This window comes from Eptatretus burgeri, chromosome 15 (assembly GCF_056783735.1).
Source record: "Eptatretus burgeri isolate ZD-2024b chromosome 15, Ebu_testis_v1, whole genome shotgun sequence".
In the NCBI taxonomy this organism is placed as follows: Eukaryota; Metazoa; Chordata; class Myxini; order Myxiniformes; family Myxinidae; genus Eptatretus; species Eptatretus burgeri.
Window position 1 is genome coordinate 56,681,286 of NC_140975.1, and position 72,089 is coordinate 56,753,374.

Here is a 72,089-nt window from a genome sequence, read left to right on the forward strand (position 1 = left end):
AGGTGATAAGATCAGTGGCAGGGGAGGTTGAGGTGACCGGGGCACTGATGCTGCCCATGTTGAGCCTGGTTTCAGTTGGTCCGATAGTGACAGGGCCGATGCCAGGGGAGGTCGGAGTGAGCGGAACACTGATCGGGTGTCGAGTTGAGTCCACTCGTGCTGCCCTCGCATCGCGCAGGTACACCAGCGAAGCGATTGCGCCGCTTGCGGCGCCCGACGTCTCGGTGCTCTACCGGGGGCGAAGCGCCCTACTCACGGTGTTTGTGTTGCGAGAGGAGGGGCCCGTCCTTTTGGGTCGGGACTGGCTGGCGCACCTCGGGCTGGCGCACCTCGGGCTGGATCTCCAGTTCGTACCTCCAGGCGTGCCGGTGCTCTCTTCGATGCTTTTGTCGAGACCCGAGGGTGAGGTTCTGGCGGCGGGGGCCGCATCGATGCAACGGGAGCGGCCGTTCGTTGCTGCCTGCAACGGTGGTGTGCAGTGCGGAAGCAGCGGGAGCCGTGCCAGCTCCCGCGATGAGCTCTCGCGCGTCGGCTGCGTTCATGGTGCGAGGTGCGCCTGTGTTGTTCGGGCAGCTTCAACGGGTTGCGGTGAGCCCGTGGCGTTAAAGGAAGTCGCGAGTCGCAACATCGAGTCAACAACCAAGAGACGGACTCGTGATGTGGGTTATGGGTTGCTGTTCATTGCATATTTGTTTTTCATTGCTCGAGTGATGCGGTTTAACGTTGTTGAAATAAATGCCGACAGTTCATGTGTGGGAATAGGTTTGGCGGAGATCAATCGATGGGTTTTGCAGTATGGTCAATGTGATGTGGGGGCGAATAAAGAGGTTTTATTAGCCTCCAGTTGCCCCAGGCCACGGGTGGTTGCTTCGTCATGTGCAAGGATTTTGTCGAAAGAACGCGCTGTACGGAAAAATGAGTTTGCAATGGTTCAAATGATGTTCTTATTGATTTATGACGAGCCTATGGTTGAAGTGTGGTTTGAATGGAGTTGCTACCATCTAACTGCCGTGTGGGTCTTGGAGGTCCACTCGGAGCCAGGGCTGGTGCGCTGGTCAGCGTTACCCCCACCTCTGGTTTCGGCAAGGTCAGACGTGCTTGGCGCCTGGGGCGCGGCTCTCTGTTTTCGCTCAAGGCCGTTTGGACATGCGTTGGCATCTCAACTGATTGTGGTGCGTGGGTTGTTGTGGGGCATTGGTTGCATCAAGGTAAAAATCCAGTCAGCGGCGCTGTTCAGCGCCCCCATCCAAGGTCATTCGGGGCTGGCGCTGGCGCCACTGGTCCACTCGGAGCCAGGGCTGGTGCGCTGGTCAGCGTTACCCCCACCTCTGGTTTCGGCAAGGTCAGACGTGCCTGGCGCCTGGGGCGCGGCTCTCTGTTTTCGCTCAAGGCCGTTTGGACATGCGTTGGCATCTCAACTGATTGTGGTGCGTGGGTTGTTGTGGGGCATTGGTTGCATCAAGGTAAAAATCCAGTCAGCGGCGCTGTTCAGCGCCCCCATCCAAGGTCATTCGGGGCTGGCGCTGGCGCCACTGCTTCCAGACAGCGAGCTTCCGGCCTTGGAATGTTTATCTGCTTCAGGTCTGGCTGGGGGAGATGTGCCGCCTTGTGGGCCGGAGGCGTTTGATGGTGCCGGGGGAGGTTTGCTCGGGAGGTCGCCGCGACCTCGCTAAAGGCCATGTAAGCGTGAGCCGCCTGGGGGCGTTTTTGCTGCGTAGTGCTGCTGTGCTTCTCGCCTTTCTGCTTCATATCGGTAACGCGGTCAGAGTTTGGTGGGTGCTTTGTGCACCTCCGTCTTCGGAACCTGGCCGTTGCAGCTCCACTCGCTCGCATCGACACATTATATGATGGGGTGTGCTTTTATACTATGCTGCTTCTTTTTTGTACCTTGTCTGCTTGATACCGTGATATTTCGTGCTACTTATGCTTATTATGATGGTGATCATTTCATAATCATGGTTTTAGGAGGGAGGAGTGTGGTATAGCCTGCGGGCCTGCTGGGCAGGGCATGATGATGGGGGGAGTGGTCGTCGTGAGCATCGTGTCTGCCAGGGATATAAGGAGTGCGCGCCGCCTGAGGCGTTGTAGTGATGCCGTAGTCGCCACGGCATGTGAGTGTATTGAGTACGTAATAAAGGAGAGTGGTGGGCAAAGTACGCCCGCGCTCCCGCTTGTGCAACACAGCCCGGCTCGACTGTTCCCCCGCTCGTGTCTGCCTGCTAAGCATCTCTACCACGACACTACAGAGTGCACACACCTCGACGATAGGCTATCCTCCCAGTCACGAGAAGGCGAGCTATCGCCGGCACCCTGGCAAAAATTTTAATTCCTGCCCTAATAGTACAGCGGATAAGCACAATAACTGTGCGTTTTGTGAGAAAAGCATGAATTTTCTAACATAGTTGGTGAATACCATTAGGTTTATTTTCAGATGTGGAGGGAGTCAGATTTGACCTCTGAGGGGACAGTGAGAGGTCAAATCCAAGATGGCCGCCAGTCCACCGGATCTACTGTTCAAACGCGTTTAATTTTGGAACCAAACAGTGTAAAAAAAACATTTAAGGTGTCATTTCCAACTAAATTGGGGATGCCCATTCATTTGATGATACGTTTGAGATCGCCAGGATTCAAGGAAATGCATTTAGGTCAAGGTCAAGGTAAAAATTGACCAAAAATAAGCAATCAGTTGAAATTTGCAAATTAACCCCCAATGGTGTCTCCTGTTTGAGATGTCATTTTCAACGAATCTTCAGATGCCCATATATTTGATGTTCATTTACAGGTTGCCAGAAGAGGTCATACATTGAGGTCAAGGTCAAGACTGAAGTATCCCAAGTATGCCAATATCTGAAAATAATCAAGATTAAGTCAAAAACAGAAGGCAAAGCTCGCAGCACTGAAGAGTGCCTGTGGTCTCTTTTCAAGGCTGTACATCTCCTGCCAAACATGAGATGAAAACATGGACAATTTATTCTTCCATGAAAACCATGCAGGCCCCACCAGCTCTGTCAACTGGAGGAAAAATGTGGATTGGGGTTAAAGCAGATCTACTTCGCTGCCTGGAATCAGATCTGCTCGAAAAAAATAGTGCGCCTGTGGCTGATGCAACAATTATCGATGGTGCAGCTGTGGTTCAAATGCTAAATCCTGGAACATCAAGAACATTTCAAGAGTATGGAGAAAGAGTGTTTGCATCATACATCTCTGCTCAACTTGAGAAAAGCAGCCGCATCGACCTTGTCTGGGATGTATATCTACCCGCCAGCTTGAAAGCCTCAACCAGACAGAAGAGGGGAAAAGGCACCAGGAAAGGGTGGCTCCTTCGACTGTGATGCCAAAGAACTGGAAGGATTTCCTTCGATGCGATGATAACAAAACCGAATTGTTTGTTTTCCTGTCACGCGTAGTTGTTCATCTTCCTCTAGCAGAGGGCAAGGAACTGTATGCAACAGATGGAAGTGGAGTCCTTTGCTCTCCGGCTGAGTCATACTTGGCCTGCCTTGCCCCATGTTCGCAGGAGGAGGCCGACACTCGTCTACTTCTGCATGTGGCAGATGCTGTGCAAAAGGGGTGTAAGAAGGTGACCATACATACCGTTTATACTGATGTGGTAGTACTGGCTGTGGCTTCATTCAGCAAGACAGCTCCTGATGAGCTGTGGGTTGCCTTTGGTGTCGGGTCAAGCTTTCGGTACATAGCTGTTCACGAAATGGTTGCCACAATGAATCCAACACAGTGTCTGACTCTCCCAGTCCTTCACACTTTCACCGGGTGTGACACTGTATCTGCATTCGCTGGAAGAGGAAAGAAGACTGCCTGGGAAACTTGGAAGTCTTTCCCAGAGGTGAATGATGCTTTCAATGAACTCCTATGCATGCCAAGTGAGATCAGTGAAGGATCAATGTTACTGCTAGAGTGATTTGTGGTGCTAATGTACGACCGAACCAGTGAGAGTACGGAAGTTAATGATGCCAGGAAACAGCTCTTCACACAGAAGTCGAGAACTCTATAGAACATTCCTTCAACCCAGGCAGCACTCAAGCAGCCCATCAAGTGCACTTGCTACCAGACCAACTGTTGGAACCAGGCATTGGTCCTGGATCCTGAGATGCCAGATCCATCTGACCGGGGCTGGACAAGGGAAACAACTGGGTGGCAGCCGCTTTGGACCACTCTTCCTGAAGCATCAAAATCGTGCCATGAATTGATCCACTGTCGCTGCAAGAAAGGGTGCACTGGATGCTGCAAGTGTGCCAAAGCTGCACTCAAGTGCACTGCACTGTGCTTCTGTTCTAGAGACTGTTAGATTTTGATCATTACCAATAGGATATTTGGAAATTGTGGATTGTGAGAATTCGAAAATTAGTATGAGTGGGAAGATTGATAGTTATCGTGAGCGGCATTGATCCGTACTAGTTTACCGGATAGAAATGATATTTCAAAGGAAGTTATGCAATTTGGTGGAAATGTGTGGATATCTAGTGCTAATAGTGTCAAAATGGAAGCAAAGTTTCACTGTTATTGCATAGGTCCAATCCAGTGTCCAAGCTAAAATAAATGTATTAGCAAAAGAATGTCCAAAAGTTTTAAACCTAATTTGACATTGACCTTGATCTAAATGCACGTCCTTGGGTTCTGGCGATCTCAAAAGTATCACCAAATGAATGGGCATCCACAATTTAGTTGGAAATGACACCTTAAATGTTTTTCTACACTGTTTGGTTCCAAAATTAAGCGCATTTGAACATTAGACCAGGTGGACTGGTGACCATCTTGGATTTGACCTCTCACTGTCCCCTCAGAGGTCAAATCTGACTTCCCTCCACATCCGAAAATAAACATTATGGTATGACCTAACTATGCTAGAAATTTCATGCTTTTCTCATAAAATGCACAATTTGTTAAAATATGAGAGCTTATCCGCTGTAGTAATACCCCCTCCCCTGTGGAAAAGAAAAAAAAACTACAGAAACGTTAAAAATAAATAAATTAACAAATAAATACGTACAAAAACACGATTTAAAAAATAACACTGGGCTGCATTTGAAATATTTTTTTCAGAGGTCTAGGTTTTCTCAACGGTTCTTATATGTTTTTTTTGCATGCTGAATTTAGAAATGTATCTAATTTCACTCAATCAGCTCAAGTTTTTATGCTATCTGAATTTTAAGGAAAAAAAAAATAATCAAAATTTTAGTTTTTTTAAATTTAATTTAATAAAGTATTTTTTAAATTCAAAATCAGACTTACATTGACAGAAAATGTACAAACTATACATATAATGACACACAAGTACATTTAATGTGGAAGAAAGTGCCTTCTCAATTACCTTCATTTCAATTTCAGAAAAATATAGATAAATCGTTGTTTCTGGCAACACCCAACTTCAGTCGCTCCAGCAGTCGCTGTTTTCCTTCGTCTTTTTAATGTTGACTTTCACATGAACGGTACTTGTGCATCATTTTATATATAGTTTGTACATTTTCTGTCAATGTAAGTCTGATTTTGAATTTAAAAAATGCTAATTAAAAAACGAAAATTTTGATTATTTTTTTCCTTAAAATTGAGATAGTTCCTTCCTGAGATAAAATTGACATAAAAATTCCTTAAAAAAAACTTGACCTGATTGAGCAAAATGAGATACATTTCTAAATTCAGCATGCAAAAAGCATATAAGAACCGTTGAGAAAACCTAGACCTCTGAAATGACGCAGACCAGTGGATAATTAATTAAAATAATAATTTTTGCATTTTCTTCTTTGGATCTTGTGTTGATAACTCAGTGTGGTGTTGATGGCGTGCATGTATGATGGGCTGAATGGCCTCCACTTGTGTCTGATTTCCTTGTGTCCTTGTAAACTGTTCACCTTGGTGGAGGTATGCACTCTATTGAGTGCCATTCTTGTTTATATAGATTTAAAGATGTTTTTTTTTCCTTTCATGTACATCCTTGGGTTTTCTGTATAAATATAACCAACTAACTGGAGTATCTGGCGTTGCCTGATGAAATTCAATGCAATATGTATTGTCGCATTCACGGAGGCCGCTAATGGGTCCCCGTAAACGTCGGGTTTGCCTGGAGATGCCGAACAGTCATAATCTCCTTTGAAAACGTTCCTTACAAGGTCAATCTCGGCGGTCCAAATTACTCGAAGGTAAACAGGACGAGGAAGGTGACACGTATTAATTTATCAAAGAATCAATAAGTTTTATCAAAAACTAAACGACCCGTGAACCCGTTGTGACTGCGGTTGATTAAAAAAAAAATCATTTCAAAAAAGAAAGACAGCTCCAGCAAACTATACCGCTGAGGTTGTTTGCAATGATCAAATAATCCCGAAGAGTACTTAACTGAATCGGGAATTGATTTTTGAATAATTTGTTTTGTTACCCGGTTTGAATGAAACTTGATATTGCGCGTCAACGTGAAGAAAAAAAAGGAGAAAAGAGAGTTGAAGAAATTATTGTGCGTAATCTTCCAAACACAATTTTATTTATTAATGAACACAGAAGTATTAGATCAAAATGGCGATGTTTATTTTATGCTTAAACATAAATTGTTCTTTGTCTTTACTAAATGTTTGAGATTTTAAAATAAATCATTTCAACAACAACAAAAAAAAGATAGCTCCAGCGAACTATACCACTGAGGTTGTTTGCATTGATCAAATTCTCCCGAAGAATACTTGACTGAATCGGGAATTGATTTTTAGATCCTCGTGGAGGATCTCTAAGTCTTACTCACGTTGTTTTTCCTGTGAACTTTTTGTTTCACAGCCTACAGTTTTCATCGAAACTTCCTGAAACTTGTTGTTTATATGTAAAAATACCCTGCGCATACAGTAACCATCTCTGATTTTGAAAATTCCTCCTAGAAAAAAAGTTATGACGTCAAAATATCTCCGCTAATGGAAATCGCCTAAAAATTTATCTCCGAAACTAGGCAAGCTTTTTAAATTCTGTTTGCGAGAATCGAACAGGGCATTAGCAGAGATTTATTACCACACATATGATACATCACTAAAACGCCATATCAATTTTTATGATGTCATTCCTATTTTTTGACATTTTTTGTTTCACAACCCAGAGTTTTCATCGGATCTTCGTGAAACTTGCCATGTATATACAGAAAGCCCACGCACAGACAGTAACCATCTCCGATTTTGGAAATTCTTCCTAGAAAAAAAAAGTTGACGTCATAATATCGCCGCTAATAGAAATCGCCTATACCATTATCTACAAAACTAGGCAAGCTGTTTGAATTTTGTTTGTGGCAATCAAGCCGGGCATTAGCACAGATAATTTATCGCAAACCTGATACATCACAATGACGTCATATTCGTTTTTATGACGTCATCATTAAGAGGACGAGGATCTTAGCTCATTTGAGCTTGTTTAATAATTTTTTCGTTGCCTGATTTGAACGAAACTTGATACTGCACACCGCAGGAGAATGGTGAGTAATGTGGGCTGAAATTTTTTGCGCTATCATGTACCGTTTTGGCTGTATTTCGGGAACATACATACATACATACAAGATGAGAGTTCTAGTAATATACTAGACGACCAGTGAACCCGTTGGGTTCCTGTTGTGACAGCGGTTGAGAACAAAAAATCATTTCAAAAAAAAAAAAGAAAGATAGCTCCAGCGAACTATACCGCTGAGGTTGTTTGCATTGAGCAGATACTCCCAAAGGGTATTTCACTGAATCGGAAATTGATTTTTTTAAATAATTTTTTTCATTGCCCGATTTGAACGAAACTTGATATTGCGCATCAATGTGAAAAAAAAACGGAGAAAAGAAAGTCAAAGAAATTATTGTGCGTAATCTTCTAAACACAATTTTATTTATTAATGAACACGGAAGTATTAGATCAAAATGGTGGTTTATTTTATGCTTAAAAATAAATCGTTCTTTGCCTATACTAAATGTTTGAGATTTTTTAATAAATCATTTCAAGAAAAAAAAAAGACAGCCCCAGCGAACTATACCGCTGAGGTTGTTTGCATTGATCAAATTCTCCTGAAGAGTACTTGACTGAATCGGGAATTGATTTTTTAATAATTTTTTTCGTTGCCCGATTTGAACGAGACTTGATACTGCACACCGCAGGAGAATGGTGAGTAAGGTGGGCCTAAAATTTTTGCGCTATTGTGTACCGTTTTGGCTGTATTTCGGGAACATATACATACATACATGCATACATACATACACACATATATACAAGATGAGAGTTTTAGTAATATATAGATAGATAAAGAAGAAACCCCAGCAAGAGGAGGCGACCATGGGGGACGAACGTTGGGACTTCCTTTGGGGCGAAAGGGACACGAAGTAGTTCACGATAAATTGGCAAGAATAAATAAATATAAATGATAAATAAAGTGCAGCAAATGCAACCCTTCCCCCCCCCCTCCTTCCTTTGGCACCCCCCCCCCACACACACACACACACACACACACACACACACACACACACACACACACACACACACACAAACAACAGCGAATTCTTTCTTTTTCTCCTGTCTTTACAAGCCCGGGACCCTTTGGTTGAGGAGGGAGGTGAAGGACTACGTCGACAGATGAAGGTGAAGGATGACAGCGGCAGATGAACCAAGCTCGAGATCGACCCTCTTAGCTCGTGTTCTACTGGCTATTTTAACACATTAAAACACAGCAAAGATGTCGCACATAGCTGCACCGGTCTGTTTGGTCGAGGAGAGAGGTGAAGGACGACGGCGGCAGATGAAGGTTAAGGATGACAGCGGCAGATGAACCCACCTCGAGATCGACCCTCTCAGCTCGTGTTCCACTGGCTATTTTAACACAGCAAAGATGTCGCACGTACTCCACCAGTCCAACCACGACTCGACTCCAACCGTGACTTAGCTCCAACCGTGACTTGACTCCAATCACCACCAACAAAGGATGATCCACCAACTTTCTTTCTCTCCTCTCTTCTTCATTCTTTCTTCCTGATTCCGAGCACCGAGTTAACATGGGAATGGTCAGTAGGAACTCGACCGAATATTGAACGTCCCTGCATGATCGTCCCTCTGGCCTAAGTTAGCTGCCCACGAAACCCAGTGTCGTCCTCTTATCTTAGCCTCCAGGCTCCCCCATTGGCTATCTCTCAGCCTTTCTGTTATTCACGGAGTTGTGTGGGCTTGTATCCCCCCCCCCCCCTGGACACTGCACACCTCTCTCCCGTAATTTGTCACTGTTATATCAAAGTAAAACACGAAAGACAACTTACCCCATCCCTTTTCCGAGCTATTTACTTGACAATTAAACATTGCTCCCTTTCAGAAAGGCACATTTACAAGACAAATTATCACGTCTACGTCCCTATTTAATACATCGAGATGCTCCCGGCTCAAACAAACAATACTTCCTAACCACACATTCTGGCTACCGTTTGAATACATAACTCCACCCCCCTACAAACAAAACAGTATTGAAATATTTCCTGGATGACAAATTGAGGAATGTTGGCCAAATGGTTTTGTATGAATTATCAATCTTAGCCGTTGCAAAATGCGCTTGGACTTGCATTGAAATGATTTACCTTCTAAGGATGCACAACATGCTGCCGTGGAGGCTGCTTGTCTTGCACGTTGATCCTCAACCCAAGCTTGTGTCTGCTCTGTAGTCTCAGCTGACCTGGAGGCTGCTTGTCTTGCAGGTTTATCCTCAACCCAAGCCTGTGTCTGCTCTGTAGTCTCAGCTGACTTGGAGGCTGCTTATCTTGCACGTTGATCCTCAACTAAAGCCTGTGTCTGCTCTGGAGACTGATTGTCTTGCACGTTGATCCTCAACCCAAGCCTGTGTCTGCTCTGTCGTCTCAGCTGACCTGGACGCTGCTTGTCTTGCACGTTCATCCTCAACCCAAGCCTGTGTTTGTTCTAGAGTCTCAATTGACTTGAAGACTGCCATTCTCTTTGCATCAGATTTGTTTCTGCTCATCAGGGGGTCTTTTTGGTAGCATGTGGCAGTACAGGATGCACATAAATTAATGGTGGGGTTTTGGAGGCAAATTGATAAGGAAAAACAAACAAACAGATACTCCCTGGGCATTGTACTATTGTTTATTTGATTCAACAACTCAAAAAGTTTTTGTATGTTGGAATTTTATCCATTTCAAAAGGTTTAAACACAACTTTGTTGCACTTGTGCACTGTTAACAGTGTGGCACACATCATATTGATATTCAATTTCTGTCCATACTAGGTTAATAATCTCTGATGTAATACTTTCAATTGCTCTATTGATGTTTTCTTGCAAGAAATTATAACATTGACTGGGTATTATCATCGCAACTTAATAACGTCATGAAACCCCACCATTCATTTGTGTCCATCCTATATTTATATTGTAAGTAAGGTAGATTAAGATATTTCTCAACAGAAGGTTCCCTTGGGGGTTCCAGAAGTGCTCTGGTGGGCATCTTACCATGCTGATCTTCATGATGTGGTCGATTAAAGTTAAACATCGAGGCAATACCCCTGGGCGCTCACCTGGGAGAGGCTGGTCATCACGGTCGAGGCACGTCACGGTAGTGATTGTGAATCACCCTTTAGCATCAGCAAGCCCCTTTTAATGAAGGATCGGCTTCTTCTTTCTCTTACCATAAAATCAAAGAGATTTAGCCACATGGAGTTTTTCTATCCTGAGAAACTCGGTGAACTGCCAGAAGGAGCTTTGAGCCACACCGTTGTTTTATCGTCAAGGCCAGTCCCACATACAACATAATTGTTTTCGCAAACTTTACGAACCATTGTTCGGCCGGAATTTGCAAACTAATGGTTCGGCCGCTGGGAACTCTGGGGAAAAAATGGCAGAAAAATCGATGCTTCCGCATCGATTGCACAGCTCACCGTGCCTCACCCCGGCGTTGGAGTGAGTCGAGACCGGTACCGTCTGCGAGAGGGGTTATCGGTCGACTAGCTCAGCCATTCTGGGGGTACCTCTGTGCTTCCAGGGCCACTCCAGATCCTGTCAAAGAAGGCACCTGGCTCGAATCTCGCACTTTAAGATCATAATTAAAAATCGCATTTAAAACTCACGGCGCACTGTGCGGTTATACGGCGCTCGACGCCGTGTAAATACAGCGCTGTTCACACAAAACCATCACGGCGGCTCCAGATCCTGCCAAACAAGGCAACTGGTTCGAATCTCGCACATTCAAATTCGCATTTCACACTCGCGGCGCTCGGTGCTGTTTGCAACGGTGTAGTGCTATGACGTCATTTGGGGCTGTCCCGGACTCTCCGCGGGGACGCACACGAGACAACAACCTCGATCACATGACACGCCAAGATAAACGGAGCACCCTCCCATCTTCGGAGCACGAAGCACATGGTCTCATGTTGGTCTCAGGATCTTGAGCTCCGTGCCGGGTCGCTGACGAAGGTCTCAGGATCGTACACGTCATTTGTCCTGCACGCTGCCAAAGCCTCCACGGGGACGATTTCCATCATTTTGACTCCGAAACCGCCAATGTTACCATGGTCACTCATCCCTGTAACCACGCCCTCAGCATAATAACCACGCCCCCAGCATCATAATCACGTGTCCCTGCCACATGTGTCTTTTCTGGATAAGATAACCAGGGAACAACTGGTAGGCATGGGTGACCCACAAAATATGTAATGGAGAAGAATGTAAATACCTATGGATTGTATTTTTCATGCCATGAACAAATTTTCGTACATCATAGGTGATAAAGATTGTGGTCAAGTTTCATCAAAATTGTGTGTGTGGTTTCAGAGAAGAAAGCAAATACATATTTTGGAGGGCAACCCCCCCCCCCGTATTGTTGCGGGGCCGGGACGTCGGCCGCGGGCACGACCGCTGGCTGGAGCCACGAGTCGGCTCGACCGATTGCCTGGAATTCAGATTGTTGCCCCGGATAAGTCCGGAATCGGACGGGTCCTCTATCGGACTGAAATTCGCCAATGGATTGACCACGTGGAGTAGGGTCGATTGCCAATTTCAATTTACCTAAATACCCACGTGGTCCAACTACTGGGGAATTCACCCTCGACGGAACTCGTACGGAAACGAGCCGCTTAGCGCGCTCGTTGTGTGTGCGATTCCGAGCGGTTAAATCGCCAAGAACCGTCGGTCCAAATGTCCCTTTAGGGCCGTAACAGCTTTAACTAATTTTCCCCAGCACGTGACATGCTCATTAAATGCAATAATGGACATAAACGAGCTGAAAACATTCAACAAATGGGGGGTTTATTGATACAATAATGGGGAACTTGGGAACACAGAAGAGCAGATTTAAACTGAGTAAAGCAAGGCAATGCAAATATATACAGCGAGCACTTAGACAGTTTTACTACTTAGCTGACTGGTGTCACTAACACACATACACACACCCAAAGAATCTAACCAGATGGTCTTTATTGAGGCCTAACTCGGACCTGTCCACTTCGTGCAGTCTTCAAGGACCAGGTCCTTGGAGCAGAACCGGACCCCCAGCACGATCCGGTCGATCCAGGCGAATGAAGTCGGCAGCGCAAAGGCCGGCGGGAGAAGACGCTCCACGGCACCGACCACTCCATGCGTAAACGCCCTTTTAACTCAATCGCCCTCCGCGCAGATGTTCACACTTCCCGCCAGCACCACAACCAGAACCCGTGCGCACACTCCCTGCCAGGACCAGAACGACGATGAACGCGCAGATCGTGCCAGACCCAAAACCAACTCGCACGAACGCGCAGACCGCGCCTATAATTATACCCCCCCCCCACGCTTCGGAGAGGGGGCGCCTCCTCGCGACCCTCCCTCTCTCACTGGCTGGTTTTGGCACACAACGTCGCTCTTCGTCTCTCTCACTGGCCAGTTTTGGCACAAAAATCCTCAGTCCCTCTCACTGGCCAAAATGGGCGGCAAACCCCTCGATTGGCCCGGGGGCGTGGTGACGTCACGCGGCCCCCGTTCCTCCTGTCGCGGGCCCGGATTGGCTGAGTGGCGGTCACCCCACCCGCTGCACGCCGATTGATCAAGGGCCGCTTGGCGGCTCCTCCCCGAACTCCGCCTTCTTCCAAAGGCCCGCCCCTCACACGGGAAGTCGAGCAACATGTTTCTGCAGGGGCTCCGCCCACCGCTGACGTCGGCCAGAGCGCGGTGAAGGAAGCGAAGTGACGGTGAGGGTGATGCGGTGTCGTCGGCGTTGATGTCGGTGGTGTAGAAATAAATGAAAAGAAAACCTGACTATTAAAATAACTCCACAGCGCAGGAACATTTAATTACCCATTAGACTAGGGTCGGGACCCTAACTGGCAACATGTACTTACCGATATAACTGATCTAAAGGACCTGTATGTTGTGTGCTCATGGCTTCCAGATTCGCAACAGTATACCCCATTGGACCCCAATTTTTTAATGGCATGAACAAACTTTAGTACATCATAGGTGATGAAGGTTGAAGTCAAGTTTCATCGTAATTGTGTGTGTAGTTTCTGATAAGAAAGCAAATATCAATTTTGGGGGGCAACACCTCCACCTCAATCGACCCCCTTAGACTTGGAATTGTTTTATGGCATGAACAAACTTTAGTACATCATGGGTGATGAAGGTTGTGGTCAAGTTTCATCGAAATTGTGTGTGTGGTTTTAGAGAAGAAAGCAAATACTTTTTTTTTGGGGGGGGGGGTGGGTAACCCTCCTTAAACCCCTTTCAAACCAGATTTTTCGAATGTCATTAACAAACTTTTGTCCATCGCAGGTGATGAAGGTTGTAGTCAAGTTTCATCGGAATTGTGTGTGTCGTTTCTGAGAAGTTGAAAGTATTTGTGGATGGACGATGTGCCATCCAATAAGCTCCCCAAAACGACGTTCCAGGTGAGCTAAAAAAAAAAAAAGAAGCAACATTTGAATCGCACTGAGACGGGGAGGATTAGAGGTAGGGAAGAAACATACCAAGGGAACACAGTTTCATCAGGAACCAGATTATAGTTAGGGGAGAAACATACCACTTGCATACATACTATGACCTCAACATACGAGCTTCACAATACATATTATTTGATCACGGCGGTATATAAGCACCATACTCGAAGCCTGAACATGGAGATGTTATAATAAACCTGTATAAAGCAATCTTTTTAATAACGGGTACACATGCAAGCACTGTAATAATTAAATTTGTGTTGTTGACAACATACCACTGCAAACTCAACATACAACCTTCACAACGCGTATTACTCGATCGCTTTTGAGAATAAACCGCAGTGCGTATAAGTACAAGACCCGATCAAGGCCTGAAGGCCAATTATCTAGTTTTAATTTTTCATTTGTTTATTTTATTTATCCAAAGAGAGCCCTCGACCTTCCGCTGGATGAAAGATGCGGCCATGCAAAATCTGGTTGCACTGGTTCCTGCAGCGCATGAATTCATAAATGAACAAACAAAAAAACAAACTTTCCTTTTTTTAGATACGTATTAGATTCACCAGCCAGACCTTCACAGGATCACCAGGAAGTGTCAATTCGAAACACAATACTCTATTGACTAAGAAGATTAATTTCCTCATTAAATATAACTTTTGTTCACACACATCTCATTAATTTATTGACGTCACTGCCCATCCATGTGGAAATATGTGATTTAAAAAGGGAGAATTCACCCATCGTGGATCTTATGACCAGCACTTTGCGTTGTCATCCCACAATGGTGGACAACAAAATAGAGTGGATTAACTTGTCTATGATAGAGGACTCTCCTTTATTAAAGCTGAATATTCCGATCACAGTTATGGAGTTGTTTGTCGGAGTGTTGGCTATTGGTGGTAACGCCATGGTTTGCTTAGCGGTGCTGCGGAACCGACACCTGCAGACAGTAACGAACCTGTTCCTCGTGTCTTTGGCTGTGGCAGACATCTGTGTTGGTGTGGTGATGGTTCCTGCAGACATCGTTACTCACTTAGGACTTCCCAAGCATAGTTTCATTCCTTGTGTGCTCATGCTCAGTTCCATTGTTGTCTTTCACCTGAGCACAACGTTCAGCCTCCTGGGTGTGGCCATCGAGAGATACATTGCCATCTTCAACCCTTTCCGCTACCAGGTGCATATTTGTATTTATTTACTCACAAGAGGTATTCAAGAGGGAAATTCTCTATATTTGTGTTTTACTGGGAGTTTTTTTCGAAGTTGATTCCTTTGCCACCGAAGATGGGCAGAGGTTATGTTTTCTCCCCTGTGTGTGTCTATCTGTCTGTCTGTCTGTCGGTTTGTTTGTCTGTCTGTAAGCAGATTATCTCAAAAAGTTGTGACAAATTTGGGGGACAGGTTGGGTGTTTGACAAGGACGAATTTATTCGATTTTGGTGAAGATCCGGATCCGAGAATTTTTAAAGTGATTCTTCACCACTGAGCGATTATGGCTAAAAACGATATGTCGCATGATATTTCGAAAAGTTGTGCACGAGTTACGACAAAACGAGGTGAATGAGTTGGTTCGGTGATGAGAACAAGCAGATTGGATTTTGGTTCAGGTTCAGGTCAAGATCCAACCTATCAGTGGGATGCAAAATGTAAACTGTTCAGCCTGGTGCAGGTACGCAAATCAACCGGGTGCTGTTCTCATTGTCTGTTTTGTGTGACTGTCTATGAGTAGGATATCTCAAAAAGTTATGGACGGATTCGGACGAAACTTTGTGGACAGGTTGGTGCATGCCAAGGATGAATTGATTAGATTTTGGTGAGGATCCGGATACTCGAATATTTTTTTGTGATTCTTCACCATTGAGAGTTCAAAAACTTTATCGCAGAGCACGATATCTCAAAAAGTTGTCGACGGGTTATAACAAAACTAGGTGTGTGACAGAGTACCGGTATAGTTTGCTCCCACATACCCATGAACTATAATCCTCTTATTTATACGGCACTGTGTTATATATATATATATATATATATATATATATATATATATATATATATATATATATATATATATATATATATATATATATATATATATATATATATATATATATATATATATATATATATATATATATATATATATATATATATATATATATGGCAAGGTGTATTTGAAGCTATTCAATCTGTTCCTGAAGCACATCGACACCCCCACCTCCGACATAAATAAGCACAAGTTTCAAGAGTGTCCATCACAATAAAATAGGAATGACAAGGTTGAGAGGCGAGTCGAGTCGAGATTTATCAGTCAAGATTAAGACGTCATATATTTAGAATGTGGCTCGTGGGATAGCTTTCAGGTATGCGCCACCCTAAAGGTATGTGCACTCGCCTCCTTTGACCTGTGCAGTCTGGTTTCCAATCCTGACCCACCTATAAACTTTCAACATGGTGTTTCACAAGCTGGGTGAGGCGACCCAAGAAGATGGGAATAATTGGTGCCATCGAGGGAGTAGTAAATATACAAGAGAAGTTATCCTTTGTTGCGCGGTACATTAAAAGAGCGTGCCATAATTTTTTGAATACAAGATGGGTGCCGTGAAATCACTGAAATATCACATTCTACACCTGCAAGAATAGTTGACCAAGTCGTTCCCATTATATATGTAGGAGCATAATTGCATGAGAGAACGGTTTGGTGGTTGAGTGGGAAAAACACTTGTTTCGTTGCCCTCACTATGCAATGTGGATTCGATTCCCATAGCTGTTTTGATTTTTAAGAGAAGCTTGGAAGCGTCTTCAGCTGTTTGAGATGTGCATGAAAATTTTTCTTATTGTGTGAGGCTTATGCAAGGACTTGTGCATGTACTGCATTTGATAAATGACAAGTGATGGTTGTTAATTGCTTTTCTAGAAGAGCATTGGGAGTCGTTAGACAACATTTATTTTCAGACATAAACCCTGTTTTCAATGCCAATGAGGGGTCCTTGTTTGTGTAGATTCTGGTTACGCGACGCAATGCACTCATCACCATCTTCATCACCTGGACCTTGTCCTTCATCATCGGACTCATGCCTGTCATGGGCTGGAACAAGGGCCCAACCATCGATGGCTCATGTGTCTTTGAACTCATCATTGACATGGGCTTCAGAGTTTATTTCATTTTCTTCGGCTGCGTGGTCACACCGCTTCTCATCATGTTCGTGATCTACGCGAGGATCTTCATGGAGGTCCAGCGGCAACTTCAGAAATTTGCGGATGGTGGGAAGGGAACGGCGCGGGTCAGTTCGGATACAGAGACTTAGGATAACACCTAAACTTTTTCAATTGTACTGTACTGTATTGTGCTTCGGTAACGTCTTATTTACATAATACGGAACAGTTGATGCGATAACTCAACGACTTTCGTTGGTAATTTACGGGGGTCGTTAAAAACGTTTTTGGAACAAGATCCTCACGAAAGTTGAAGAGACGCTCATTTTTCAAAAATAATTGGTCACCATACAAGTTTCCTCTCTTCTGATGTACCATACTCTATCATCAGAGCATCGATGCTGCCGAAGCAGTCTCCTGAGCAAGGGTAATACGAAATGGTTTGCCAATTCCTTCCCAGCAGCAGTCTGGGCAGGATTTTTGAATTTGTTCATGGTGCCAGCGATAGCTTACCTATTTTTTATGAAGCACACCGTGAGATCTTTAACGTCCACCAACTAATGCTATCAGCCCAGTATAACGTCCATCCGAGGGACGGCACTCATTGATGAGTCACCTTGCCTGTGAAACACCAGGATGAGAGCGTCCTCCAGGTCATCCTGTCAGTCCCCACGATACAAATTAATATAATTGATAAAAAAAAATAGAATCCCATGAATGCTCTTGACACCTTCGGGGCTTCCAATACATGTCGATACACGTTTTCAAAGCTCTGAGAACCAATCCTGGAAATATCGTCACTTCGTCTCAGATACTTGACAAAATCATTTGGGCAGAATATTGCATTTTTTTCAGGGTGCCCACAACAACTTTACTCCTCTTTTCGGAACACAGCGTGGGATCTTTATCGTACTCCAGCGACTAGTGCTCCGGTTTAACATCCATCCCTGCACCTGAAACAACAGGATGACAATTTATCGCCGAGTCGAGATTTGAACCCAGGTGAGACAGCTAATGGCAAGTGCGCATATATCTAAGCTCGTTATGCCAGCCTATTTATATGACCAGTACAAAAAAAATTATTGTCAAATGATACATACTTATGCATTGAAAAAGGAAAACATGCTTGCACTTTCCTCATTGATTTATATACAGAAACCTTGACCTGGCAGGATAGCTTAGCACTGAAAACACTGATCGACAGTGGACTTTATCGATCCCACAGCGTCTTTCATGAAGAATTAGCCAAGTTATCGCCAGCACTCTGAACAAATTCAAAATCAATGTGTCTGTCAGTGGAACGAACATGTGGCCTGGCTAGCCAGTTCTTTAAAGATGTTGGCTAAAAACATTCCCTGAGTGACCACACAAGAAGTTGGGATGAGTAAATCTGAAACACCAAAAAGTACTGGAAGCTCGATAGATATCCAGAGAGACATGGCCCTGATCTGTTGTTTGAAATTTTGTGTGTCCATCAGTTGTTGGTGGAATACATGGCCGTAACTCTGGGTAGACGAGGCCTACTCAAAATTTCAGAGCCTGTGAATACATTTTTCTTTTTACCTCTGCCACCGAAGGTGAAGGAGGTTCTGTTTTCACCCCTTTCTGTCTGTCTGTTTGTCTGTGTACAGGATATCTCAGAAAATTGTGGACGGATCCGGATGAAATTTTGTGGATGGATCCGGATGAAACTTAGTGGACAGGTTGTGTGTGTGTGTGTGTGTGTGTGTGTGTGACCACGATGAATTGATTTGATTTTGAAGATCCGAATCCGGATTCGACTGCTATAATTTCTTTTGTGATCCTTCACCATTGAGAGATGGGGCTCAAAACGATATATAGCACGATATCTCAAAAATGTATTGTGTCAGATATGTGTTTGTGTATCAGGCATTACGTGGCGGAGGTACGTGCTCTACCGAGCGCCCTTCTTGCTACGTGTTACCAATAAAGTCTCTTCTAGTCTTCACGAACAAGGGGTATTTATTCAGAAACATGTTGAGTATTCTTAGATTTTTCTAAAGCCTTCTAAAATATCTGATTCATCAACCAATATTTTGTTTTGGCCAACGCAAAAAATCTGCCTTCATTTATAGCCCTGGTAGAATAGCTGAGTGAGGGGTGGGATAGATCTGATGATCAGAGATTAGGTCCCAAACTCGAGTCCCTAATTTCTTGAGCCAGTCACCTTACCCGTGAAACGGACACCAGGCTTGCTTTTTCAGTTGACGATTGTACTTTGTTCCAAGAAAGTTTTGAACACCGCTCATGTGAATATCAGGATTAATGGGTGTACTCAAGCAGATGAGAAAGCTAAAAGTTTGTATAATAATGTATGAAATCCACTTAATGAGCGATAACTGTTCTAATTTACTCCAAAAACTGATGCTAAAACTGCCATTCCCAGGACCACCAGGTTCAAGTGATGAAGAAGGAGATAAAGACAGCAACCTCCCTATTCCTCGTTTTATTTCTTTTTATTGTATGTTGTATACCCATTCAGATAATGAATTGTGTTTTTTTATTTTGTCCAACATGTTCTGTTTCGTTGATCTTAGTGTCAGTTTCTCTTGTGCTGTTTCATGCCAACTCTGTTGTTAACCCTTTCCTTTACGCCTTTCGCATGCGCTCCTTTCGATGCGCCTTCATCAACATCCTCCGATGTCAAAATAATGACACCAACAAATAGCTGCAGATTGCAGTGGAGTTTGGAGGACAAACAATATCAATCATATATGGCTCTGCTTTTCTTTTTACTTGCTTATTTTATTTAATCAAAATCAATTAACTGCATATCTATATACAGGTAAGCTGTGAATTGTACGCAGTGGCCCTTGACTTTGTTCTTTGGAAAGAATAAATTGTTTGAGGAAGACGAACGTTTTCCCTTTATACAAAAAATAGTTTTGATATGGTGTTGTAAATTATTTATAAATAAAATGCTCCCACGAACCAATAAATATAATGCTTATTAAATTTACTTGCACACAATCCTCTTCTTCTTTCCGATGCAGCACCGACCATCTCTGAGTAACTATGACGATCCAGAAAATGAAGAATCTAGTATAAAATCCAGTCGAGACACCGTGTCAGTGGGATTTTAATGAAAATACAAAAGTGCAGACACTCTTGCCTTTGGAAAGAATTCAACAATTGTTGCTCAAGAATCAAAAATAGATGGATGATTGTGATGAAGAGATGTGAGCCAATATCTTTAAAACTGAAGGGGAAAAGGAATTTTAATGGCTTGTTCAAATAAAAGCCAATTAGTATAATTGAAAAAGGCCATTGCTTATTGGATGTATATGTTCGGTGTGCACAGGGTTCTTTTTTCCAGATTGTCTGGGCACCCAAACTCTGTGGAACGAGACGGCATGGGGAGGTGATGGCTCCCGAGGGTTGCATCCACTCGCTTTGGTGTTAACCCACCACAGAGCACGTCTGTTTGACGCGGGGGAAACGAGCCTGCCGCGAGCCGACGACAAATTTAGATTTTCTGCACGTTTTTCCTTACGGAACAAACCCTTAGGTTGTTCTGTATGAACTAAATAGGGGACTGTGGAACCTATTCAGAACAAGGAACCTCCTCACTAGCCACAGAATGTTCTACAAAAATCAATGCATTCTGAGAATGTACCTGCTGAGGAGAGAAGGAAGTGGTGGCCTAATGGAACACAATCAAGTGCACAAAGTGATGACTATAGGATTAGCAGAGTACGTGAAATGTTCAACAGACTACCGAGTACAACAAGCCAAAAAAGGTATCTCTCACTCACCTTGCAAAAAACTTCCAAAAACAGGTGCGAATAGAAGATGTCACACACTAAATTGAAATGGCAACAAATACAGTGCCAATGATTGCCGAAAAGACAAAAGAAAAATACAGGATGAAATAACAACAGATATCTCATGACAACTGGGAGAAAGACAAAAGAGCAGGGAAATATAAAAAATAGTTGGACAGATTGGGAATAAACAAAGAAGGATCATTGGAATGGCTAAGAAGAGGTCAGCTCAATTGGGATGGAGAACGGGTCATTATAAATGTCGAAAGCCAAAGACACTACATGAATGGCTTTAAAAAATATATAGGACGGCACATCCTGAAGCTCACCCGGATCAGGAGCAACAGTCACTCAAACCCCCGCAGCCCCCCTTAGACGCTGACTTTTTTTTTTAATGCTGTGAGCAAACTTTGGTACATGAAGGTTGTGGTCAAGTTTCATTGAAATTGTGTGTGTCGTTTGAGAAAATAGTAAATACCTATTTTTGGGGATCAAAAAACCCCCCATAGACCCCTTTAATGAGCACAGATTTTGATGCGGTCGAATAAACTTTAGTCCATCACAGGTGATGAAGGTTGTGGTCAAGTTTCATTAAAATATTGTGTGGAGTTTTGGAGAAGAGAGCAAATACATATTTTCTTTTTTGGGGGGGGGGGGTCAAAAAAACTCTCTTAAACTTTAATTATCACAGATTTTGATGCGGTCAATATACCTTCGTTCGGCAGCAGGTAAGAAGCTCGTGGCAACATTTCATCAAAATTGTGTGTTTGGTTCAAGCGATAATGGCTGGTGTTTACGGACTTACTGACTCGCTCACCTCCAGACACTGCTTGATCGCATAAGCTCACCTGACTAAACTCAACTCAACACTTTATCAATTCGCTCCTTAGCAACCTTTGTTTACCCTTAATCAACAGACCAACTCGCATTATGAGATCCCCAGCTACAGTGATTGATAATTAATTAATATATTAACTATTCATTATGATCACATGACAAGAAGGTGCAATAGCAGTATCATTTTTGGCCCCGCCCTAAGAGCATACAGCAAAAAATACAATTACAGACGCATTTTAAAACTTTTTCTCTAATGAAACGTTGTGTTATGCAATGAACATTTGGGGATGCATGAAATATGTAACAAGTTTTTAGATTTGACCCCTGGTTCATGCCTCAGGCAGTGGGGACTGCCTGGGACATGAATTTGGAGGTTTATCTTGAAATTCAAAATTTGATGTTATATTTGGTCATTCCTAGTGGAACTGTTTGCAATCTTTCAACTTTGCTTTAGATGAGAAGCGTGGGAATTTGTGATGGCACGCCCTCGTCTTCGCTCTAATATGGATTACATACATGAAGGAAAACGTTTCTGTATTTTCTTCTGCTGTCTATTCCAACAATGGTTTCCTTCCTTTTTTTATTAGTTTAAATGACTATCATTTTCTTTGACAGATTCTTCCATTTCCATGGATCTCCCTTCGACCCAATTGATTGCCATTCAGACTCACCATTGAAAACATTGCATATTCAACACTGGTGTTGACTTAACAGTTACGGTGGCTGGTTTAAAATCTTAGGGTGTCGAGGTAAAGCCCCTTTTTAACCATTGAATTACCACCAGGATGGTTGACTCAGCCTGTCATCCTTCTGAGGTTGGCAAAATGAGTACCAACTTGCTGGGAACAGGGAGCATTGCATCCACAGCACAGCCGCACCCCCAGAAAATGATACAGCCAAGCTGTTACAAGATACAGCCTTTATGATACAGTTACAAAATGATACAGCCAAGGTAAAGCAGACACAGGTTGCATATGAATAAATAAATAAATAAAATAAATTGCATATCTGAATGAGAGCGTCATCATGGCCCGAGTGCAGGATACCACTGTATAACACAAACACCAACCTTTTATTGACTCCTCCTGGCAAAAATGAAGTTCGTTTTTGAAGTAAACATTTACTGTCAAATTGTATATCTCTGAAATTGCCTTTATCTCCAGGAGATTTGCAAAATACGCCAAGTTTCCCCATTTATGCCTGATATTAGTTTCTTGCAACTCCATAGCAGGGCGACCTTTAGCATCCCCCCCCCTCCCCAACACACACACCTCCCCCTCCTAACAGGAGGGTAAGGCAATCTTCAGCATTCCTCCTCTCTCCCAACAGACAGGGACGACCGACCTCTCGGTGGTGGAGAAATGATAAGCCCATCGACTCAGCTTCAGCGTGGGAGAGTCCAATGATCTTGAAGGCCTCAGTTTCCACAGCATCAAGTTGAGCAAGATGTGAGGCATGGGAGCCAGCCCAGATGGGATCGAGCAGTACTCAATCAAGCTGTGAATGAAGGCCTTGTAGGTTGATGGGAGTTCAGATGTGCCAAGGAAGGACTTTGTATGACGGAGGATTCCCAGTTGACAGCTGGCTTTGAATGCCAACGTTGAAATGCGGTTTGCCTAAGAAATATCCTGGCTGATAGTGAGACTCAGGAGTTTGAATGACTGAACTTCCTCCAAAGGATTGTTAAGGAAGTCGATGGGAGGGTTTTCCAGATGATGTTTTCTGGGAGAAATAGTGGGAGTTTGAAGATTTGTCAGGATTGAAAGACATATTCCAGGTGTTTGACCAGCTTGTGATTGCTTTTGAAGGTCTGAAAAGAGGGAAGAGGCTGCAGCCTGCCTGTCTGAAGGACGAGAGATGTCATGGCAGAGGGTGGAGTCTTCAGCAAATAGATAAAGAGGATCTCCCAGAGATTCGGAGAGATAATTGATGAAGATCATTAATATGACTGGGCCCAGAACACTGCCTTGGGGCACTCCAGCCTTGACAGGGAGAGGAGATGAAAAGATTCCGTCGAGAACCACACATTGGCTAAAAGCATAGAGGAAGTCAGTAAGCCATGTGTGGAGTTGGCCTTGAATGCCAAAGGCAGAGAGTTTGGAGAGTAAGGCAGAATGCCAGACTGTATCGAAAGCTCAAGATATGTTCAGAGACGGCCCTGATCTCATGTCTGACATTGAGAGCCTCCATCCATTGTTGGGTGAGTATAAGCAGCATGTCCAAGGTGGAGTGACCTGGTATGAAAGCAACTTGGTGATCTGAGATGAGGTTGTTGGAGAAAAGGAAATATTTCATATCAACTCCGATAATGGATTCCATGACCCTGCTGATGATTGGAAGTAAGCTGATAGGTCTGTTGTTAAGCGGATCAGTTTTTTCTCCTTTCTATGTAGTGCAGCGATGTTATTGGATTTCCAAGCAGCTGGAAGATGACCGAGTGCAAATGACAGGGTGAAAATAGCAGAAAGAGGATGCGCAATAACAGCGGAGAAAGTTTTTAGGACACGTGAGCTGATGTCATCTGGTCCAGTCACAGAGTCAGAGTCTACGGTGAAAGAACCTTTTCCAACTCTCTGGCTCTCCTGAGAGTGGCCACACACTTGTTGCGGACCTTTTGTAATGCACTGAGATTGCCATTGGTTGAATTTGACTTCTAGGAAGAGAAGGCAAATCGTTTCAGAGCAACTGCCTCACCACAGGATTCAGTGTAGCATGGACAGGAAGAAGGGTCAGATAATTGAAAACATGATGGGGTGAATCTGTGCATAAGAGAGAGCAGGTTTCTATGGAAGAATTCCCAGGCTGAATTAACATCAGGGGCAATACATATGAGAGACCAGTCCTGAAGAGAGATTGCTGCTTGCAGCCCCTGCCAATCTGCTTGAGTGAAATGACAGACTGGCTGGCGTTGACACAGCTCTCTGAGAATAGACAGAGAGATGTTGACTTTCACAAGCATATGATCACATGAACCAATTGGAGTCGTGGAAAAGCAGGAGACATTTGTGGGAAAGTGAGTCATCACAAAGTCCAGAAGGGAAGATTTGCCATTGGGAGAAATCCAGGTTGGAAAGTTTACAGATTGAGTAAGTCCCATGGAGTCATAAAGTCGGAGGAGTTGGGAACGTCCTATGGGAGGAAGGATTCTGTTAAACAGATCCAGCAGCCTGGATTGAGAGATCTGTCAGGTTAGAGCGGACACCTCGGATGTTTGAGGTCGACACGGTTAGAAATTGGGAGAGGAGGAGCGTTGGGATGGTGCAGGATGGGGGGGGGCAAGGCTTTGCGGAGGGGAGGGGCAATGGGGGGTGGGAGGTGAAGACCATGTTGATGCCCTTTTCCAAAGAACAGCATAATCCAAAATGTTACCCTACTACGTGCTGTGAATATAAAGTATAATTTACAATTTCTTGGTTTTTCATCTTAGTGCCAATTAGTGGAGACTCTTTGTGGGATTGTGGAGGTGCGTTTTCTTCAAGGTATTGAACATGGAATTGTCTCATGAGGATGTTATAGCCACGTACAGCTCATTAAGTAAAGTGAGGTGTATTTGTCTGGTTGCTCATTCAGGTGTGAAAGTGGGTATTAAATGAGGTACTTCGACACTAAACCAAAACCTCTCATCCAGAACTTTGGCTTTTTATATCTATGCAATGACAGAGGGCAAACCAGAATTCGTTGATGGCTCCAATTCGACGAAAGATTCAGCTTTTCAGAAATTGAGTGTACCATACACCTTCGGAGAGTTATTTGTCGGTGTGTTGGCAATTGGTGGGAATGCCTTGGTGTGTGTGGCCGTACTGAAGACCAGAAGCCTGAAAACGGTCACAAACCTCTTCCTCGTTTCTTTAGCAATAGCAGACGTATTGGTAGGATTGGTGGTGATTCCTTCGAATATTTTGACGCACATAGGACTTCCCAAACATCACTTCATTCCTTGTGTTCTAATGGTTAGTTCGATCGTCGTTTTCAACTTGAGCTCCATTTTCAGTCTCCTGGCCATTTCCGTTGAGCGCTACATCGCCATCTTCAACCCCTTCCGCTACCAGGTACGAACGATCCACACTCAAATCAATTTCAAATGTCGTCACTCCTAAAATCGCTTGATTATACCATCTTCAATCAGATTTGTTTCTTTGGTTCTGTTTTCTGTCGTGGGGAAATTAAAACCATTCCGCAGTTAGTGTCTTCCACCGCCTGCGATAAACACTCGTGATTGAGGTAGGAAAACGATAAATGTTCAAAAGGCTCTGCACAGGTAAGATATCATGTTCGAGTCGCATTCTCACCCGATCATATACCCTTCAGAAAGCAAACGGTGTCACGAGTTTCAATGTAGAATGATCACATTATGAGAGGGAGTCAATTAAAGTTTTCCCCTGAAACCTGAAGGAATGCCTTTGCAACTGTGACAACTCGGAACGGATGTCACTCCTGTTATATTTTAGATTTTTGCTCTGATTTATGGCTATTTTTGGTGTGGTATGGAATAATCTAGAGGTATGTGCACCTGCATCTGGGCTGTGTACCCTGGGTTCGAATTCTACCCCAGCTGTGAGCCGTTTCACAGGCCAGGTTATTTATTAATGTGCGTGCGTCGTCCCTATCCCTCGGATAGATGTTAAACTAGGCGTCCCCGTATGCCGGAATTAGTTGGTGGAAATTAAAGATCCCATGGTGTTCTTCATGAAGAGTAACGCTTGTAGCAAGGTAGTATGTACACATTTAGGACACGGGGGACCAAAAAATGAAAGTCATATGAAATTAACAAATTGATCAAATTGATCAAATTGATCAGTGTTCATTCAGGTCATAAATATATATGCACATAAACTTAACCATAGAAATACATGCTGTGATGAATCAAACTAACAGCTTGGGATTAAAAGTGCAGATTTCCTAAAAACGTCACGTACTTCCTAATGACCTTTGATGTTCTGTATACTAAACACAAACTGGCCTTTGGTATTGATGTTTATATCATAGGGCCATGTTGGTAAATTTATTCTATGGTTATAAAATCAAGCTTACAGCTACCAGTAATTTCGTAGCAGCTTGGTAAATGCAATTTGTTACGTACTTCCGAACATTTTTGAACCAATCATGAAAGTGAACCTAAAAACTGGTATGTAGTAATGATCCATGTTGAAACTTGCCATTTTAAATCATCACTTTATGCAGAAGTAAACTGCTATTTAACATGTTCTATCAGATGCATTTCAAATTTCTGGAATAAGATTTTGTAAGCTTCACTATGACTTGGGGGAATTTTGCAAAATCTGAGATTTTACACATTTGAAGGTGCCAAGATATCTAGAAAGTTATAAGAAATGTACTGTTTCGAGGAATTGTTCTATTCTTATGTATAATGATATATATCAAACAAAAAATGCATTTTCAACCATTTTGGACAACAGATACAATCTTACATGTAACTCATTTCTAAAAAATGAGCTATAAAAATGGAAAAAAAATAGTCTGTGTTTGGATAAAAAAAAACATGCTTTGTAAGCAACTATATCCATAGGACCCATAGCAAAGTATACATTTTCTGAAAGCACAGACACTTGGGCATTATATAACATTAAGATTGTTTATCTTATTAAAACTGGGTTCAATTTCTAAGCTTTCTCCTCATTTAGGACCACAGTGTACACAATACCATGCTACAAGCCGTAAGCCAATTTTTGCTGGAACGTGGAATACATGAAAATAAAATACTCTTACAAATAATTAATACAGCGTTCCTTTTTATTTTCGGAATCATAAAAGAATGGGAAACTTACCAAAAGCAGTTGGAAGCAAAATAGGACTGAAAGGAGGAGGAAAGTGAATGCACATAAAAGGAAGAACGGAAAAGAGAAAGAGCATCTTCAAGAGAAGCACCGGATCATGGTGGTGTCATCTGAAGGTGGAGGAAATCATTCAAGATCATCGGCATGCATTGAGATGAGGCAAAGGAGATTTTCCTTCAGCAAATCGGGGATCCTTTGGATTGTCGGCCCAAAGGACACAACATGTTGTTTTATGTTCTGTGTACATGGATGAAAAAGACACTGCATGTGGAATGCGTGGCATCGACATAGTACGTCCGCAATGTTTGAGCAACCACTCAACGATTTGGGGCAGGCAGGATAGCCTCCTCGAGGTGTGTGAACTCACCCTGATCTGTCTAGCCTGGTTCGAATATCGACCCAGCTTTCACCTGTCATCCTGGAGTTTCACAAATATGGCAAGGCATCGATGTGTGTATGTGTGCTCTCCATCGGGTGGACATTAAGCTGGAGGACCCCTCTCAAGTATTGGTGAGTTTTTGCCAGCACCCTGAACAAATTACACATCCGTGAGCAAATCACCTTCAGTCTAACATAATGCATGGCCAGCCGGTTCGTGAAAGACTTTGACCACACTGTTACCAAATCGACTCCACAAAAAAAAAGTGTCAATAATTGGAGCCATTAATAAAGAGTGGCGGCAGTGGTTGTATAAATCTTCATTACTCTCTGTTTTCCAAATTTTCATCGCATTCTCCTCCATCCTCCCCTTTTGATTATATCACAAAATCATGAACACTGCTCAAACTGCCTTGATCCCTCATTTGTGGAGTATAGAGATAGCTGCTCATTGCTCCACGAATCCTCCACTGAGCAGCATTTTATCTCAATCTGCATCAAGAAACACTCTCTTGCTGTGTATGCAATTAAGTGTTGAACAAGAAAATAATTCACAGTGCATGTATATACTGGTTCTGGTGTGAAAAACTCTGACATTTACATTTTTCTATTCTGATGCAGAAAGAAACTAAAGCTTTTGTGTCCCATTTACATACGCCTTGATGAAAAAGAATGTCTAATTCAAATAATCAAATTTCTACACAACATACCTTGATATAAACCACTCGTGAGTACTTCCATCCTTTTCCTTCAAAACCGTTGAAATTCTACTCCTGACACTTTCAAATAACTTTGTTATAAACTCTTGTGAAATGGTGTTCCACGCTTCTTCCAAGACCTTCCAAAGACCATCTAAGTTGCTGGGATTCTTTTTTACTTTTTATTTGTCCAAATAATCCCAAACAGCTTCAGTTATATTGAAGTCCGGGTTTGAGAGGGCGATTCCATGCCTTGATGTACTCCAACTTCCTCTTTATTTTTCAAATAATATTTAATTATTCGAGCTGATTGTTTTGGATTATTATCTTGCTGTAAGATGAAGTTTGGACCAAAAAGTCTTGGACAACTACAGATATCATGCTGGTTTAAAATTATTTATTTGTTCTTTTCGCTGCAGTCAATATTCCATTCCATTTACAGTAATTTTCCAAAACCACTTGAGGATATGCACCCCCAACCTTGACTTGAACATCCTCCATGCTTATTTGTTGACTTCAGGAAAGACTCTTTATAAGTTTCAATTTCCATCGTCTCACATGTTGTCTTAAGCCTGGCGTTGGCTTTGCGGTTATGGTAGTGGCTTGGGATCCTCGGGTCCTGAGTTTGAGCCCTGTTGGCTGCTGAATTAACACCAGGGGGGGGTGACTCAACCTGTCATCCTTCTGAGGTTGGTGAAATGAGCACCAGTATATTGGTAATAATTATATATAATATTGGTAATAATACCAGTATATTGGTAATAATTATATATAATATTGGTAATAATACCAGTATATTGGTAATAATTATATATAATATTGGTAATAATACCAGTATATTGGTAATAATTATATATAATATTGGTAATAATACCAGTATATTGGTGATAATTGAGGTAACACCGGTCAACGAGCGTATTATGAGATTAAGGATTCGTCACTCCTTTGGTGTCATTTCCCTGGTCTCTGTTTATGCTCCGACTGAGGCGAGTGATCTCACCGTGAAGGATGCATTCTACGCCACACTCGAGTCTGTGGTTGATCAGTGCCCCAGACGAGATACACTTCTAGTCTTGGGGGATTTCAATGCATCGACTGGAACTGCTAGGGATGGTTATGAGGTGTGTGTTGGTCCCCATGGGTCAGGAACTATGAACCAGAATAGCACTAAGTTCCTTGACTTTGCAAGAAGTCATGGACTTAGGGTGGCTGGTTCATGGTTTCAGCGCCCACAAGCTCATCGCTGGACTTGGTATTCCAACGCTGGCGGTGTGGCAAAGGAGATTGACCATGTCCTCATTGACGGTCGTTGGAGGATGATCCAGAACTGCAGGGTCTACCGGAGTGCTCAGTTCCTCAGTACTGACCACAGGCTTGTTGTAGCAACTCTAAAGCTGCACCTTAAATCCTGGAGAATGGGACCATCCCAGCCTAGGCTGGATGTTGCCAAGTTCAGGGATGAGAGAGTAGCTGAGGAGTTTGCGAACAGGCTGAGTGGACACTTGGGGGGTCTGGGTGCTTTGGGGGATCCTGAAGAGTTGTGGAGTGCCTTCAAGACCACCGTCCTTGATGTTGCCGTTGGATGTCTTGGAGCTCACCGCAGGGCAAAGAAGAATTTTTTCTCTCAAGGGACACTGGATACCATTGACCAGAGTCGCAGGGCCAGGATGAATGGCAGAGCTGAGCTGTTCAGGGAGCTGAGGCGTAAAACTGTACGTGCACCGAGGGTGGACAAGGAGGCCTATGTGCGAGGAATCTGTGAGGGGGTAGAGCATCACCTGTGGACAGGTGATTCTCATCCCGCTTACAGGGGAATTTGCGCATTGCGTTCATCCAAGCCCATCCCTCGGAGCACTGCAGTTCGAGCAGAGAGTGGTAGGCTCTTGACAGAGGAGTCTGAAGTGAAGGCCCGCTGGGCCGGTTACTTTGAGCGGTTGTACCAGGCTGATCCCCCAGCTGTCGAGTTGGACGTCAAGGGTGTTACAATCCCTGTTGCTGACCCTCAAATCAACTGTGGTCCACCGTCGCTTGTGGAAACACGGACTGCGGTGAACCAGTTAAAACGGGGCAAAGCTCCAGGGATCTGTGGCATCCATGCCGAACTTCTCAAGGCTGGTGGAAATGCTGCACTCGTGTCGTTGCATGCAGTTTTGTGCTCTGCCTGGAACACAGGCATCATCCCAACTGACTGGAAGAGGGGCCTTGTTGTTCCTCTCTGGAAAGGGAAGGGTGATCGCCAAGACTGCAACAACTACCGAGGGGTGACGCTGCTCTCAGTGCCGGGCAAGGTCTTTGCTCGGATAATTCATGATAGGGTTCGCCACAATCTGTTTGAGCACCAGCGTCCAGAGCAGTCAGGCTTTACACCAAAGAGGTCAACGATTGACCGTATCCTTGCCCTTCGTGTCCTCACCGAACGCAGACGAGAGCTTCGGCAGGGGCTGCTTGCAGCCTATGTTGATCTCTGTAAAGCGTTCGATTCAGTGAATCGGGATGTCCTCTGGAGGATTCTTGGTCTTCGGCGGGTGCCACCAAAACTGATCGATCTGATGTCTGAACTGTACTCTGGTACTGAGAGTGCTGTGAAGTGTGGTGGTACCATCTCTGACTTATTTGCAGTTGTTACTGGAGTTCATCAGGGGTGTGTACTGGCCCCCACACTTTTCAGCACTTGTATGGACTGGATTTTAGGGAGGATGTCAGAGAGATCAAGCTGCAGTGCATCGTTTGGGAATGTCAAGATCTCGGACCTTGATTTTGCAGATGATGCAGTCATCTTTGCGGAGACTTTAGATATCCTTTTGGGGGCCCTCGAGGTGCTGAATGAGGAGTCGGAGCCGCTGCGATTACGGGTTTCCTGGGTCAAAACTAAGATCCAGGCTTTCAATGACATCTTGGATGCTGCTGTCCTGTCTGTGCCCGTTTGTGGTGAGGATGTTGAGGTCGTGGAGAGATTCACTTACCTTGGCAGTGATATTCATGTCTCTGCCGGCTGTGCGTCAGAGGTCAATAGACGTCTGGGTCGGGCCTGGGGAGTCAAGGATTCACTCGATAATGGGGTGTGGCACTGCCGGTACCTGTGCGGGAAGACGAAAGTCCGAGTCTTCAGGTCCTTGGTGCTTCCAGTCTTGCTCTATGGATGCGAGACTTGGACTCTGACCAAGGATCTGAGACGGAGACTTAATTCCTTTGGTACCAGGTCTCTTCGGAGAATTCTTGGCTATCGCTGGTCGGATTTTGTGTCTAATGAGCGGTTGCTGTGAGACTCGGATGAGATTTGTTACCTGCATAGTCCGTGAGCATCAGTTGCAGCTGTATGGACATGTGGCTCGTTTTCCTGACGCTGATCCTGCTCACCAGATTCTCTCAGCGAGGGAGTCTCATGAGTGGAGGAGGCCAGTGGGCCGACCACGTGCCTCGTGGTTGCAGCAGGTTGACCATCATCTCAAGGAGATGGGGATTGGCCTGGCATCTGCCTGGGGGATGGCCAGACAGAGGCCCCTGGAGTACCGGCGGAAAGTGGACGCAGCGACGCGCTGTTCTGGCACATGCTCCCATACCTGACATATATTGGTAATCAGGGCACTGCACCAGCAGCATTACTGTGCCCCTGACCAATGATACAACCAGCAGCCAAAATGGCAGCACATGACGGGAACATATTGTTTTAGATTAGATCCAAATCACTGAGACTTTGAATGATCGGTCGAAAACACCTTTGACCATTGTTCCAGAGTCCAATTTTTGTTTTTACGTCTGCCACCGAAGGTGGATGGAGGTTGTATTGTCACACTTGTCTGTTGTCTCTCTGTCTGTTTGTTTGTTTGTGAACAAAATATCTCAAAAAGTTGTTGATGGAATTGGACCAAATTTTGTGGAGAGTTTGGGTATGTGACAAGGATGAAATGATTAGATTTTGGTGAAGATCCAGATGTGGATCTGAGAATATTTTTTAGTGATTCATCACCATTGAGTGATTGGGCTAAAACGATATGTACTGTGGCTGGATATCTCAAAAAGTTATGGACAGATTTGGACAAAACTTGGTGGATGAGTTGGTTAGGTGACAACAAGAAGCCAAGTAAATTTTAGTAAGGTCTGAATTCAGATCCAGCCTATCAGGGGGTTACAAAACGTAAACTAATCAGCCTGGCCGAGGTATGCTCTCCACCGAGTGCTGTTCTAGTCTTGTTTATAATTTAGCCTTTTAATCTTGTTTCCCTTTCTTAAAAGATGTTTATTTACTGCAACACATCCTTTAAGTCCTGATTTCAAAAGTGAACTTCGTATTGTTGATGGATGACGACACCTGAGCCTTCTGCCAGTTCTGTTGACAATTCAATGCTTGTATTCTTTCTATTCCTTAATGATATGATCTTCATGTATTTTTTTTTTTTGTATACCTTGTCGAGGCTCGTATGAGAGCTAACACACAACGCACATCAAGGGGGGCATGAGACAGGAGGGGAGGGAGTGGGAAGGACAAAACAGTGGGGAACAGAGACATTAGGAGATCTGTGGAAGGGAGAGGGATGGGACGGGGAACAGGGGGAATAGAAGATGGATATTACAGGGACTTTCAGGAAGGAAAGCAGGGAATTTGATGGAGGTGGGATTGGGTGGATTATCAGGGGTAGAAAAGATCGAGGATTTGGATGGGGGATGATAAGAGGTGGTGGTGAACAGCTGTTTTGAAGGCCTGGAGGGAAGAATGGGAATGAATAGAGTGAGGGAGTTTATTCCAAAGGCGGGGAAAAAGAGGAATGAAAGAGTGAAGATGAGCAGTGATTCGTGATTTTGGTAGTTTTACCAGAAGGGGGTTGTTGGCAGACCTTGAGCGCCCTGCGGAAATGTGGTGGGGACAAATTGCAGAGAGAGCACGGGGGGGGGGGCAAGGCTGGAGAGGAGATGATAGAAGACAGAAAGACCACCGACCAACCTGCGGTGATTGAGTGAGAGCCCAAAGACTCAGTCTCATTGCGGGAGATGCCAATTATCCAAAATGCCTTGGTTTCGACAGCGTGAAGCCGAGAAAGGTGGGAGGCAGGAGCACTAGCCCAGAGGGGAGAGCAGTACTCCATCAGGCTGGGGACAAAAGCTTTGTAAGTGGTCAGGAGCTCAGGTGGGCCGAGGAAGGACCTTGCACGACGGAGGATTCCCAGTCGGCGACTGGCTTTGGAGGCGAGGTTTGAAATGTGGCTTTTCCAGGAAAGGTCATGGTAGATAGTGAGACCCAGAAGCTTGAAAGAAAGGACTTCTTCCAGAGGATTGTTGAGAAAGTGGATGGGGGGGGGGGGTTCTAAACGGTCCTTTCGAAGAGACATAGTGAGAGTGTGAGATTTGTCTGGATTGAGAGACATGTTCCACGTGTTGGACGAGCTTGTGATTTTATCCAGATCTGCAGTGAGCGAAGAAGCTGCTGTTTGCCGGTCTGAGGGATGACCGATGGTACGGCAGAGGGAGGAGTCATCAGCAGAGAAATAGAGGATTTTCCAGAGAGTCGGAGAGATCATTGATGAAAACCAGAAAAAGAACAGGGCCCAGAACGCTACCTTGAGGAACTCCAGCCTGCACAGGAAGAGGGGATGAAAGAACTCCATTTAGGGCCACACGTTGACTGCGACAGGAGAGGAAGTCTGCGAGCCATGAGTGGAGATGGCCTTGAATACCATGGGCAGAGAGTTTGGTGAGTAGGGCAGGGTGCCAGACTGTGTCAATAGCACGTGATATGTCCAGGGATACGGCTCGGATTTCCTGTCTGGCATTGAGGACCTCCATCCATTGATGGGAGAGCAGAAGCAGCATATCCAGGGTAGAGTGACCTGGTCTGAAACCAAATTGATGATCAGAACTCAAGCCATTGGAGAAGAGGAAGGATTTGATGTCTGAAGCGATGATTGATTCCATAAACTTGCTGATGATTAGGAGAAGGCTGATTGGTCTATAGTTACAGGGATCTGTTTTTGCACCTTTTTTGTGCAGGGCAGTGATGTTTGCTGATTTCCAAGCAGATGGAAGATGTCCTTGAGTAAATGAGAGGGTGAATAGAACAGAGAGAGGGTGAGCAAGAGCAGAAGAGCAGGCTTTGAGGACACGTGGGCTGATGCCGTCTGTACCGGTTGCAGAATCTGAGCCGAGGTTTGACAGCAAGCTCTCCACCTTGTCAGGAGGAAAGGACACAGAGTCCAGGGACAGTTTGGTGCGACTGGGTAAAGTGGGTAGAGAAAGTGATGGGTTTAGGACACAAGATTTAGCTGCAAACACCAAGTTTAGGCATTCAGCTTTTTCACGTGCGGTATCAGCAGTGCTGCCATTTGAGGTAAGGGAGGGGATGGAGGGGGAACATACACCAGAAACAGATTTGATTAGACGCCACCAGGATTTTGAGAGGGAGAGAGGTTTGAGAGTTCAGACTTGAGATGAGAAAGATGTTGTTTTCTGGCTCTCCTGAGGGTAGATACACACTTGTTCCGAGCTTTATGGAAGGAACTGAGATTGCCCTCAGTTGGGTTTGCTTTCCATGAGGCAAAGGAAAGTTGTTTCAGGACAACTGCCTCGCAACAAGCTTCAGTAAACCAAGGGCGGGAGGAAGGGTAAGACAACTGAACACGAGAGGGGATAAATCTGTGCATGAGGGAGAGCAAGTTTCTTTGAAAGAATTCCCAGGATGAGTTGATGTTTGAGAAAGTAGTGATAGGAGACCAGTCTGTAAGTTTGATGGCTGCTCGGAGACCCTGCCAGTCGGCTTGAGTGAAATGCCAGACTCGATGGCGGTGAGGTGGTTCTCTGATAACAGCCAGAGAGATGTCCACTTTGACAAGGACGTGGTCAGAAGAACCAATTGGAGCGAAGGAAGAGCAGCAGATATTGTCAGGGAAATTTGTCAAAATCAGATCCAGAAGAGATGGAGTACCATTGGTTGAGATCCGGCTCGGGAAGTTGACCGATTGAGTCAGTCCCAATGAGTCGCAGAAAGCTTTTGCTGAGGTGCCATGACAGGTGAGAGAGGTACCCACACCTAGCCAACTGGCATGATGACAATTGAAGTCGCCACATATGAGGAAGAGCGAGTGTATTGATTATTATTGTGAAACAGTTTTTGGGATCTTCCAGTCCTGGGTTTGTCAGTTACAGATGATATTTCTCTGTACTTGTTGATTGTGCTTCGGATACCACAGCTTGAAAATCGAGTGATGTGAGCGATTTCATTCAATGTTTGTCCTTCTTAATGCAGAAACACAATTCTCTGGTCATCTTCTCCTGAAATTTTATTCATTTAGTTTTCAGCTTACAGTTAATCTGACATATATATATATATATATATATTGTTGCGGCTCTGGGTCAGGGCGAGAAGACGACGAGGGGGGAAAGCTATCTTGGGTTCCCACCAGACTCTCCGGAATCGCAGGCCGTCGCACACGGATAACCCTGTGACGCGGCGGGCGCTAATCGACTGTAAATGTCAATAACTCAACCACGTGACCTAGGGTCCTCCGTCTAAGGTTTAACGGGTTACCTAAAGTAATCATGTGATCTAATTATCGGGGAACACGCCCTTGGTACGCCTTGGCTGAACCGGCTCACCTTAACGGGTCAGATGCAGCCAAGCGAAACTGCCAAGGAACGTACCGGCTAGTAGAATGGATCGTTGGGAGATAAAGTCCCGGCTCGGCTTGGATAAGGACCATGCTGGACCAATGAAAGAAAAGACAAAAAAGAGCTGGGAACATTTTTACACAAGCATTTATTAATCAAAAGGTGAGGAAAAACAAATGTGGCACAGTGAATGGATTTATTATTGGATGCAAGTATGGATAGGAAGGAATTTATAGGGTGCGACAACAAGGCAAGCATCTTACTAAAGCAGACACAGAGCACACTTATGCTGATATATCTTCGACACTCTTTACTTCGGCGAGGACAGGCGCCATAACATACACACACACAAAATCTGATGAAGATGAGATAATCTGAAGAAATGACAGAAGTTGAGGGCTAACGACCTTGCAATACCTTGCATGGTCGGCCAACTGCGGAAACCAGTACATTTCGGGGGACGCTCTGCTGAGCGATCCCACCTTGAGAGTCGGCAGTGTTGACTCTTGCTTGGTTACTGTGCTGGGCTCAGCGCGTGCTCCGCACAGGTCCAGGGAATAGGTGAGGCTGACAGGCAAGGAAGGTGGGTGGAAGGCGGAGCCAGCTGGCAAATGTAGAGATCCCAGAGAGAAGCGAGGCGAGAGTGGGAGGACCCAGCAGGTGAGTGTAGAAGTCAAGAGCGAAGCAAGGCGAGACACACACTGAATGGCTTCACGATCCGCCATTTATAAGCCCCCATGGTGTAGGTGGGGTGACGACCTGAAGCGATGCGTAGTCACCCGACTCGTGCACTCCTATTGGACCCTGGGCCGTGCTGCCAGGCTCCTCCGGAAGGAAGTGGTCCCATTTGTACATCCGTCGCAACATGGCCGAGCCACAGAATTGTCTTGCACTGAACACCACGACATGAATCGCCTTACACCAAACCCCCGGGCCATGTTCTGGCGACTGGACAAGAGTCGTGTCGGTCCCGCATGCCCGTTGGGCACCCCCAGCACTCTGCGGTTAGCGCTATTCAACGCACTTGTTCCGTTTGCGCGCCACGTGGCCCGAGCAGTCTGGGCCGTGGAGCACGCCTCTGCTTGGTCGCGACTGCATCGAGGCGGAGGTGCGAGGAGTCACGGGATGACCTCTGCCGTTTGCGGGAGATATTGGTGGCTGAGGTGTCGAGTGAAGGTCGACAGTGAGATGCCGTTGTAAATCAACGTGCAGAGCCGAATAAAGATGTGCGCCATGCGCGTCCCGTACAGTGTGGTGGTGATTATCACAGGGCTGCGCGCGTGTCTGTTATCGTGCATTTGCACCTGCTTCGCATTGTATCATGGATTGGAGGAAAGGATTGGATATTAATCAGGGTTAAAAAGAAGACTGATATAATTATTAGATGCAGATTTGAATGAAAGGGCGTACCACACGCGTCCTGCAGAGTGTAGGTGTAGGTTATCACCGGGCTGTGCACGCCCCATATAGTCTGGTGGTGGAGAGTTTCTCATCATGATTTTCACATACGGCCGTCTGGGTGCGGTGCCTGTTTTGACTTATTTCATGGATAAGAGGAAAGTTGGAATGAAGAGAAAGATATAATTAGACCTCGCTAAAAGACCCACGCATAAAAGACCCACGCAACGCACTTCATCCCGTTAACCCATTAGATATGAGGGGAAGGTCTAGCTGCACGTATACTCATGAAAAACTGTCTGGGGATCACTGTATGTTGGGTGCCATTGCCTTAGAGGCATGTGGTTTTCGGAACCGCAACAATGTATATATATATATATATATATATATATATATATATATATATATATATATATATATATATCTTCTTCTTCTTCTTCTTTCAGCTGCTCCCGTTGGGGGTCGCCACAGCGGATCATCCATTCTGATCCGCATAATGATTTGGCACAGGTTTTACGCCGGATGCCCTTCCTGATGCAACCCTGGTCGCCTCTTACGACACAGGGATATGGTACACCTTTTCTAACCGGGGCATACACCGGGCCCAGTACACTGGTACTCACTTCGCCGACCTTGGAAGGATGACAGGCTGAGTCAACCTCCTGGTGTGTATTAATTCAAGCGGCCAACGAGGCTTGAATTCAGGACCTTTTGGATCCCAAGCCGCTACCCTAACCACTACGCCAACACCAGGCATATATATATATATATATATATATATATATATATATATATATATATATATATATATATATATATATATATATATATATATATATATATATATATATACAGTACATATATATATATATATATATATATATATATATATATATATATATATATATATATATCTATATCTGCAGAAATACACACACACACACACACACACACACACACACACACACACACACACACACACACACACACTTGCAAGGATTTACAAGGAAATCTAACAGGTGGAGGCCGTTCAGCCCATCATGCCTGCGCGAACACCATACAAATTAATCTGCACAATATCGAAGAAGAAAATGGGAAAAAAGTTTTTAATTAATGAAATAATTTTTTTCGTTTGGTTGTATGTATTCTTTTGTAGTTTTTCTATTTTATTTTTCTTTTCGTTCCTTCAAAGGAGGGGGCATGGGCTTGGTTAAAAACACATAAACATAACAACCCCCCTTGACAAGACCCCTATCAACAGCACTTCGTACACATGCACACAATCACCCATCAATGCTCAATCTTCCTAAAAGACCAATCAACATCCACACACCCCTCTATCTCCATAACTTCCAGGTACCTATCTAATTCTAATTTAAACTTATCTACTTTTTCTGCTGGCACGACCTTTCCAGGGAGACCATTCCATGCATTCGTGAAATTCTCTGAGTGAAATTCCCCCACCTTACTACCATCTTAACTCCTCTTCTTTACTCACAGGCAATGGTCCCTGGTCCGATCACTGTCGACTCTGTTGAATAATTAATCTGCTTTTGATTTATAAAATTGATCCCCCTCTGAATACAACCTAAAACCCTATTTATTTCACCTATAGCTGCCTGGCACTGTGCTGCCTGCTTACCTCCCATATCTATTACCACCCCCAGATCCTTCTCCTGTGTGACACGCTCCAAAATTACCCCTTGCATCCTGTAATCTCTATTTTCATTGTTCTTTCCCATCCCCAACACCTTACACTTGCTCAGGTTAAATTACATCTGCCAATATTTTGCCCAATCCATACAAGTATCAATACTTTCCTGAATCTGATCACCACCCCCTCTGCTATCCACTTCACCTCCAAGCTTTGTGTTATCTGCAAATTTGGAAAGCTTACTCTTTACCCCATTATCCAAATCGTTGATGTAAATAATGAATAGTAATGGTCCGAGTACTGATCCCTGAGGTACCCCGCTACTTACATCCTCCCACTCACAGCCACTCTTTGCTTCCTACCACTAAGCCAGTTTGCAATCCAATTAGCTACCTGACCAGCCACTCCACAAGCCCTCACTTTGGTTAACAACCTCCATTGCGGTACCTTATCAAATGCCTTCTCAAAGTCTAGATATACTATGTCCACTGCCTTTACATCATCCACCCAATCAGAAACTGCTTCAACGAACTCCAAAAGATTTGTAAAACAGGAACTACCTTTGGTAAACCAAATGCTGACTACCTTTAATTAGTTTGTATTTGTTTCAAGGTCCCATGTCACTCAAAAGCACTGAAATTGCATATACATGTCCGATAGGAGTTTTTCATCGTGATTTCTGATCTGACAATGTTTTTTTCACAATACTCGTTCTGTAAAATGTAAAATTAAAATAACAAACCTCTTCAGGAACGCCCCTAAAAATTCTGCTGAAATCCACTGAAAGAGGCGTAACCCACATGACGTCATCTCCAGAACAACAAAGGCTGCACATAAATTACTCGGGTGGGTGGTCTACGTGATTCTATTGGCTTTCTGTGCGTTTCCACATTTGATTGGTCGACTCAATCGCTTCGTTTATTTCTGCTTTAAAAAAGATCAAACATTTGGTTTTGAATAATGGATGACATGGACTTTCATTTGTCTGGTAACAACAGTGAGTGTGAGAGAAATGAAGGATTTCGGTCTGAATCAGATGGAGAATTGTCGGATAACGTAGTCGCAGGAGGTAAAGTTCAGGCAGCTGGAAATGGAATATGGCCTTAGCAGTTCGAGCCCGAAGCAGGACAAGCAGAGGAAACTGGCGATGAAATTCCCGGAGTTCATGATGATTGGGAGGACATCGAAGGAAGACTTGGCAATAATAACTGGTTAGACTAAATCCTATTCGTAATTCAATAATGTAAATTCGACTTGCATACTGCTCAATATCAGAAATATTTTAGTGAGGTGACGTGAGCAGCGCAGCGGACATGTTCCTCCGCGGCGAATGAATCACAAACAAGGCCATCGCATGTCATCGGCCGTATCTCTCCGCGCATAAAACGAAGTAATCTCGCTGTCCGGATACAATGAAAACTTGTGTGCAAAACACACCTCGCGAAACAATTGGCTGGAGTAGTCCGATAAATCTGACGTTCTGTCATCATGTAGCGCCAGTAGGAAACAATGAAGAAAAGAGAATAATAAAAGAAAGCTACAGCATGTCAGATTTATCGGACTAGTCGGATGGACGACGGATTTATCGGACTCGTCTAGACTCTCGAGTTGACAAGTAACTTGTATTAGCATGCACACAATGTAAATAAGTAAGAGTCCCGAGGCTATGAGGCCGTGTAATAGGACAGATAAATTTGTCTTTCATACTTGTGCCAACATATTTTCTCCTGTTCATTTATTACAGCATTTTGGCTCAATGTTAATGAATAGCAAGCCAATGGAAACAGTACCTTCACTTGAGAGTAAACCCATGCATGTCGAGTGCATCCATACCTGGCTTGCATGTATGTGGAATCGTACCTATCCCAGCAGGTTGGTTTCAACGAACAATTCAATAAGCTGCAAAATGTGGGTGCAGGTTTTTCACATTGTTTGAATTTAAAATTATCTCCTTGTGCCTTGAAATGATGAAATATTAATCTTTAGTATTTTACTTGTATGTCCCTGTAAATTTATTTTTTAATGGAAAGGTTCAACAGTCACATTTAATATTTTGTGGACATGGTATAACCCTTTATTGTGCATACATGTATTGGATTTGTACACGACTACGACAAGGTCGTAAAGGGATGAATAATTGCGTCGTGATTGTTGTGCATACACGGCTCAGAAGCAGAATTTATTTTCTGCGAAACAATCACAGGAATTAAGACGATCAGTGAGATAGAAAACACATGTGCACAATGCATTTGTACGTACTTTATACGGCGCGCGACATCTAATCAATCCACTCTGAGCGAGTCGCGTTCTGGAGATGACGTCAACGGTCACGTGACCTGCGGTTCGCTGGAGTCAACTTTTTTTGAGGGGCGGGGCATAGCAAGTTGTGAAAAGCACTACAAATGTTCGAAATAGTGGTCTATTTATCCCATTGTTGATTTAAAAAAAGAAACATGGGTGATTTTTTTTCACGAGGAAGGTCAAGTTAATATATAAATAACCAGAAACTTTTGAGTGTCACGGGACCTTTAAATGGTTCCTCATCTGGTCCATAATCAATGTCTCCAACACCTTCCCCACAACTGAAGTCAAACTAACAGGTCTATAGTTTTCCAATTCTTATCTGGATCCTTTCTTAGATAATGGGGTTAAATTTGCAACTCTCCAATCCTCCAATACCTGTCCTAACTCCAGTGAGCTATTGAAAATATCCGTTAACATCTCGATACATAACTTCCAGGTACCTATATATGTAGATATATTTATATGTATAAATAACGAAATAACACACGTGTGTGTGTGTGTGTGTATATATATATATATATATATATATATATATATATATATATATATATATATATATATACATACATGCATTATTAAGTTATTACGCGAAGCCATATTTCATGGACGTTTCTCCTCCAAAACTGCCGGACGAATTGTCGCCACTTTTGGCATGCGGGTGTTCCATGGTCTAATGAACAGCGTGGGCTATGTGAGATCATGCCAGACGGACAGGTTTGGGAATTTTTGGCGATTTTCTAATTTTGGCATTGTTTGCATGGCATGTGACGTCACCGCTGAAAGACGTAATGACGTCATGACATCATCGGTCATTTGCCGATGTCATCACATCTCTCGTTGACGGACCGTCACTGCTGAGGCGTTACGCCCAGAAAACAGCGTCTGCAATGTAAAACCCTCTTCTGCACATGCTGACTACCTCAGAAGGGGCATTTGACACAAAAAATGTTACAAGAAACATTGTATTTCAAGAAATTCTATAAATCACATTGTGAACACTGGATATATTGACGTCCTAACAAACCCTCACTAAAGAAACTTCCCGTGGAGCTAGCTCGTTTACATATTGTTGTGGGCCGGGGGTCGGGTGAGAAAACCACGAGGTGGGGGGAAAACTATCTCGGCTCCCACCAGACTCCCCGGAATTGCAGGCCGTCGCACATGGATAATTCTGTGACATGGTGGGTCGCTAACCGACCGTGAATGCCAATAACTCAACCACACGAGTTACGGTCCTCTGTCTAGTTACCTAAAAATAATCACATGTTCTAATTCACGGGGAACACACCCTCAGTCCGCCTTGTTTGAACCGGATCACTTTACCGGATCGGATGCAGCCGAGCGACACTGCCAAGGATGTACTGGCTAAAAGGAACGGATCGTTGGGAAGAAAGTCCCGGCTCAGCTAGGATACGGACCATGCTGGACCAATGAAAGAAAAGATAAAAATTAGCAGGGAACATTTCTACAAAGGATTTATTAACAAGCAGGTGAGGAAAAGTGTGTAGCACTGTGAATACAACTTTTATTGTTGTCTGTAGCAGGAATAGGAAGAACTGTGAAAGGTGCAGAAATAATACAAGCAACTTACAAAAGCAAACACAGAGCAGAGTTATCCCGATATAATCCTTGTGCAATCTTAACATAGAGGATAGGCACCAGGACACGGACACACACACACACACACACACACACACACACACACACACACACACACACACACACACACACACACACACACACACACACACACACACACATACGTATCCATATATATGTCGATGTGTACATACATCAATTTTAGTTCAGGTCCAAATCCAGATCCAGCCTATCAGTGGGATACAAAATCATAAACTATTTAGACTCTGCAAGAACCAGTGCAACCAAACTTTGCTTGGCCTCCTCTTTCATCCAGTGGAAGGTTGAGGGCTACGTTTAGAAGAAATGCAAAATTGAAAATTAATAATCAGAAAATTGGCTTTCAGGCCTCGAATGGGTCTTATGGCTAATACGTACACAGCCTGCTTTTTTTATTTTTTTTTTTCCCCGGGAGCGATCGAGTAATATGCTTTGTGAAGATCGTCTGGTGAGGTTGTGTATTGTGATGTGTTGTCAACAACACAAATTTCATTATTTTCTTGTTTACACCTGCGCCTGTTATTAAAAATATTGCTTTACACAGGTTTATTATAACACCTACGTGTCCGTTCAGGAATCGAGTGATGATGTTCTTATACACTGCCTGGGTTTTATTTCCCTGGGAGTGATCAAGTCATATGTTTTGTGAAGATCGTATGTTGAGGTTGTAGTGATTGAGTGTGTTTAAAAATGTAATTAATAAAAAGAAGGGAATGCGGTCCAAGCGCATTTTACAACGCCCATGTTTGGTAATTCATAACAAACCATATTAGGCCGATATTCCCCAATTTGTCATGCAGGAAATATTTAAATACATATTTCATTGAATTTGCTTGGGAAAAGCCAGGGACTTCAGCTCGTAACTATACACAAGTATATATATATATATATATATATATATATATATATATATATATATATATATATATATATATATATATATATATATATATATATATATATATACATATGTATATATATATATATATATATATATATATATATATATATATATGGAAGACGTTCCTTTTTTTTGGACCATCACACCCCCCCCTGAGAGTATAAGGAAGTTAAATTTAAAAATATCTAAAATACCAGCACAAATGTTATTCCAAAATATATAATCTGCGGTATTTCATATTTACAACCAAATACACATGTGACCTCCATGTTGATGCCCTTTTCCAAAGAACAGCATAATCCAAAATGTTACCCTACTACGCGCTGTGAGTATAAGGTATAATTTACAATTTCTTGGTTTTTCATCTTAGTGCCAATTAGTGGAGACTCTTTGTGGGATTGTGGAGGTGCGTCTTCTTCAAGGTATTGAACATGGAATTGTCTCATGAGGATGTTATAGCCACGTACAGCTCATTAAGTAAAGTGAGGTGTATTTGTCTGGTTGCTCATTCAGGTGTGAAAGTGGGTATTAAATGAGGTACTTCGACACTAAACCAAAACTTCTCATCCAGAACTTTGGCTTTTTATATCTATGCAATGACAGAGGGCAAACCAGAATTTGTTGATGGCTCCAATTCGACGAAAGATTCAGCTTTTCAGAAATTGAGTGTACCATACACCTTCGGAGAGTTATTTGTCGGTGTGTTGGCAATTGGTGGGAATGCCTTGGTGTGTGTGGCCGTACTGAAGACCAGAAGCCTGAAAACGGTCACAAACCTCTTCCTCGTTTCTTTAGCAATAGCAGACGTATTGGTAGGATTGGTGGTGATTCCTTCGAATATTTTGACGCACATAGGACTTCCCAAACATCACTTCATTCCTTGTGTTCTAATGGTTAGTTCGATCTTCGTTTTCACCCAGAGCTCCATTTTCAGTCTCCTGGCCATTTCCGTTGAGCGCTACATCGCCATCTTCAACCCCTTCCGCTACCAGGTACGAACGATCCACACTCAAATCAATTTCAAATGTCGTCACTCCTAAAATCGCTTGATTATACCATCTTCAATCAGATTTGTTTCTTTGGTTCTGTTTTCTGTCGTGGGGAAATTAAAACCATTCCGCAGTTAGTGTCTTCCACCGCCTGCGATAAACACTCGTGATTGAGGTAGGAAAACGATCAATGTTCAAAAGGCTCTGCACAGGTAAGATATCATGTTCGAGTCGCATTCTCACCCGATCATATACCCTTCAGAAAGCAAACGGTGTCACGAGTTTCAATGTAGAATGATCACATTATGAGAGGGAGTCAATTAAAGTTTTCCCCTGAAACCTGAAGGAATGCCTTTGCAACTGTGACAACTCTGAACGGATGTCACTCCTGTTATATTTTTGCTCTGATTTCTGGCTATTTTTGGTGTGGTATAGAACAACCTGGAGGTATGTGCACCTGTGTCTGTGCTGTGTACCCTGGGTTCGAATTCTACCCCAGCTGTGAGCCGTTTCACAGGCCAGGTTATTTATTAGTGTGTGTGTGCGTCGTCCCTGTCCCTCGGATAGATGTTAAACTGCGCATCCCCATCTGCCAGAATTAGTTGGTGGAAATGAAAGATCCCATGGTGTCCTTCATGAAGAGTAAGCCAATTTTTGCTGGGACATGGAATACATGAAAATAAAATACTCTTACAAATAATTAATACAGCGTTCCTTTTTATTTTCGGAATCATTAAAGAATGGGAAACACACCAAAAGCAGTTGGAAGCAAAATAGGACTGAAAGGAGGAGGAAAGTGAATGCACATAAAAGGAAGAACGGAAAAGAGAAAGAGCATCTTCAGGAGAAGCACCGGATCATGGTGGTGTCATCTGAAGGTGGAGGAAATCATTCAAGATCATCGGCATGCATTGAGATGAGGCAAAGGAGATTTTCCTTCAGCAAATCGGGGATCCTTTGGATTGTCGGCCCAAAGGACACAACATGTTGTTTTATGTTCTGTGTACATGGATGAAAAAGACACGGCATGTGGAATGCGTGGCATCGACATAGTACGTCCGCAATGTTTGCGCAACCACTCTCCGATTTTCCGCACGCATCATCATGACTCTCCCGGGAAGGCAGGATAGCCTCCTCGAGGTGTGTGAACTCACCCTGATCTGTCTAGCCTGGTTCGAATATCGACCCAGCTTTCACCTGTCATCCTGGAGTTTCACAAATATGGCAAGGCATCGATGTGTGTATGTGTGCTCTCCATCGGGTGGACATTAAGCTGGAGGACCCCTCTCAAGTATTGGTGAGTTTTTGCCAGCACCCTGAACAAATTACACATCCGTGAGCAAATCACCTTCAGTCTAACATAATGCATGGCCAGCCGGTTCGTGAAAGACTTTGACCACACTGTTACCAAATCGACTCCACAAAAAAAAGTGTCAATAATTGGAGCCATTAATAAAGAGTGGCGACAGTGGTTGTATAAATCTTCATTACTCTCTGTTTTCCAAATTTTCATCGCATTCTCCTCCATCCTCCCCTTTTGATTATCACAAAATCATGAACACTGCTCAAACTGCCTTGATCCCTCATAAGTGGAGTATATAGATAGCTGCTCATTGCTCCACGAATCCTCCACTTAGTGTAGTAGGTAGTAGAAAAATCGTGCAAATTATGACACAAGCATCAAATTTGGCATTTCTGTTCTGCAGGGCTTTCTGATCAAACCTGCCTGATTGGCCATTTGAAAAAATTTGGATTTTCAAATGGCCAATCAGGCAGATTTGATTAGAATCACCTGGAGAACAAATGTGCCAAATTTGATGCTTGTATCATCATTTGCACGATTCCTCTCAAAAATTGCTGTTATCTGCCCCACTATATTGAGATCTGGGTTTGAGAGGGCTATTCCTTGCCTTGATATACTCTAACTTCCTCTTTTTATTTTACAAATAATAATTATTCCTGCTGAGTGTTTTGGATTATTATCTTGCTGTAAGATAAAGTTTGGAGCAATAAGTCGTGGACAACTGGAGATATCATGTTGGTTTAAAATTATTTATTTGTACCTTTTGACGCAGTCAATATTCCATTCCATTTACAGTAATTTTCCAAAACCACTTGACGATATGCACCCCCAACCTTGACTTGAACATCCTCCATGCTTATTTGTTGACTTCCAGAAAGACTCTTGATAAGTTTCAATTTTCCATCGTCTCACATGTTGTCTTCAGCCTGTCGTTGGCTTTGCGGTTCGGGTGGTGGCTTGGGATCCTCGGGTCCTGAGTTTGAGCCCTGTTGGCTGCTGAATTAACACCAGGGGGGTTGACTCAACCTTCATCCTCCTGTCATCCTTCTGAGGTTCGTGAAATGAGCACCAGTATATTGGTAATCGGGGCACTGCACCAGCAGCATTACTGTGCCCCTGACCAATGATGCAACCAGCAGCCAAAAAGGCAGCACATGATGGGAACATATTGTTTTAGATGAGATACAAATCCCTGAGACTTTGATAGGTCTCAAAGTCGAAAACACCTTTGACCATTGTTCCAGAGTCCAATTTTTGTTTTTATGTCTGCCACCGAAGGTTGATGGAGGTTGTACTTTCGCCCCTGTCTCTCTGCCTCTCTGCCTGTCTGTCTGTTTGTTTGTGAACAAAATATCTCAAAAAGTTGTGAATGGATTTGGACGAAATTTTGTGGAGAGCTTGGGTATGTGACAAAGATGAAATGATTAGATTTTGGTGAAGATCGAATCAGGATCTGGATCTGATAAATTTTTTCGTGATTCTTCACCATTGAGTGATTTGGCTAAAACGATATATAGTTGGATATCTCCAAAAGTTATGGACACAATTTGGACAAAACTTTGTAGATGATTTGGATAGGTGACAAGAACAAGCCAATTAAATTTTAGTTCAGGTCCGATTTCAGATCCGGCCTATCAGTAGGATAGAAAACGTAAACTAATCAGCCTGGCCGAGGTATGCTCTCCACCGAGTGCCGTTCTAGTCTTGTTTATAATTTAGCCTTTTAATCTTGTTTCCCTTTCTTAAAAGATGTTTATTTACTGCAACACATCCTTGAAGTCCTGATTTCAAAAGTGAACTTCGTATTGTTGATGGATGACGACACCTGAGCCTTCTGCCAGTTCTGTTGTCGATTCGATGCTTGTATTCTTTCTATTCCTTAATGATATGATCTTCATGTATTGATTAATTATTATTATTGTTAAACAGTTTTTTGGAGTCTTCCAGTCCTGGGTTTGTCAGTTACAGATGATATTTCTCTGTACTTGTTGATTGTGCTTTGGATACCACAGCTTGAAAATTGAGTGATGTGAGCGATTTCATTCAATGTTTGTCCTTCTTAATCCAGAAACAATTCTCTGGTCATCTTCTCCTGAAATTTTATACATTTTGTCTTAACCTAACAGTTAATCTGATATATATATATGTATATATTTCTACCGATTACATATATATGTGTATGTAAATATATATATATATATATATATATATATATATATATATATATATATATATATATATATATATATATATGAATTTCAGAATCGGATTTGACTAATGCAAACAAACAATTCGGTCCTCAGGTCCAGTTATTTCTGTAAATGCATGTCCAGAATAGACCCATCCCCATGTCTGGTGGGATTCTAACTTTAATGCTTTGGAGAAGGGTGTTGGATCGATTCCGTTTCTTATGGGATGGCCTTTTTCTCCTTATGACACATTCATGCACTTGAGATAGCCATTAACCCAATGGAGGCTCGTCTGCCCCCTTTCCATCAGGACACATCGGCTTGGAGGTGGACGTTTTATTTACACTTTGGATTTACAGGACATTTGATGAAGCACACCGTGGGCTTTTCCTGAGCAGTTATTCCAACGGTCAAATACGGCTGTGGATCATTTACCTCACCCACCGATCTTCCATTGACGTTTGACACCCGCCTCTTTCACCGACGTTGACGTCCACCTTTTTCCATTGACGTTTGATGCCCTGTTTGGCAGCTCTATGGTTGCTGGCTGGCTCTTGTTCGTGTCGGGCTGAACGAGGAAGGAATGATCACAAGATTGACATTTAGTCAGTGCAATGATGCGACAATAGGCGAGGTGGATTTGGCTGAAGTCTGTTTGAGGCTCTGCCCACAATGGTCGCCTATAAAAAGGATGGGAGGAGAGTTTTCCTGAGTTTTCTGAGAGTTTTGGTGACAGCTGGTTACAACTCCTCACAGTGCCTCACAGCCTTACAGCTCTCACAACTGGTGATAGTTGGTGAGTTCGTGACAGCCTTATAGCTCTGACCGCTGGTGACAGTTGATGAGCTGGTGAGTTGGTGACAGCCTTAGTCTTACAGTCTTGACCGCTGGTTACAGTTGGTGAGCTGCTTCTGATGGTGAATAACGGTTGGACCATTCCTACTGGTTCTGCTCGGGATCTGCTCTTGGCGTACCTGATTCTTGGTGTCCCTGGTTCCCGGGGGGGGGGGGTGATGTGACGTCGCTTGATGTTCAAGCCTGTTTGCAAGTGGGTGTACGGCGAATCAGGGTGCTGGCGGCGGACCAGGGCACGCTCACACATTTTGGGTCATTTTATTTGACGCACGACAACTTCTACCTTTGTAAGCAGAGACCGGATTTCTTCCCCCCCCCCCCCCCCTGAATGATCTGCTGGATACCCTTGTCTCGTGTTTAATTGTTAAGTAAGGCATCGTGATAAGCATCTGCTCGTTGTCTATTTTTCTATCAATGTCTGTTTAATTCTTTATTTGTTTGAGGTTATTTTGATTGATTTGAATTCACCTATTTTCACCACAAAGAAATAAAAAGTTCTTCAGTTTATTTATTTTCCTATTAATAAATTCCTTGTTGACGTTTCAATCTGTCTGTGCTTGGCCTTTCCTTCCATTGATCCGGCATTGTCCGAATCTTGATAGACTGGGAGGTAGCTCCCAAATTAATTAACCTGAGCCTCTCCTGATCTGATTTCCCTCCCGTAAAGGCATCCATTTGTACTCGCGGCTTGACGCGTGCGGCAACAATCACCGAACGGGCCCTGGGCAGCACGACGCTCGGTGTTGACAGGTCGCGTGTCCGATGGTTGTGGAAGGAGAAAAGCGAAGGTGGTGGGGGGTTTGCTGTGGTGGTTTGGTTGTTGGCAGGCGTCGTTTGGGAATGGCGGTGAAGCGATGTTTGCGGGATGGAGTTGTGGAGGTGAAGAGGCGAAGGTGGCGGTGTTTGAGTTGTTGGGGGATTATTGGTCCAAAATAACGATAGAGAAAGAAAAATGGCTAACTCAAAGCGTCGCAGCCCGGATGAATCACACATATTCCCTCTAAACAACGGGTGTGGGCTAACTACACATGAACTTATCGATATATCTAACCTGAGGACCTTTCTGGTGTATTGCGAATTTCCACAGCCGCAACAATATATGTAGTACGGTATGAAAAGTGGGCATTTGGCTTTATGAATGTGTTGAGAGGAACACCTAATTGATGTTAATGATGAGGAATACCTGACAATGAGTCATCAATTAGATTTGATTGGTGAACTTGATGGATTAGCTAAAACAACACTTCCTATTACCTGCTCATGTTTCGTTCACTTTGAGTTTTGATCACAAGTTTTTGACGATTCTGATCCATGTTAATTACAAATTGCAAAATGGCAAGCTTGCTTTGTTCTCACCCAGACTTAGCTCCATTAATAACAATCAATGTTGTTATAATAGAAAACATGAGTGGAGGGTTTGAGTAAATTTTTGATACTTATGACATCCATATATTGTAACTATGCCTGGTGTTGGCTTAATGGTTTGGTTGGTGGGCTTGGGATCCAAGGATCCTGAGTTCATAATCCCTCTCGGCTGTTGAATTAATACCAGGTGGGGTTGACTCTGCCTGTCATCCTTCTGAGGTCGACAAAAAATGAGTGCCAGCATGCTGGTATACTGTGTCGGAGTGGCGACCCTTCCAGGATTGTGTCCAATAGCCAAGGAGACTGCTTAGGCAGCACCAACGCTCTACACAGAGTATGGTCCCAATGGATGGATGGATGGATGGATGGATGGGTATTGTAACTCCTGAATGTACAAGACTTCTACACTGCAGTGGAACTTTATAACAGAACAAAAAGGTGGAATAATCGTGCAAACAATGTAGAGTTTATTGAATTTCTAGCAGTGTATGCTTACACATTGTAAACAATAATGAACTGTGCTTCCCCATTGTCTCGTGTTTGCTCACCTGCATTTGTTTTTTTTCATATTTTCTTCATTTATTTATTTTAATTTATTTATATTTTCATTTACGGACGTTTTCCGATGATTCTGTGATTTTTTTTTTAGCTCGACTGTTCGAAGAACAGAGAGCTATAGCGATACCCCTGGCATGAGCGTGAGCCTGAGCGTGAGCGTGAGCGTGAAAATGTTAAAGTTTTTGGTGCAAGTTATTTAGAAGCTTGCCATTCATGTAATATGTGTACTAGGATGCTGATATTTGGCATGAAGGTTCCTTTGGGGTATACTATTGATGTAGTGAAGTTGAAATAAAAAAATAATTTCAAATTTTTAAAATTTTTGACCTGTTTTGAACTCAACTTTTTTGTAACACATCAACGTTAAAGTTTTTTTCCTTTCGAATGTTTTTATCTACAAATTTTTTTTTACTGATGATTACAATATACAAATACATATATTGCTTCAAAATTATTTGGATCAGACTTCACTGCAATGCTTTATAAAAAATATTATTAGACGAGTCTTTTTAAAACGATAAAATGTATAAACAGGTGAGCATTGGGTGGCTTTGACACCAACTCTCTGGTTTCCCCTGGTATATCGGCTTTGATATCCATTGGGATGTAAAATTACCGTGCTTCCCCATTGCCTCGAGTTGCTCACCTGCATTTTTTTTCGTTTATTTATATTTTTATTTATGGATGCTTTGCGATGGTTCTGTGATTTTTCCCGGAGTATTTGCCTTGATGTCCATCGGCACGTGAAATTTCAGCTTTCGATGTCAGCATGAAGGGACCGAACATGAATATCAGTGAGTAGTTAGAATGAGCTTTATATATTAGATTCCAATGAACAATCAAAATGATAATATTTGACATTCTATTTTGATAAAACATGATCATTAGCTTTGTAAGTCAACAACACAACAATAAACCAATGTCACCTGCAGGGTGACTCGTATCTTGCCAAAAGGTGACCACGTGTGACTTCTTTAAGGTCACACTGAGGTGAACAGAGCTGCTATCCACCAGGAGCGACTCCTTGAGGAATATCTGCCTATACTACGAGAGATTCCGATGAGAATCGTTCTACAGAGTAACCATGAAAAATATGCGTTTGCCTCATAACGTCACCAAATGACGTCATAATGTCTCAAGCTTGACATATCGAGGTGTTCAATTTGAGGTACTACACGATATGGTCCCTAAAACTTGAAAATTTGACCTTGGGGTCAAATATGTTTGACCTCAGGCTCTAACCATGAAGGTCAAGGCCAATCGCCACCAAAAATTAATCAGCTGAGCACCAGACCATGAACTATATTCCCATGAAGTTTGAAGACGATCCGATCAAAATTACTCAAAAAATAAGGGTTTCGTCGACTCCCCTGATTTGCGACAAAGTGACCTTGACCTTTGACCTTGACCTCCAAAATTTTGTGCACTGACAGGGACCTCTATAGGCCTCTGATATGCGAAGTTACAAAAATTTCTAATGCTAACTGTGCTCTGCAGAATTTTTTATACGTGATTACAGACAAACAAAAAAAAACAAAAAAAAATAAAAATAAAAACTAACATACAAGCTGACTAACATATCTTGCAAAAACTTCGTTTTGGCAAGATAATAATGCCGTCATTAACTTTGCACCAACATCACCATCAGCGAACTTACAAAAGGAACTTTTTATGCAGAAGGGGGCAATTTGGCCCATCATGTGACCGCTTATCAACACACATTAATTATAATGAACCTCAAATTTGTCTTCAAAATATTTGTTACACATGTAATATCAATGTGAAATGAATGTTTTACGTGATCAAGGCATTTCTGAGATGCTTGTAGAGCAGAATGAAGGAAGAAACTAATTTCTTCCCCTGTTGATTTTATTAGAAGTTGAAAGCATCTTCTGTTTTTGAAGACGGCGATGACAATTTTTTAAGCTTATGGCTCATAGGAGCTTCATTAAATTTCCTTCCTTACATCTGGTTGATCTCGGAATTATATGCAGGTTCTAGTTACCTGGCGCAATGCACTCATTACGATCTTCTTCACCTGGATCTTATCCTTCATCATCGGACTCATACCCGCAATGGGCTGGAACAATGGCCCGACTGCCGATGGCTCCTGCATCTTCGTCCTAATCATCGACTTGAGCTTCAAAGTTTATTTCATTTTCTTTGGCTGTGTCCTCGTACCACTCTTCATAATGATCATGATCTACCTGAGGATCTTCATGGAGGTTCGGAGGCAACTTCGCCAGATCTCAGCCAATGGGAAAGGAAGTGCACAGGTGAGCACAGTCCGAAAGAACATGTTTTCATCATGTTGCTTTAAAACTTTAGAGTCAATGTTTTTGCTGGCAGACCATCGTAAAGATGACAAGAATGGATCTTTAGCTATAGAGAAAAGGAATGCACTCCTCATTGTTGATGTCACATCATTTACCACAATTTGGGAGTTGGACAATAGGGGGTTAGACCCGCCATATTGTTTTTCCGATGACGTTTTCAATACTCTACTAGTTGAAAGCACGAGCTTGGAAAGAGATAATGAATACACTCACGTTTGGAAAAGAAGACCAATTCCTAAACGATGTGAATCATTTCATCTCCTGAACTCAAGAGTTTTCCTTTTCATTTTGCTTGAAAGGATACATCTGAGAAATTATTTTAATCATGTCTAACAACAAACTTTATTGCAGTACAATTCTGCCCAAAATTTTTTTTTTTAATTTGTCGTGATCACAGCATTGCTATTATTGTGGAGATGACGATCTGGGGGTGTCAGGCAGCATCTCAAGACCTCCTCTGAGATAGATTCGGCATTTGGCACTCTGAGATGAACAAAATATTATTTTGGAAAACATGCAAATCGTGGTTTGATATTAAATCTGAGAAGTTGTGAGATTTCTGTTGTATTTGACCAATTTATAAGGAATCCCCCTGCCCTATTGGACTTCGAGGAGTTTTCTTACTTCTGAAGAATTTTGCGAAAAAAATCCTCCTCGGTCTCTCTTATGCCAGACTTCTCTTACCCCCAAACCCCAACCCTCCCCCCCACGTTCCCATCTCTCCTCCTTCCTTGCTCACTCATTCATCTCACTCCATACACATCATATAGTTCTTGATACATGCTTGCTGAGAATGGAACATTCGAGATTCAATTATTCACAGCAAGCCGCACATTGCATACCAAAACTAGAGGGGCACTCGGTAGAGCGCATACCTCCGTCACGCAATGCCTGATCCAGTGGAACATATCGATCCCAATAAATTTTTGAGATATCATGCTACACCAGGACCCCGACATTCGCAGGGGATACGTTCTGGGAAAACCCCACGAATGTTGAAACTGTGAATGTGGGGGCATTGTTTCAATAGGAAATGGGGGGGATAGGTTCCGGGGATTTCCCAACCCGCGGAAAATCCGTGAATGTGGGGGGAAAAAACACAAGTGTTTTGTCATTGTTACAATGGAGACAAGGGGGATAACGTTATCGGTTCAGGGCGGTTCCTGGTTAATGAAAAAAGGCCACGAATGGTGACACTACTAAAGTCAGGGAATTGGTACAATGGGGACAAGTGTGATGACGTTGTTGGTTCGTGGCAGTTCCTGGTTCAAAGGGGAAAGTTTTTATCCCCCGCCGCGTGGCGGAAGGGGGATATTGTTAATGTTTAAAATGTTTTTGACCACAAATGCACGATTACAGCTTCATTTAAGATGCTTACAAATGAAAACAACGACAACACCCAGTAGTGTTTCCAATTTATTGAAGAATGCATTTTTAAGTATCTTAACCATACTGTACCACACCGCAAAACTTAAAAAAAAACCCAAAAAACATAATGTACCATTTAAATTTTTTATCAAACAAACACAGCACACATAACTTTGCAAAATGATCAAGATGAAGATGATGAAGATGAGCTGCTCTGGATGTGAAAAGTCTTGGAAGTTGATATTACCCCCTGGTCGAGTGGCTGGTTGAAGGAGGTGGTGTTCGGCCATGGGGTCCATGGGGTGGCCAGGAGCATTGTCAAGCAGTAGGAGTACCTTGAACGAAAGGCTCTTTCCTGCCAGGTACCTCTCAACCTGAGGAACAAAACCGTTATGGATCCAGTCCATGAAAAGTTCAGACATCACATACGCCTTCCTGTTCACCCTCTAGTACACGGGCAACGGGGGCAACGGGGGCAACGCCTGCTTGTTTTTGTTCTTCAGCGCAAGCGGGTTCAGGGAACGGTAGAGCATCATGGGCTTTACCATGAAGTCACCTTCGGCGTTTGTACAGAGGAGAAGGGATACCCGGTCCTTAGCGGCCTTTGAGCCGACTGCTTTGCTCTCGTGCTGTGAGATGAATGTTCTGGTCGGCATCTTTTTCCAAAACAAGGCGGTCTCCTCAGGGTTAAAAACCTGCACTGACAGGTACCCCTTCTCCTCGATGAGGCTCGCGAGTTCTGCAGGGAATGCCTTTGCCCCGTCAGGGTAAGCGGAGGCACGCTCCCCTACAAGCTTGACATTACGCAAGTTATATCGCTCCTTGTAGTGATAGAACCCGAGCCTGGTGTTGGCTTAGTGGTTCGGATGGCTGGCTTGGGATCCTAGGGTCGTGAGTTCAAGCCCCGTTGGCCACTGAATTAACACCAGAGGGTTGACTCAGCGTGTCATCCTTCCGGGGTCGGCAAAATGAGTACCAGTGTACAGGTCCCGGTGTATGCCCCGGTTGGAAAAGGTGTACCATATTCCTGTGTGTCGTGAGAGGTGACCAGGGTTGGCGTCAGGAAGGGAACCATGATTGCATGGAGCCTGCAAAAAGCTAACCCCTGCTCAGCAGTGAAAAATGGCTGTAAAAAAAAAAAAACTTGATGGAACCACCCCTTGCTCGCTGTAAACAGGCCACTTGTACCTGCCGCGCTCATGCTTGCACCACCAGCGCCAGAGAGATGGTCATGCAGGAGCTTCGCCTTCTCCCGTATCAGTGGTCCGCTTGGAGGCATACCCTTCTGAGTGTTATCCTCGATCCTTGGGAGCCATTTTATATGCCATATATATATATATATATATATATATATATATATATATATATATATATATATATATATATATATATATATATATATATATATATATATATTGGGGCGTATTATATGATTCCGTCCGTCCGTCCGTCTGTCTGTCTGTCTGTCCGTCCGTCCATTCCTGTCCGCACTCTAACTCCCAAAGTTTTCAACTTTCACGTTTCATATTTGGTACATAGGTACAGACTGTGGAGACGGTGTGTCGTGACATACGTTCATCTAAAGTGGATGCCGTTTTCCATGTGGTAGCACAATTCTGTATATACCTTCTTGTTCGGGCGTATATTGTGCTCACTTGTTTAAGAATGAATGGAGCAAAAGGAAATACACAGATCAGAGCAACGGGATGAGAATGATGACGATACCGGATGTGGTGAGATGTCTGCACATTGTTTATGGGGTATATTTATGGGTGATGCTGTATTCGGCAGCTGATAATAGATGTGGTGAGTGATGCCATTGTGTAATTAGTCCGTATGGAGCAAGCTGCTAATTACACTTATAGATATTCTGAACATTTCCATTCTTTAACTCACAGGACATGATGTCTTTCCTATCTACAGGTAGATTAGGTTGAGCATTTTAAATATGTAACTGCACAGATGGTGCTGTTTGTAGCAAGATGGTAATTTACACAAAGATGCGCTGAATGTTTCCATTGTGTAATGTCCATATGTGGCGACCTGGTAATTACTGGATACATCAATAGATGCTGTTAGTGTTTTCATTCTGTAAGTAATTCACGGGGGATGGTGTCGCAGGGAATGACGTGTTACACTGGTGAGACATTCAGCGAAACTATGTTTATGCTGCGAAGCTACAAAAACACATCCAGGAAGCAGGTCATGTTTGCGTCTCATGGAAGATATGTTTTTTACATATTGCACAGTATTGTACTATATGTATGTCCAGCTGCTTTGTGCATGACTCGCGGATGATGTGTTTTAGAACTGTTATGCTCGCGGCTCGTGAAACAAAAAAAAATCTCCACGAAAACCGCGAATACGCGGCACAATTTCCCGCGAATGTCAGAGCATGTCGCAAATTATCAACCACAGATAGGCGGAACCAGCGAATGTTGGGGTCCAGGTGTACGTATCGTTTTTGGCCCTTTCTCTCAATGGTGAAGAATCACTTAAAAAAATTCTAGTAGCCAGATCTGGATCTGGATCTTCACCAAAATCGAATCATTTCGTCCTTGTCGCACACTGAACCTGTCCACATCCGGATCGGTCCACTACTTTTTGAGATATCCTGTACACAAACAAACAAACAAATAGACGAACACAAAGACAAGGGTGAAAACATAACCTCCTTCCCCCTTCGGCAGCAGAGATAATTACAATCATTTTTGTCTCTCCCTTGAATATTAGTTGTTTGTTTTTTTCCATGTAAAGTTGCTTCAAAGTTTTGTCATGTAATAATATAAATGGAAACTTTAAAGCAATGCTGAGAACTAATAATATTGTAAATTTTGGAAAGTTCACTTTTATTTCACGAAGAGGGATTACAGAGGAGTGACAAAAAGAGATGCAGCTTAGATTCAGTGAGTCTGTTCTCCATATCTTGCAAATCTTAGGGCTTGGGAGACCACAATGAATGTTGTGGCTTGAACATAGATACCGTTTTCTCGTCTTCCATTCCCAGGACCGCCAGGCTCAAGCGATGAAGAAAGAGATGAAGACGGCTACATCCCTCTTCCTAGTGCTCTTTCTTTTCATCGTGTGTTGGATTCCCGTTCAAATAATGGATTCCATTTTTTTCTTCTGTCCAACATGTACCCTTCCATTGACCTTCATGTCATTGGCCATTATCCTGTGTCATGCTAACTCTGTAGTTAACCCTTTCCTTTATGCATTGCGAATGCGCTCTTTCCGACGCGCTTTCATTGACATCTTATTGTGTCGAAGTGATGACCCTGAGATTCATGAATAATCCACAGGGAAGATTGGATGAATGAGTCGTTAAAAAAAATGAGAAATTGCTTCACATTTCTTCATTCTGATAAGTTACCACTAATATAAATACTAACATGTTATCGTTATTGCAAATCAGGTGCTTAAAAGCTGACTACAACTTGTGGCAAATTCGTACATTTCTCTTTTGGAGAATTTTTCGTTTTTTGCAAAACCAAATGATTACCAATTTTAAAATAATCGATTGCATAATAAACTAGAAGGGCACTCAGTAGAGCGCATGCCTCTGCCAGGCTGATTGGTTTACGTTTTGTATCCCACTGATAAGCCGGATCTGGATTCGGACCTGAACTACAATTTAATCGACTTGTTCTCGTCACCTAACCAACTCGCCCAACAACTTTCGTCCAAATCCGTCCACAACTTTTTGAGATATTTTGTTCACAAACACACAGACAAGCCGGTAGGCGGCGATGGGTCGCCGAGCATGGAAACTATAAGATATAGACCAAAATGGATGTCATATAGCGGATAGGGAATCACCTTAAGATTATGCATATCAAATCTCATCCAGTTCCATCTGCTGATAACTACTCGGTATCCATTTGAATGAAAAGTACCGAAAATGCGGTTCGAAATTTGAAATCCCCAAAGTTCGAGGGGGTGCTGTGGGTGAACAAAGATCTAAATCGAAAATCCGGCTCGATCGTTTGAGCACAATGCATTCCAGATGATTAGTGTGAATTTTCATGACCATCCGACCATAACCCTAGGAGGAGTAGCATTTGGCATGAAGACACCTCCAGCTCTCGCATATTATCGATTTTTGCACTAATTGACCTTTGACCCCTGACCTAAGCTAAATCGGTCAATATGTCCTGAGGCAAAGTTGTAGTACTCATTGAGTACCGTGAACCTGCAAAGTTTCATTCGTATCGATGCACTCACCTGATCGCTAGGGGGCCTTCAATTTTCGCGCATCCCCTAATTATTGGGGGCGGTGCGGGTAAAGTATTCTATATGTCACAAAACCGGAATATATTTGATAGAGCATCACATGTAGATCATTCGTGCCAAATTTCATAACCCTACGTGGGATAATGGCTTTCGGAATTGATTTCGCGTGAACGGTACCGATTTTGAAGGTTTTTTGGCTGTTGCTAGGGAACCAAAGCGTCCCTAGCAACCATCACAATTTCCAAAGCACTCGGTCACAAGATGTACCTCCCACCCGAGTTTGGTAAAAATCCGCCCACGTTTACTACCAATTATGCTGATGACAAATGAACAAACATCCAAACAAACAGACAGAATTACTGACAATAAGGGTCACCTATTTCGGCGACACGACAGTGGAGAAAACATAACCTCCATCCACCTTCGGTCGTGGAGGTGCTGTAATAACTTTTTGGCATAATGAGGTTTACTTGTAAATCATGGAATTTTTCCTTGAACATGAAAATTAATTCCAGTTCACTGTAATTTATGTGGAGGCAGCCTTGCCTGAGCCATGCAATTGGCCTTCAAAAGTCCACACCTGTAATATGACACGAGTTTTGGCCAACATTTTAAAATGCTCGTTTACAGAAAGGGATAATGATGCCCAATGGGGGGGGGGGTGATTCGGTGGAGACAGGGTGACTTTAGGAACAGGTGTTCACTCTGATATGGATCGATGTAGGTGAACAGTTACGTGGTGCTTGGATATGTGTAGGAATAATGACAATAGGGATTATATAATGCAAGGTGCAGTCTTCGAGCATGTCACACAGGACAAGGATCTGGGTGCGGGTTGTAATATATGGATGCCAGGTGCAGAAGATGGCATAGTGCCAGACAGCTATATGTAAAGCAAACAGGGTTTTAGGTTGTATTCATAGGGGGGATCAATTAGAAATCAAAAGAGGTAGTGTTGACACTGTACAGGAATTTAGTGAGGTCCAATCGAGAATATTGTGTACCAGTTTGTCACTACATCTGAGGAAGGACATGCCGAGGGTACAGCAAAGAGCAATTGGATTGATTCTGGACCTAGCTAGACTAAGCTACGAGAATGGGCAGGTGAAGGAGACAGGATTTTATACACGAGCAGGGACCCGTGGAAATTCCATAGAATACAAAATGTGACTTCAAGCCCTCAACTCCTCGCCCCCCCTCCACACCCCTCTCACAAACCCCAAGTCCTCAACGTCCACCTCCCAAAACTAAGTCCTCATCAATCCTCTCCCCACTCCAAGCCATCAAACAACCTCTCCACCCATCATGGTCGCCTATCTTGTATGTACATCACCAACTCATAATACATCCATCTCTGACATTGGCACCCTCTACGTTCACCAAGAATGTCCTGAAGCTGTTCTTGGCTCATTTCTGCTCAGCGCTGCTGATGCCGTTGTCTGTCTTTAGTTCTTCTTGCCTCTTGTCGTGTCTCCCTGAGGTTCACATGGTGCTGCTGCGCACTCTCTCTAGTCGCTGCTCAGACAGCCTCACTTTCTTCTTCTGTCCTGACATGCCTATCTGATGATCTATGATCTGTCCTGACAGGTCCGATTGCACTTTGTTGTGGCAAGGTGTCACCATCCATGCCCATGCTGTGGGTCATTCCAGTGAAAAGGAAAAATGGCAGTAAATTGGTGGTCCAACATCAATTAAAGCAGTGAGGATCCCACGATATTCCGTGATCTGGCAATTCTCATAATCTGCTCCAGTGTGTAACACACACACACACACACACACACACACACACACACACACACACACACACACACACACACACACACGTGTATTATTATATAAGAAAATTAGAAAGGTTATTACGAGGGGATCTGATGGAGATGTTTAAGATGATGATGGGTATCGATAAAACAAATGTAGAGGGTTTTGAGAGTAAATAAGAGGAAAGTAATAGTTGTGCCTGGAAAGGGAGTAACAGAAGATGTTAAAACAGGAATTTGTTTCCCTTGAGCCATTTGGGGATAAAGGGGTACATAGGTTTTTGGCAGAACCATTCGGTCGCTTAGGCAAGGATGGGTGATTGTTGACGTTTCGTGATTGTGATGTCAGTGTGAGGGATTCATCAAAAACGATGTGTTGTTGGTATTTGTTCATTCCTTAAACAAAAACCAATCTCATGCCCCACTCCCTCCAAAAAAAACAGAAAAACAAAATCAAAATTTTTTTAACAAGAACCCTGGTTAAAAATGTAGTTGTTATTAAAGGTCGATCAGCAGTGCTCTTTAAAAAAAAAAATGTCATTTCATGGCTCAATCACAGAGGGATATAACTCCAGGAGTGCAAAACTCCTTATAAACAGACAGGAAGAGCTGATTTCGACTTGGCCAAATTGCCAGGGCTGAATGCCATTCGTCTGATTGGATAGAGCCGAATACATGGAATGCCGAATGGAGTTCATATTATGGATTTTCTCATCGACTATTTAGCTAAATGGTGTTGTACTGGATATGTTTAATCAAAACTGTCAGACAGGATGAGGAGGTAACCTTTATACTTATGAACTGTCTCACCTAGGTGCAATTCCCCACCAGACGTGAAACTATTGGATTGGTACTTCACAAGCATGGCTTTGCCTAATTGCATCTCAAAGTGCTCAGATGGATGTTAAGCTAGGTCTCCCACCGACTAGCATTAGTTCCATCCGTTCATTGGGACCACACCTTCTAAAGAGCGTTGATGCTGCCAAAGCAGTCTCCTGGGCTGTTGGCCACAATCCTGGATGGGTCACTACTCCGACACATGATACTCTAATGGCTCAATGTTCCCAGCAAACTGGTACTCATTTTACCGACCTCGGAAGGACGACAGGCTGAGTCAACCCCACTTAGTATTAATTCAACAGCTGCGTGGGATTTGAACTCAGGACCGAGCATTAGTTGGTCCATGTTAAAGATCTCACGGCATCTTTCGCGAAGAGTAGGCGAGTGATCACAGGGCAGTCACTCTGAACAAATTACAAATTCTTGACAAATCACATTCAGTCAAAAATCAGGCCGTTGCGGGACCGGGGTCCCGAGGACCTCGGTGCGGACACACAGTGGGCAGGTGTGGAATCGCGCGTCTGGAGCCCACCTTTGGCCACGACACCTCTTTTCACTGACCACCTGGTTCGTAAGAGACTTGGGCTGAAAATCTTCCCACGACTGACCCACAACGTGGGAATAATTAAATAATTTGAAGATGTGGTAGATGTTCAAAAGTTTATTTTGATGAGAAAATTTAAAGATGCTGTGAAGTTTCTTTTTTCCGAGTCATTTGTTGCATATTTACATAATCTCGAATCCATTTCCAAAAATTACGACTATACCATTTCAGCGCCATCACCACTAGTTCCCGATTCGACCAACATTTGCCATGACGATAAATGAGGGTCAATCATAAAAAGTAGGGGGTGGTGTAGGAGGGTAAACTGTGGCTCATGAAACTCGATGCTGCTCTATTTGATGGGCATTCTGCTCCAATCGTTATCACAAAGATCCAGCCCTCCAAGGAAACACCTACGGTGCGAACTCTGACATGACTCCTCAATCTTTCCATGCACACAACAAAACATCGCAATCGTTTATAAACTTATGGATTATAGTTTATTTTCCATTATATATATATATATATAAACAAGCATTTTTCAATATGCAATGAGTTTTGTTTGAAACATTCACACTTCAACAAATCTCAGTTGTGTGTCTTCGACACAAGAGGATGTTGATGAAGGCTCGGCGGAAGGGGCGCATGCGGAGCGCGTACAGGAAGGGGTTAATCATGGAGTTGGCGTGATACAGGGTGATGGCAGCTGTTAATAAAGGCATAGGAACAGGACACGTAGGACAAAAGTGAAAAACACAATCTATCGCTTGAATGGGAAACCAGCACACCATGAAGAGGAATAAAACGAGGAAGAGGGAAGCCGCAGTCCTCATCTCCTTCTTTACAGCTTGAGCCTGGAGGTCCTGGGACAGGGAATTAGGAAGAAAAAAAAAAAAGAAACAAAAACACTTTTCAGATTAAGAAGATAAAACTTCCACCATTGTTTCATATGCTGTATGCGGAGCCATTTTATCTGCATGGATAATTTTGGGGCTCATGGTTTCCTCATTCCTATACGCCGGTTGTCGAACGAATGCACATCATTTCAACGAGGTCGACTGTCTACCTGGAGATCGAAGTTTTTACATCGATAAATTAATCGGTTGTTTGAAAGTTCTTTAGAAATGCATTGACAGAGTAATGGACTTTATAAAACAACGCAACAAAACGTTACAAAACATGCTATTTGAACCTGGAAGTCAATGCATCATATCCATGGATCATGTTATTGCTCAGGTGGGAATATGAAAAGAGCTAACCATTGTAGCTTTACCTTAATATCAAAACAAATTAATCAATTATACGAAATTCCCTCAAATAGAGTGTTATGCCTACATTTCGGTCTTTTCTAAAGGGTCTTATACATGACATACCAGCGCTCTGTTAACTACTCAGATAGGATGTCTCAATCATGATCATAATTTTGAATGGAACTCCATTCACGTTACAAGAGAGTATAGATAAACTTCGAGGGAAAATAAATAAACATTTCACCTGCACATCTAAAATATAAAGCTTATTCTCACCATTCACTAACTCACAAACTGACTCACAAATTGATATCAATGTTCGGTACCTTCCGGGTGACATAGACAGCTGAAATTTGGTGTGACAATGAACATTGAAGCCGATACACAAGAAAAAAATCACACAATTGTTGGAAAACATCCGTAAGTGAAAACATAAATAAATGCAGGTGAGCGACGTGAGACAATGGGGAAGCATGGTTTGTTATCGCTTACAATTAGTAAGCATACCCCTCTCGTACTTTATAACATCACATGGACTTTTCCAAAGTCTTTTCTTCTGCAAGTAACCTCGGACTGATTGTAAATTAAAACTTCGCTCTCATTCTTCCCTCTAGATCTTCAAGGTCGCTGCTCACCACCATTTCAGAACATCCCCCATGCAAAACCATAATCTTTTCTACCCCTGTTAAGGCCCTCCCCACCCCTCGCACCCAAGCCCACTTCCTTCCAAATTTCCAGTTTTTCCTTCTATATCCATCTTGTCTACCTGATGCAGCCTCTCCTACCCCTCATTCCCACCCACACCCCTTGTTTGTCAAAGCCTCCCTCTATGTTATCCTTCAACCCTGCTGATGGTGCTTCCCCCTCTCTCTCTCTGTGCTGTTACTTTTATCCCATTGTGTCCTGATCTGTTCAGTGTTTTAGCTCTTCCGTGAGCATTGACCGCATACAAAAAGGACTACCTGTACACCTATATACTACTTTTCGATTTACTGAAATTTGTTGGAAAGAATTCCTATGGAAAGAAGTCCTCGTTTTGCCCTAATGTGCTTGTGAACGGCAAAGGACAACACCTCCGTAAGTCTCTTCCCATTGGCAGCAATCTGCCGGAGTTGCCTCCGAACCTCCATGAAGATCCGTGCATTGATCACGAACATGATGAGGAGTGGTGCAAGAATGCAACCCAAGAAGATAGAATACACTTTAAATTTCAAGTCGATGATCAGAACGAAGATACAGGAGCTGTCGCTGGATGGCCAGGTGTTCCAGCCCATGACGGGTATGAGTCCGATGATCAAAGACAATGTCCAAGTGATGAAGATGGTGACGATGGCGTTGCGTTGTGTCATCAGAACCTGCGTACACAAGATGCATATGTATCAATACCCCACAGACATATATTCAGACTTTTACCTGCAGTGCATCGGAGTGAAACATTCATCAACTAGAAGGGCACTCGGGAGAGCGCATACCTCCAACACGCAATGCCTGATCCAGTAGAACATGTCGGGCCAAGAATTTTTTTGAAATATCATTCGAAATATCTCGTTTTTGGCCACATTTCTCAATGGTGAAGAATCGATGAAAAAATTATCTGATCCGGATCTTCACCAAAATCGAATCAGTTCGTCTTTGTCAAATATCCAACAGTGTCCACCGAGTTTCGTCCGAATCCGTCCACAACTTTTTTTGAGATATCCTGCACACAGGCAGACGGACAAACAGGCGTGAAAACAACCTCTGTTCACCTTCGGTGGTGGAGGTAAGAAACGACTGAGGTCACAAAAACACAGAAAATGTTTAACTATCTCCAATGTGACTGTTCAGCAGTCGACCAAGGAAAGGATGTTTGATGACCAGAAGCCGCTAACTATTACTCGTTAACCTCAGATAGTTCACGGTCTGGAAGAATCAGAAATTTCTCAAACTTTTGTGATCTTTCATCGTACCTTGGTTCCGGAGACTGTTGTACATCTTCCACATTTCCGTTCGAATACGAACAACTGAACTCACCTGGGATGGGTATGACGGGATGTTCACCTGCCTTGCGCAACGTGGTTGTTTTCCTTCGTTACCGTTACCAGTGTTCGGTGCAATTTGTAGTTTGTTTAGGGTGCTTGCGATAACTCGTCTAACCTTCACAAAAACATGCCGTGGGATATTTAGGGTCCACCAACGACCGTTGCTAGCAGACGGGTTCTCTGGTTTAAGATCCTTGAAATGGACGGTTATAACTGGGTCAGGATTCTAACCCAGGCTCGACAGCTTGGAGGTGAGTGTGCATACCTGCAGGTATTCTGCCCAGCCATACTTAAGTATAGTGTCATCGATAATAATTTTTATTCTTAATATTACTCAGAGTGTGGGGTCGGTGGTTCATAGAGTGTTTCAAGTTTGCTCTTGAGGGCTACATGAATCAGCTGGCCAGATAATGTCCACCGACTAAAGCCAGCAGAAGGGGATGCAGATTGGATTGTCCTTGAGAAACACACAGTGGGATCTTTCACATCTGCCTACGACTGGTGCAGGGAAACGGTCCTTCGTGGCTTACCGTCCATCCGATGGAAGGGGCACGCATTGATGCCTCGCCCTGCATGCGAAACGCCAGGATGACACTTTATAGCTGGGTCAGGATTCAAACCCAGGCTTGACGGCTCACAAACGAGTGTGCATGCATCTAAGTTATCTGGCCAGCCACATTCAGGTACCAAAACGACAAAACCTTGAATTACAAAGGGATTGATTGTGTCCCATGTGAAAGATAATTACATTGTTGTATCAGCCTGTCCCCTGCACAGAGGGACACCAGGTTTTGACATCACGTCTGTCTGTCTGTTGGGTGGTCGCTAGACTACCGTTATTCTCAGGTTTTCCATCTGTCTATGTATGTATGGACAGCTCTGGAGGCCAGAGGATTCAACCGATTTTGATGAAACTTGACTGGTAAGTTCATACCAGGATCTCGTTGTATGCTTTTGAGCACCGTTGCTATGGATGCTACCGTTGCCTAGCAACGGGACTTTGAAATTTTTGAAAAAAATCCGAAAAATATTTATATATATATATATATATTTTTTTTTTCAAAAATCGCTTTCCGCGCTTTTATGCACACTATGATCAACCTCTTTGTCCAAAAATTTCAACCAAATCCGTCAAAAACTGTATGACTAGTATGCAATTATATAGCGACCACCCATGTCGCCTACCGGCTTGTCTGTCTGTCTGTCTGTCTGGGCCGTAACTTTTTGTTTTTCACCATTTGAGCTTTTGTCATCAAAATTTCAACGAATCTTTATTATGAGAATATGGAGAAGGTAAATGAATAATTTGGTCAAAAGGCCAAAGGTTCCGTTTGCCGTACCTAAGAATAAGTCCGAACACAAAGCGGATGAGCTTTGCATTTTCAGATGCCAATTTGTAGTTATAAAATTGTCTTTTTTTTTTTAAACAAAATTAAAACTTTATGTACAAAGAATAAAAATGAGCTCTCGTGAGTGTGAACCTCACCTGGTAGCGTAAGGGGCTGAAGATGGCAATGTAGCGTTCGATTGAAACTGCCAGGAGACTAATTACGGAGCTTTGGGTGAAAACGAAGATCGAGCTGAGCATCAGCAGACAGGGAAGAAAACTGTTCCTTGGAATCCCGAATTCAGACAAAATGGACGAGGGAATGACTATTAAACCAACGAAAATGTCTGCCACTGCCAGAGACACCACAAACAAATTTGTGACCGTCCGGAGACGCCTGTAATGTAACACGGCCACGCACACCAGGCTGTTCCCAGCAATTGCCATCACAGCTACGCACACCTCCGCTGTAATATAACGAGCATCTACCTGATGGCCGGTGGACTCCTTTTCCTGAATTATGGTCATTGAGTTATTTTTTTCGCCGTCGTCGTACAATGGTTGAGGACAAACGAAACGCTGCTCCAAATGTTCTGTGGATGTGCAAGGAGACATTTTTATATCCATCCTTCAGAATGGATGAGCAGCATGATGAACATTTTTCCTAACGAGCTGTGCATTTCCAGAATGTTCTCAAGGGAATGGAAGAACATCTGGCATTCAAAATGTAAACATCAAATCCGACACAAACATTCCTTTGGGATGTCTCACGAGCGTGATAATGTGAATTGATAAATAATTATTATATTTAATATTATGGAGGTGTATAACCCCCACCTCCTCTTCAAACGCACGAGCAGAGTACCTGCCCGATGGGAGATCTTGCTCCAAGCAGGTTACACGTTCTTCTGACACATACCTTTATTTGGGCAGGGTAGAGGCAACTTACGGCTCTGTATTACGTAAAAAATAATAACCCATGAAGTTACATCCATGAAGCAAAAATATATCTACTGCTTATTATTCAAAACTCCTTTATAACACTGGAAAACATGGGGACAGGAAAACTGCACCGTAAATGATGGAGACTTGTAATACCCTCCCCCACCTGGAGGAGGCGCTACATGATACACATCTACATAGAGAATTTGTGTTCCCCTCCCCCTCCCTCCAAAAGCACCAACAAAGATTTTTTTTAAAAAACCCTATACATTAATTGGGATCATGCTGATCCTACGTAGCAAGTCTGGATGGAATCGGGCTACAACTGCAGGAGGAGTAGTGCGATAAACAAACAGACACACAAATACTGCTCCATGAATTATAGTGAGGATAAGGGAAGAAAGGGAGGGGGAAGTGACTGTGAATTTAACGTTCCTTCATTATTTACTTTTAACATCGTTCCTAACAAATGGGAACAGGAACAATGCAGGGATGATAGACCGAATGATCTTCTCATACACCAATGTTCCCTGTGTATATTATTACGGATCTCGGAACCGCATGCATACAACAGATAGGTGTCTCAAGATAGTTATTCCATTATTATACGTGTAGATAGTCCCCTTCCTTTTGTTTAGTGGGACAACAAGGGAGTGCGTTGCGATTATGTAATAGCTAGGGTTGCTTAAATCATTTTCTCCTTCATTTCGTCCCCACTCTTCTTTTCGTCTGATTATTCCTGAGGTAAATCAGCACGTGTGGCGCCGCGGTGAGGAAACTGCTGCATAGAGATCCTCGTTTCCGGGCGAGCCCTAAACCCGGCATATGCGACGAGTCATGTGTGCTTGGCAGTGCGGAGTTGTTGACTCGAGCTTCCGATGGTCTGGGGAGGATAGCTGGTTGCATTAAAAAGGCATACGAATGAATACCTCTTAAGAGGCTGCACGAATGGTGTTTTTCACAACACAGGGAACACAGCCAGCACGATGCTCACGCTGCACGAAACGCTTACGGAGGCCGATAAAGACGACTCCACGCCATGTTGGGCGGGATACGAGTGTGCAGAGTAGAAGCGGCTTGTTCCTTTTCAGCCTCAATATCCGACACATATTGGTGTTCGCCCCACGCACACGCCAGCGGAGTCGTGTGAATGTGAGTGCCGGCCACGTGCGTAATGGCGGAACCACGCGCACTGTATGGAACGTGCTCGAAAGCAGACACGTACGCTGCTCGTGAAATGTGCATGTATTTATCCATGGTGATGCACCTTCGGTCCTCGCTGGCAGCAGCGGATTCTCCACGGATGGTGAATGTCTTCTCGTCTCTATGGCCAGCGAAGCTGCGACTGAGCCGAGGAATGTACAGTGCAGGCCACATTGGCGCGCGCGGAGCGAGCGTGTTTATAGACGCTGGTCGAACGCCCGAGCGGGCATGCAGGATCCTTGACCGGTCGCCCGGGCACGACCCGGGGGTTTTTGCAGGACGATTCGTGTGCCAATTTCGGTGTGGGCGATTCATGTCATCTCGTGTGGTCGGAGCACAATATTGCCGCTGTTTGAGATGGCCTTGCCGGAAACGAAGTGAGGCGGCTTCCGGTCAAAGTTGGCGGGCCAAGTGAGGGGTCAGGGCCAATCGGAGTGCCCGATTCAGGTGATGACGTTTTGATTCGGCATGGTGTCTGTCTGTCTGTCTGTCTGTCTGTCTGTCTGTCTGTCTGTCTGTCTCTCTCTCTCTCTCTCTCTCTCTCTCTCTCTCTCTCTCTCTCTCTCTCTCTCTCTCTCTCTCTCTCTCTCTCTCTCTCTCTCTCTCTCTCTCTCACAGCCTGTAGCTGCTGGTTGCATCATTGGTTGGGACACGGCTATGCCGCTGATGCAGTGTCCCCCTTACCAGTCCACTGGTGCTCATTTTGCCAACCTCGGAAGGATGACAGGCTGAGTCAACCTCCTGGTGTATTTTTAATTCAACGGCCAATGGGCCTTGAACTCAGGACCCTAAGATCCCAAGCCGCCACCCTAACCACTAAGCCAACACCAGGCTTGCTGCAAGTGCTATAAAGGTCGGAGCCATCCCTCCACCTTCCTCTCTTGCCTCTTTCCTTTGCTCTTGCTCTTTCTCCGCCTCTCTCCCTCTCTCCCGCTCTCGCCTCGCCTCGTCGACACTTCTACGACTCGCCTCCTACTGCCCGGACTCCGCCTCCTCGTCTCCGCCCACACGACGTCGACCCCACCCGCCTACCTGGACCCGCCTACCACTCCACCCTCGCACTCTGGACTCCGCCTCTTCTCCACTCAAGCTCCTCCTTTCCGAACACAATCTCCACATGTGCGGCTGAAGCCAGAGATGACGCGTCCACTGTCGGGTACTGCACCACAGAACATCCTCCCCCCCCCCCCCGCAACGTATTGGTGGCACATCGTGTTATCAAGCACAAAGGCACCAAGATCAAAGCCTCAACTCCCTCCCTTACTGGTTCAAAACTTCCTCTTCATAGGGTTTTGTGTGTGTGCGTGTGCGTGTGCGTGTGCGTGTGCGTGTGCGTGTGCGTGTGCGTGTGCGTGTGCGTGTGCGTGTGCGTGTGCGTGTGCGTGTGCGTGTGCGTGTGCGTGTGCGTGTGCGTGTGTGTGTGTGCATGTTGGCACCTGTCTGCTTAAGTAAGACCGCAGAAGATCGTTATCATTATTATTATTGTTATTATTTTCACGTTAAGTCTGCTCTGTGTCCCCTTTCGTAAGTTGACTGTTAATAAATTATTTTCGGAATGTTCCCAGCTTGGCTTTGTGGTTTCTTTCATTGATCCAGCATGGTTCGAATCCTAGATCAGCTGGGACTTTATTCCCAACGATCTGTTCCTTTTAGCCGGTACGTCCTTGGCAGTTTCGCTCGGCTGCATCTGATCCGGTAAAGTGATCCGGTTCGGAGAAGGCGTACCGAGGGCATGTTCCCCGGTAATTAAACCACGTGATTAATTAGGTAACCTGATTAACCCATAGACGGGAGGACCCTGGGTCACGCAGTTCAGTTATTGGCATCCACTGTCGGTTAAGCGACCCGCCGCATCACGGAATTACCCGTGTGCGACGGCCTACAATTCCGGGGAGTCTGGTGGAAACCGACATTCCCCCACCTAGTGCTCTTCTCACCCGCCCCCGGGCCCCGGCCCACAACATATATTGTGTAATGTTGTTGAGAACAGGAAGAAATGGGGAGGGGAGGACAGAGAGTTGGGGATGAGGGTGCATGGAGTTGGAAGATGGAGATTTAGATGTTGAGAAGGGGGGGGATGGACTTTGTGTTGGAAGGGGAATTTAGTACTTGGGTTTGGGGTAGTTGAGGATATGAAGAAGAAATGGGGATAACAGAGTTGGCTTGGGGGAGGGAAGGCACAGAGGGGACAGAGTTGGGATTGAGGGGTTTGAGGATTTGAAGAAAGGGTTTTGGCAGCACAGAGTTTGGATGTGGTTGGAGAGGGGTTAAAGACAGAATTTTGTGTGGGAGGCGGTTAGGGACCTGAATTCACATTTTTGGGTATTGTGGGTCTTTGGGGTCTTTTGGGTTTTTGGATCTTTGGGGTCTTTAAAGTCTTCTGGGGTTTTTGGGGTATTCTGGGTCTTTAGGGTCTTTGGTTTTTTTTTAGGTCTTTGGGGTCTTTTGAGTCTTTGGAGTCTTTTCAGTCTTCAGGGTCTTTGGGGTATTTTGGGTCTTTGGTGTCGTCAAGGTCTTTTGCATCTTAAGGGTCCTCAGGCTGTTCAAGGGTCTTCAAAGGTCTCAGGGGTCTTAGCAGTCTAAAGGGTTGAAAGCTACAGTACATTCCAACAGTATGAAAATAATAGACATATAATATAGTCAAACGGCTGGACGGAGGGTAGGAGAGATGGAAGGAAAGTCAAACGGATGCACGCCAGGTCTTCTTCATCATAATCTATTCCTCTTCTTCTACTTCTTCACAAGAATAATTTCTGAAACCTGTCTCACTCCTAAATGTTTGGTTCATCGTTCCCCTCCCGTATTTACAGCACCACTCTCCTCTATGTCTTCAATGATCATTCTTTCCACCCCTTCCATTATATCTGTCTCCCAATATCCAGATATGAATCATGAAAAGTCCACTTCTCAGAGATTGTCTGCCCACGACAGTCAATCGCCATCCTACCCTTGAACAGTGCCAAACCCCTCCAGG

General features: G+C 43.7%; 3 protein-coding genes across 3 annotated transcripts in view; 2 read left to right on the top strand and 1 right to left on the bottom strand.

Moving 5' to 3' along the window:
• The first annotated feature begins 13,883 nt into the window (after positions 1-13,883).
• On the top strand, positions 13,884-44,571 carry LOC147012239 (adenosine receptor A2a-like). The gene is made up of 7 exons (XM_085856372.1): positions 13,884-15,079; positions 16,898-17,159; positions 19,459-19,610; positions 25,101-25,152; positions 25,334-25,722; positions 44,406-44,457; positions 44,549-44,571. The coding sequence occupies exons 1-7, from the start codon at positions 14,657-14,659 to the stop codon at positions 44,569-44,571; spliced, it is 1,353 nt and encodes a 450-aa protein (XP_085712498.1). The 5' UTR covers positions 13,884-14,656.
• A 46-nt stretch (positions 44,572-44,617) lies between these two features.
• LOC147012240 (adenosine receptor A2b-like) lies at positions 44,618-55,606 on the top strand. The gene is made up of 3 exons (XM_085856374.1): positions 44,618-45,027; positions 53,289-53,570; positions 55,361-55,606. The coding sequence occupies exons 1-3, from the start codon at positions 44,632-44,634 to the stop codon at positions 55,604-55,606; spliced, it is 924 nt and encodes a 307-aa protein (XP_085712500.1). The 5' UTR covers positions 44,618-44,631.
• Positions 55,607-62,950: 7,344 nt separating this feature from the next.
• The window catches only part of LOC147012241 (adenosine receptor A2a-like), a 26,101-nt gene continuing 16,962 nt past the window's right edge, over positions 62,951-72,089 (bottom strand). The window contains exons 2-3 of the mRNA XM_085856375.1: positions 64,696-64,977; positions 62,951-63,235 (exon numbers count right to left, since the gene is read on the bottom strand). Coding sequence (XP_085712501.1) covers positions 62,951-63,235; positions 64,696-64,977 — 567 coding nt within the window. The remainder of the gene's footprint in view (positions 63,236-64,695; positions 64,978-72,089) is intronic.

Bases quoted from the DNA above. Each gene is read 5' to 3' on its own strand.
- LOC147012239 (XM_085856372.1), top strand. From the start codon at position 14,657: ATGACCAGCACTTTGCGTTGTCATCCCACAATGGTGGACAACAAAATA. The intron at 25,153-25,333 runs GTATTGAACATG...ATGCAATGACAG, and splicing joins GGAGGTGCGTTTTCTTCAAG to AGGGCAAACCAGAATTCGTT. The intron at 44,458-44,548 runs GTATTGAACATG...TTGCTCATTCAG, and splicing joins GGAGGTGCGTCTTCTTCAAG to GTGTGAAAGTGGGTATTAAA.
- LOC147012240 (XM_085856374.1), top strand. From the start codon at position 44,632: ATGACAGAGGGCAAACCAGAATTTGTTGATGGCTCCAATTCGACGAAA. The intron at 45,028-53,288 runs GTACGAACGATC...AATTATATGCAG, and splicing joins TCAACCCCTTCCGCTACCAG to GTTCTAGTTACCTGGCGCAA. The intron at 53,571-55,360 runs GTGAGCACAGTC...CTTTCCTGCCAG, and splicing joins ATGGGAAAGGAAGTGCACAG to GTACCTCTCAACCTGAGGAA.